Source organism: Triturus cristatus, chromosome 10 (assembly GCF_964204655.1).
Source record: "Triturus cristatus chromosome 10, aTriCri1.1, whole genome shotgun sequence".
Taxonomy (NCBI): Eukaryota; Metazoa; Chordata; class Amphibia; order Caudata; family Salamandridae; genus Triturus; species Triturus cristatus.
In genome coordinates this window covers 719,140,898-719,212,986 of record NC_140593.1, presented here as the reverse complement: position 1 = coordinate 719,212,986, position 72,089 = coordinate 719,140,898, and positions in this window count along the sequence as shown.

Sequence of the window (72,089 nt, the reverse complement as noted above, 5' to 3'; positions counted from 1 at the left end):
TCTTACTCTGGCCTCATAGCTACTGTCTTAACTCTTACTCTGGCCTCAAAGCTACTTTCTTAACTCTTACTCTGGCCTCATAGCTACTGTCTTAACTCTTACTCTGGCCTAATGGTTAAGGTCTCAGACTCTTACTCTGGCCTCATAGCTACTGTCTTAACTCTTACTCTGGCCTAACAGCTACTGTCTTAATTCTTACTCTGACCTCATAGCTACTGTCTTAACTCTTACTCTGGCCTCATAGCTACTGTCTTAACTCTTACTCTGCCCTCATTGCTACTGTCTTAATTCTTACTCTGGCCTCATAGCTACTGTCTTAACTCTTATTCTGGCCTAATGGTTAAGGTCTTGGACTCTTACTCTGGCCTCATAGCTACTGTCTTAACTCTTACTCTGGCCTAATAGTTAAGGTCTTGGACTCTTTCTCTGGCCTCATAGCTACTGTCTTAACTCTTACTCTGGCCTAATAGCTACTGTCTTAACTCTTACTCTGGCCTCATAGCTACTGTCTTAACTCTTACTCTGGCCTTATAGCTACTGTCTTAACTCTTACTCTGACCTCATAGCTACTGTCTTAACTCTTACTCTGGCCTAATGGTTAAGGTCTTGGACTCTTACTCTGGCCTCATAGCTACTGTTTTAACTCTTACTCTGGTCTAATAGCTACTGTCTTAACTCTTACTCTGGCCTCGTAGTTACTATCTTAACTCTTACTCTGGCCTAATAGCTACTGTCTTAACTCCTACTCTGGCCTCATAGCTACTGTCTTAACTCTTACTCTGGCCTAATGGTTAAGGTCTTGGACTCTTACTCTGGCCTCATAGCTACTGTCTTAACTCTTACTCTGGCCTCATAGCTACTGTCTTAACTCTTACTCTGGTCTCATAGCTACTGTCTTAACGCTTACTCTGGCCTCATAGCTACTGTCTTAACTCTTACTCTGGCCTCATAGTTACTGTCTTAACTCTTACCCTGCCTAATGGTTAAGGTCTTGGACTCTTACTCTGGCCTCATAGCTACTGTCTTAACTCTTACTCTGGCCTAATAGCTACTGTCTTAACTCTTACTCTGGCCTCATAGCTACTATCTTAACTCTTACTCTGGCCTAATAGCTACTGTCGTAACTCTTACTCTGGCCACATAGCTACAGTCTTAACTCTTACTCTGGCCTAATGGTTAAGGTTTTGGACTCTTACTCTGGCCTCATAGCTACTGTCTTAACTCTTACTCTGGCCTCATAGCTACTGTCTTAACTCTTACTCTGGCCTCAAAGCTACTTTCTTAACTCTTACTCTGGCCTCAAAGCTACTGTCTTAACTCTTACTCTGGCCTAATGGTTAAGGTCTCGGACTCTTACTCTGGCCTCATAGCTACTGTCTTAACTCTTACTCTGGCCTAATAGCTACTGTCTTAACTCTTACTCTGACCTCATAGCTACTGTCTTAACTCTTACTCTGGACTAATGGTTAAGGTCTTGGACTCTTACTCTGGCCTAATAGCTACTGTCTTAACTCTTACTCTGGCCTCATAGCTACTGTCTTAACTCTTACTCTGCCCTCATAGCTACTGTCTTAACTCTTACTCTGGCCTCATAGCTTCTGTCTTAACTCTTACTCTGGCCTAATGGTTAAGGTCTTGGACTCCTACTCTGGCCTCATAGCTACTGTCTTAACTCTTACTCTGGCCTAATAGCTACTGTCTTAACTCTTACTCTGACCTCATAGCTACTGTCTTAACTCTTACTCTGGACTAATGGTTAAGGTCTTGGACTCTTACTCTGGCCTCATAGCTACTGTCTTAACTCTTACTCTGGCCTCGTAGCTTCTATCTTAACTCTTACTCTGGCCTAATAGCTACTGTCTTAACTCCTACTCTGGCCTCATAGCTACTGTCTTAACTCTTACTCTGGCCTAATGGTTAAGGTATTGGACTCTTACTCTGGCCTAATAGCTACTGTCTTAACTCTTACTCTGGCCTCATAGCTACTTTCTTAACTCTTACTCTGGTCTCATAGCTACTGTCTTAACTCTTACTCTGGCCTCATAGTTACTGTCTTAACTCTTACTCTGGCCTCATAGCTACTGTCTAAACTCTTACTCTGGCCTCATAGCTACTGTCTTAACTCTTACTCTGGCCTCATAGCTACTGTCTTAACTCTTACTCTGGCCTCATAGTTACTGTCTTAACTCTTACTCTGGCCTAATGGTTAAGGTCTTGGACTCTTACTCTGGCCTCATAGCTACTGTCTTAACTCTTACTCTGGCCTACTAGCTACTGTCTTAACTCTTACTCTGGCCTCATAGCTACTATCCTAACTCTTACTCTGGCCTAATAGCTACTGTCTTAACTCTTACTCTGGCCTCATAGCTACTGTCTTAACTCTTACTCTGGCCTCATAGCTACTGTCTAAACTCTTACTCTGGCCTCATAGTTACTGTCTTAACTCTTACTCTGGCCTAATGGTTAAGGTCTTGGACTCTTACTCTGGCCTCATAGCTACTGTCTTAACTCTTACTCTGGCCTACTAGCTACTGTCTTAACTCTTACTCTGGCCTCATAGCTACTATCTTAACTCTTACTCTGGCCTAATAGCTACTGTCTTAACTCTTACTCTGGCCTCATAGCTACTGTCTTAACTCTTACTCTGGCCTAATGGTTAAGGTCTTGGACTCTTACTCTGGCCTCATAGCTACTGTCTTAACTCTTACTCTGGCCTCATAGCTACTGTCTTAACTCTTACTCTGGCCTCAAAGCTACTTTCTTAACTCTTACTCTGGCCTCATAGCTACTGTCTTAACTCTTACTCTGGCCTAATGGTTAAGGTCTCAGACTCTTACTCTGGCCTCATAGCTACTGTCTTAACTCTTACTCTGGCCTAATAGCTACTGTCTTAACTCTTACTCTGGCCTCATAGCTACTGTCTTAACACTTACTCTGGCCTAATGGTTAAGGTCTTGGACTCTTACTCTGGCCTCATAGCTACTGTCTTAACTCTTACTCTGCCCTCATAGCTACTGTCTTAACTCTTACTCTGGCCTCATAGCTACTGTCTTGGACTCTTACTCTGGCCTAATGGTTAAGGTTTTGGACTCTTACTCTGGCCTCATAGCTACTGTCTTAACTCTTACTCTGGCCTCATAGCTACTGTCTTAAATCTTACTCTGGCCTCAAAGCTACTTTCTTAACTCTTACTCTGGCCTCAAAGCTACTGTCTTAACTCTTACTCTGGCCTAATGGTTAAGGTCTCGGACTCTTACTCTGGCCTCATAGCTACTGTCTTAACTCTTACTCTGGCCTAATAGCTACTGTCTTAACTCTTACTCTGACCTCATAGCTACTGTCTTAACTCTTACTCTGGACTAATGGTTAAGGTCTTGGACTCTTACTCTGGCCTAATAGCTACTGTCTTAACTCTTACTCTGGCCTCATAGCTACTGTCTTAACTCTTACTCTGCCCTCATAGCTACTGTCTTAACTCTTACTCTGGCCTCATAGCTTCTGTCTTAACTCTTACTCTGGCCTAATGGTTAAGGTATTGGACTCCTACTCTGGCCTCATAGCTACTGTCTTAACTCTTACTCTGGCCTAATAGCTACTGTCTTAACTCTTACTCTGACCTCATAGCTACTGTCTTAACTCTTACTCTGGACTAATGGTTAAGGTCTTGGACTCTTACTCTGGCCTCATAGCTACTGTCTTAACTCTTACTCTGGCCTCGTAGCTTCTATCTTAACTCTTACTCTGGCCTAATAGCTACTGTCTTAACTCCTACTCTGGCCTCATAGCTACTGTCTTAACTCTTACTCTGGCCTAATGGTTAAGGTATTGGACTCTTACTCTGGCCTAATAGCTACTGTCTTAACTCTTACTCTGGCCTCATAGCTACTTTCTTAACTCTTACTCTGGTCTCATAGCTACTGTCTTAACTCTTACTCTGGCCTCATAGTTACTGTCTTAACTCTTACTCTGGCCTCATAGCTACTGTCTAAACTCTTACTCTGGCCTCATAGCTACTGTCTTAACTCTTACTCTGGCCTCATAGCTACTGTCTTAACTCTTACTCTGGCCTCATAGTTACTGTCTTAACTCTTACTCTGGCCTAATGGTTAAGGTCTTGGACTCTTACTCTGGCCTCATAGCTACTGTCTTAACTCTTACTCTGGCCTACTAGCTACTGTCTTAACTCTTACTCTGGCCTCATAGCTACTATCCTAACTCTTACTCTGGCCTAATAGCTACTGTCTTAACTCTTACTCTGGCCTCATAGCTACTGTCTTAACTCTTACTCTGGCCTCATAGCTACTGTCTAAACTCTTACTCTGGCCTCATAGTTACTGTCTTAACTCTTACTCTGGCCTAATGGTTAAGGTCTTGGACTCTTACTCTGGCCTCATAGCTACTGTCTTAACTCTTACTCTGGCCTACTAGCTACTGTCTTAACTCTTACTCTGGCCTCATAGCTACTATCTTAACTCTTACTCTGGCCTAATAGCTACTGTCTTAACTCTTACTCTGGCCTCATAGCTACTGTCTTAACTCTTACTCTGGCCTAATGGTTAAGGTCTTGGACTCTTACTCTGGCCTCATAGCTACTGTCTTAACTCTTACTCTGGCCTCATAGCTACTGTCTTAACTCTTACTCTGGCCTCAAAGCTACTTTCTTAACTCTTACTCTGGCCTCATAGCTACTGTCTTAACTCTTACTCTGGCCTAATGGTTAAGGTCTCAGACTCTTACTCTGGCCTCATAGCTACTGTCTTAACTCTTACTCTGGCCTAATAGCTACTGTCTTAACTCTTACTCTGGCCTCATAGCTACTGTCTTAACACTTACTCTGGCCTAATGGTTAAGGTCTTGGACTCTTACTCTGGCCTCATAGCTACTGTCTTAACTCTTACTCTGCCCTCATAGCTACTGTCTTAACTCTTACTCTGGCCTCATAGCTACTGTCTTGGACTCTTACTCTGGCCTAATGGTTAAGGTCTTGGACTCTTACTCTGGCCTCATAGCTACTGTCTTAACTCTTACTCTGGCCTAATAGTTAAGGTCTTGGACTCTTTCTCTGGCCTCATAGCTACTGTCTTAACTCTTACTCTGGCCTAATAGCTACTGTCTTAACTCTTACTCTGGCCTCATAGCTACTGTCTTAACTCTTACTCTGGCCTTATAGCTACTGTCTTAACTCTTACTCTGACCTCATAGCTACTGTCTTAACTCTTACACTGGCCTAATGGTTAAGGTCTTGGACTCTTACTCTGGCCTCATAGCTACCGTCTTAACTCTTACTCTGGTCTAATAGCTACTGTCTTAACTCTTACTCTGGCCTCGTAGTTACTATCTTAACTCTTACTCTGGCCTAATAGCTACTGTCTTAACTCCTACTCTGGCCTCATAGCTACTGTCTTAACTCTTACTCTGGCCTAATGGTTAAGGTCTTGGACTCTTACTCTGGCCTCATAGCTACTGTCTTAACTCTTACTCTGGCCTAATAGTTAAGGTCTTGGACTCTTTCTCTGGCCTCATAGCTACTGTCTTAACTCTTACTCTGGCCTCATAGCTACTATCTTAACTCTTACTCTGGCCTAATAGCTACTGTCGTAACTCTTACTCTGGCCACATAGCTACTGTCTTAACTCTTACTCTGGCCTAATGGTTAAGGTTTTGGACTCTTACTCTGGCCTCATAGCTACTGTCTTAACTCTTACTCTGGCCTCATAGCTACTGTCTTAACTCTTACTCTGGCCTCAAAGCTACTTTCTTAACTCTTACTCTGGCCTCATAGCTACTGTCTTAACTCTTACTCTGGCCTAATGGTTAAGGTCTCGGACTCTTACTCTGGCCTCATAGCTACTGTCTTAACTCTTACTCTGGCCTAATAGCTACTGTCTTAACTCTTACTCTGACCTCATAGCTACTGTCTTAACTCTTACTCTGGCCTCATAGCTACTGTCTTAACTCTTACTCTGGCCTCATAGCTACTATCTTAACTCTTACTCTGGCCTAATAGCTACTGTCTTAACTCTTACTCTGGCCTCATAGCTACTGTCTTAACTCTTACTCTGCCCTCATAGCTACTGTCTTAACTCTTACTCTGGCCTCATAGCTACTGTCTTAACTCTTACTCTGGCCTAATGGTTAAGGTCTTGGACTCTTACTCTGGCCTCATAGCTACTGTCTTAACTCTTACTCTGGCCTAATAGTTAAGGTCTTGGACTCTTTCTCTGGCCTCATAGCTACTGTCTTAACTCTTACTCTGGCCTAATAGCTACTGTCTTAACTCTTACTCTGGCCTCATAGCTACTGTCTTAACTCTTACTCTGGCCTTATAGCTACTGTCTTAACTCTTACTCTGACCTCATAGCTACTGTCTTAATTCTTACTCTGGCCTAATGGTTAAGGTCTTGGACTCTTACTCTGGCCTCATAGCTACTGTCTTAACTCTTACTCTGGTCTAATAGCTACTGTCTTAACTCTTACTCTGGCCTCGTAGTTACTATCTTAACTCTTACTCTGGCCTAATAGCTACTGTCTTAACTCCTACTCTGGCCTCATAGCTACTGTCTTAACTATTACTCTGGCCTAATAGTTAAGGTCTTGGACTCTTTCTCTGGCCTCATAGCTACTGTCTTAACTCTTACTCTGGCCTAATAGCTACTGTCTTAACTCTTACTCTGGCCTCATAGCTACTGTCTTAACTCTTACTCTGGCCTTATAGCTACTGTCTTAACTCTTACTCTGACCTCATAGCTACTGTCTTAACTCTTACTCTGGCCTAATGGTTAAGGTCTTGGACTCTTACTCTGGCCTCATAGCTACTGTCTTAACTCTTACTCTGGTCTAATAGCTACTGTCTTAACTCTTACTCTGGCCTCGTAGTTACTATCTTAACTCTTACTCTGGCCTAATAGCTACTGTCTTAACTCCTACTCTGGCCTCATAGCTACTGTCTTAACTCTTACTCTGGCCTAATGGTTAAGGTCTTGGACTCTTACTCTGGCCTCATAGCTACTGTCTTAACTCTTACTCTGGCCTCATAGCTACTGTCTTAACTCTTACTCTGGTCTCATAGCTACTGTCTTAACGCTTACTCTGGCCTCATAGCTACTGTCTTAACTCTTACTCTGGCCTCATAGTTACTGTCTTAACTCTTACTCTGGCCTAATGGTTAAGGTTTTGGACTCTTACTCTGGCCTCATAGCTACTGTCTTAACTCTTACTCTGGCCTCATAGCTACTGTCTTAACTCTTACTCTGGCCTCAAAGCTACTTTCTTAACTCTTACTCTGGCCTCATAGCTACTGTCTTAACTCTTACTCTGGCCTAATGGTTAAGGTCTCGGACTCTTACTCTGGCCTCATAGCTACTGTCTTAACTCTTACTCTGGCCTAATAGCTACTGTCTTAACTCTTACTCTGACCTTATAGCTACTGTCTTAACTCTTACTCTGGACTAATGGTTAAGGTCTTGGACTCTTACTCTGGCCTCATAGCTACTGTCTTAACTCTTACTCTGGCCTAATAGCTACTGTCTTAACTCTTACTCTGGCCTCATAGCTACTGTCTTAACTCTTACTCTGGCCTCATAGCTTCTGTCTTAACTCTTACTCTGGCCTAATGGTTAAGGTCTTGGACTCTTACTCTGGCCTCATAGCTACTGTCTTAACTCTTACTCTGGCCTAATAGCTACTGTCTTAACTCTTACTCTGACCTCATAGCTACTGTCTTAACTCTTACTCTGGACTAATGGTTAAGGTCTTGGACTCTTACTCTGGCCTCATAGCTACTGTCTTAACTCTTACTCTGGTCTAATACCTACTGTCTTAACTCTTACTCTGGCCTCGTAGCTTCTATCTTAACTCTTACTCTGGCCTAATAGCTACTGTCTTAACTCCTACTCTGGCCTCATAGCTACTGTCTTAACTCTTACTCTGGCCTAATGGTTAAGGTCTTGGACTCTTACTCTGGCCTAATAGCTACTGTCTTAACTCTTACTCTGGCCTCATAGCTACTTTCTTAACTCTTACTCTGGTCTCATAGCTACTGTCTTAACTCTTACTCTGGCCTCATAGTTACTGTCTTAACTCTTACTCTGGCCTCATAGCTACTGTCTAAACTCTTACTCTGGCCTCATAGCTACTGTCTTAACTCTTACTCTGGCCTCATAGCTACTGTCTTAACTCTTACTCTGGCCTCATAGTTACTGTCTTAACTCTTACTCTGGCCTAATGGTTAAGGTCTTGGACTCTTACTCTGGCCTCATAGCTACTGTCTTAACTCTTACTCTGGCCTACTAGCTACTGTCTTAACTCTTACTCTGGCCTCATAGCTACTATCCTAACTCTTACTCTGGCCTAATAGCTACTGTCTTAACTCTTACTCTGGCCTCATAGCTACTGTCTAAACTCTTACTCTGGCCTCATAGTTACTGTCTTAACTCTTACTCTGGCCTAATGGTTAAGGTCTTGGACTCTTACTCTGGCCTCATAGCTACTGTCTTAACTCTTACTCTGGCCTACTAGCTACTGTCTTAACTCTTACTCTGGCCTCATAGCTACTATCTTAACTCTTACTCTGGCCTAATAGCTACTGTCTTAACTCTTACTCTGGCCTCATAGCTACTGTCTTAACTCTTACTCTGGCCTAATGGTTAAGGTCTTGGACTCTTACTCTGGCCTCATAGCTACTGTCTTAACTCTTACTCTGACCTCATAGCTACTGTCTTAACTCTTACTCTGGCCTCAAAGCTACTTTCTTAACTCTTACTCTGGCCTCATAGCTACTGTCTTAACTCTTACTCTGGCCTAATGGTTAAGGTCTCGGACTCTTACTCTGGCCTCATAGCTACTGTCTTAACTCTTACTCTGGCCTAATAGCTACTGTCTTAACTCTTACTCTGGCCTCATAGCTACTGTCTTAACACTTACTCTGGCCTAATGGTTAAGGTCTTGGACTCTTACTCTGGCCTCATGGCTACTGTCTTAACTCTTACTCTGCCCTCATAGCTACTGTCTTAACTCTTACTCTGGCCTCATAGCTACTGTCTTAACTCTTACTCTGGCCTCATAGCTACTGTCTTAACTCTTACTCTGGCCTCAAAGCTACTTTCTTAACTCTTACTCTGGCCTCATAGCTACTGTCTTAACTCTTACTCTGGCCTAATGGTTAAGGTCTCGGACTCTTACTCTGGCCTCATAGCTACTGTCTTAACTCTTACTCTGGCCTAATAGCTACTGTCTTAACTCTTACTCTGACCTCATAGCTACTGTCTTAACTCTTACTCTGGCCTCATAGCTACTGTCTTAACTCTTACTCTGCCCTCATAGCTACTGTCTTAACTCTTACTCTGGCCTCATAGCTACTGTCTTAACTCTTACTCTGGCCTAATGGTTAAGGTCGTGGACTCTTACTCTGGCCTCATAGCTACTGTCTTAACTCTTACTCTGGCCTAATAGTTAAGGTCTTGGACTCTTTCTCTGGCCTCATAGCTACTGTCTTAACTCTTACTCTGGCCTAATAGCTACTGTCTTAACTCTTACTCTGGCCTCATAGCTACTGTCTTAACTCTTACTCTGGCCTTATAGCTACTGTCTTAACTCTTACTCTGACCTCATAGCTACTGTCTTAACTCTTACTCTGGCCTAATGGTTAAGGTCTTGGACTCTTACTCTGGCCTCATAGCTACTGTCTTAACTCTTACTCTGGTCTAATAGCTACTGTCTTAACTCTTACTCTGGCCTCGTAGTTACTATCTTAACTCTTACTCTGGCCTAATAGCTACTGTCTTAACTCCTACTCTGGCCTCATAGCTACTGTCTTAACTCTTACTCTGGCCTAATGGTTAAGGTCTTGGACTCTTACTCTGGCCTCATAGCTACTGTCTTAACTCTTACTCTGGCCTCATAGCTACTGTCTTAACTCTTACTCTGGCCTCATAGTTACTGTCTTAACTCTTACTCTGGCCTAATGGTTAAGGTCTTGGACTCTTACTCTGGCCTCATAGCTACTGTCTTAACTCTTACTCTGGCCTAATAGCTACTGTCTTAACTCTTACTCTGGCCTCATAGCTACTATCTTAACTCTTACTCTGGCCTAATAGCTACTGTCGTAACTCTTACTCTGGCCACATAGCTACTGTCTTAACTCTTACTCTGGCCTAATGGTTAAGGTTTTGGACTCTTACTCTGGCCTCATAGCTACTGTCTTAACTCTTACTCTGGCCTCATAGCTACTGTCTTAACTTTTACTCTGGCCTCAAAGCTACTTTCTTAACTCTTACTCTGGCCTCATAGCTACTGTCTTAACTCTTACTCTGGCCTAATGGTTAAGGTCTCGGACTCTTACTCTGGCCTCATAGCTACTGTCTTAACTCTTACTCTGGCCTAATAGCTACTGTCTTAACTCTTACTCTGACCTCATAGCTACTGTCTTAACTCTTACTCTGGACTAATGGTTAAGGTCTTGGACTCTTACTCTGGCCTAATAGCTACTGTCTTAACTCTTACTCTGGCCTCATAGCTACTGTCTTAACACTTACTCTGGCCTAATGGTTAAGGTCTTGGACTCTTTCTATGGCCTCATAGCTACTGTCTTAACTCTTACTCTGGCCTCATAGCTACTGTCTTGGACTCTTACTCTGGCCTCATAGCTACTGTCTTAACTCTTACTCTGGCCTAATAGTTAAGGTCTTTGACTCTTTCTATGGCCTCATAGCTACTGTCTTAACTCTTACTCTGGCCTAATAGCTACTGTCTTAACTCTTACTATGGCCTAATAGCTACTGTCTTAACTCTTACTCTGACCTCATAGCTACTGTCTTAACTCTTACTCTGGGCTAATGGTTAAGGTCTTGGACTCTTACTCTGGCCTCATAGCTACTGTCTTAACTCTTACTCTGGTCTAATAGCTACTGTCTTAACTCTTACTCTGGCCTCGTAGCTACTGTCTTAACTCTTACTCTGGCCTCATAGCTACTGTCTTAACTCTTACTCTGGCCTCACAGCTACTGTCTTAACTCTTACTCTGGCCTCATAGCTACTGTATTAACTCTTACTCTGGCCTCATAGCTACTGTCTTAACTCTTACTCTGGCCTAATGGTTAAGGTCTCGGACTCTTACTCTGGCCTCATAGCTACTGTCTTAACTCTTACTCTGGCCTAATAGCTACTGTCTTAACTCTTACTCTGGCCTCATAGCTACTGTCTTAACTCTTACTCTGGCCTCATAGCTACTGTCTTAAAACTTACTCTGGCCTAATGGTTAAGGTCTTGGACTCTTACTCTGGCCTCATAGCTACTGTCTTAACTCTTACTCTGGCCTCATAGCTACTGTCTTAACTCGTACTCTGCCCTCATAGATACTGTCTTAACCCTTACTCTGGCCTCATAGCTACTGTCTTAACTCTTACTCTGGCCTAATGGTTAAGGTCTTGGACTCTTACTCTGTTCTCATAGCTACTGTCTTAACTCTTACTCTGGCCTAATAGTTAAGGTCTTGGACTCTTTCTCTGGCCTCATAGCTACTGCCTTAACTCTTACTCTGGCCTAATAGCTACTGTCTTAACTATTACTCTGGTCTAATAGTTAAGGTCTTGGACTCTTTCTCTGGCCTCATAGCTACTGTCTTAACTCTTACTCTGGCCTAATAGCTGCTGTCTTAACTCTTACTCTGGCCTCATAGCTACTGTCTTAACTCTTACTCTGGCCTAATAGCTACTGTCTTAACTCTTACTCTGACCTCATATCTACTGTCTTAACTCTTACTCTGGCCTAATGGTTAAGGTCTTGGACTCTTACTCTGGCCTCATAGCTACTGTCTTAACTCTTACTCTGGTCTAATAGCTTCTGTCTTAACTCTTACTCTGGCCTCATAGCTACTATCTTAACTCTTACTCTGGCCTAATAGCTACTGTCTTAACTCTTACTCTGGCCTCATAGCTACTGTCTTAACTCTTACTCTGGCCTAATGGTTAAGGTCTTGGACTCTTACTCTGGCCTCATAGCTACTGTCTTAATTCTTACTCTGGCCTCATAGCTACTGTCTTAACTCTTACTCTGGCCTAATGGTTAAGGTCTTGGACTCTTACTCTGGCCTCATAGCTGCTGTCTTAACTCTTACTCTGGCCTAATGGTTAAGGTCTTGGACTCTTTCTCTGGCCTCATAGCTACTGTCTTAACTCTTACTCTGGCCTAATAGCTACTGTCTTAACTCTTACTCTGGCCTCATAGCTACTGTCTTAACTCTTACTCTGGCCTAATGGTTAAGGTCTTGGACTCTTACTCTGGCCTCATAGCTACTGTCTTAACTCTTACTCTGGCCTAATAGCTACTATCTTAACTCTTACTCTGGCCTCATAGCTATTGTCTTAACTCTTACTCTGGCCTAATGGTTAAGGTCTTGGACTCTTACTCTAGACTCATATCTACTGTCTTAACTCTTACTCTGGCCTCATAGCTACTGTCTTAACTCTTACTCTGGCCTCATAGCTACTGTCTTGACTCTTACTCTGGCCTAATGGTTAAGGTCTTGACTCTTACTCTGGCCTCATAGCTACCGTCTTAACTCTTACTCTGGCCTAATAGTTAAGGTATTGGACTCTTTCTCTGGCCTCATAGCTACTGTCTTAACTCTTACTCTGGCCTAATAGCTACTGTCTTAACTCTTACTCTGGTCTAATAGCTACTGTCTTAACTCTTACTCTGGCCTAATAGCTACTGTCTTAACTCTTACTCTGACCTAATAGCTACTGTCTTAACTCCTACTCTGGCCTCATAGCTACTGTCTTAACTCTTACTCTGGCCTAATGGTTAAGGTCTTGGACTCTTACTCTGGCCTCATAGCTACTGTCTTAACTCTTACTCTGGTCTCATAGCTACTGTCTTAACTCTTACTCTGGCCTCATAGTTACTGTCTTAACTCTTACTCTGGCCTCATAGCTACTGTCTAAACTCTTACTCTGGCCTCATAGCTACTGTCTTAACTCTTACTCTGGCCTCATAGCTACTGTCTAAACTCTTACTCTGGCCTAATGGTTAAGGTCTTGGACTCTTACTCTGGCCTCATAGCTACTGTCTTAACTCTTACTCTGGTCTCATAGCTACTGTCTTAACTCATACTCTGGCCTCCTAGTTACTGTCTTAACTCTTACTCTGGCCTAATGGTTAAGGTCTTGGACTCTTACTCTGGCCTCATAGCTACTGTAATAACTCTTACTCTGGTCTAATAGCTACTGTCTTAACTCTTACTCTGGCCTACTAGCTACTGTCTTAACTCTTACTCTGGCCTCATAGCTACTGTCTTAACTCTTACTCTGGCCTAATGGTTAAGGTCTCGGACTCTTACTCTGGCCTCATAGCTACTGTCTTAACTCTTACTCTGGCCTAATAGCTACTGTCTTAACTCTTACTCTGGCCTCATAGCTACTGTCTTAACTCTTACTCTGGCCTCATAGCTACTGTCTTAACACTTACTCTGGCCTAATGGTTAAGGTCTTGGACTCTTACTCTGGCCTCATAGCTACTGTCTTAACTCTTACTCTGGCCTCATAGCTACTGTCTTAACTCGTACTCTGCCCTCATAGATACTGTCTTAACCCTTACTCTGGCCTCATAGCTACTGTCTTAACTCTTACTCTGGCCTAATGGTTAAGGTCTTGGACTCTTACTCTGTTCTCATAGCTACTGTCTTAACTCTTACTCTGGCCTAATAGTTAAGGTCTTGGACTCTTTCTCTGGCCTCATAGCTACTGCCTTAACTCTTACTCTGGCCTAATAGCTACTGTCTTAACTATTACTCTGGTCTAATAGTTAAGGTCTTGGACTCTTTCTCTGGCCTCATAGCTACTGTCTTAACTCTTACTCTGGCCTAATAGCTGCTGTCTTAACTCTTACTCTGGCCTCATAGCTACTGTCTTAACTCTTACTCTGGCCTAATAGCTACTGTCTTAACTCTTACTCTGACCTCATATCTACTGTCTTAACTCTTACTCTGGCCTAATGGTTAAGGTCTTGGACTCTTACTCTGGCCTCATAGCTACTGTCTTAACTCTTACTCTGGTCTAATAGCTTCTGTCTTAACTCTTACTCTGGCCTCATAGCTACTATCTTAACTCTTACTCTGGCCTAATAGCTACTGTCTTAACTCTTACTCTGGCCTCATAGCTACTGTCTTAACTCTTACTCTGGCCTAATGGTTAAGGTCTTGGACTCTTACTCTGGCCTCATAGCTACTGTCTTAACTCTTACTCTGGCCTCATAGCTACTGTCTTAACTCTTACTCTGGCCTAATGGTTAAGGTCTTGGACTCTTACTCTGGCCTCATAGCTGCTGTCTTAACTCTTACTCTGGCCTAATGGTTAAGGTCTTGGACTCTTTCTCTGGCCTCATAGCTACTGTCTTAACTCTTACTCTGGCCTAATAGCTACTGTCTTAACTCTTACTCTGGCCTCATAGCTACTGTCTTAACTCTTACTCTGGCCTAATAGCTACTGTCTTAACTCTTACTCTGACCTCACAGCTACTGTCTTAACTCTTACTCTGGCCTAATGGTTAAGGTCTTGGACTCTTACTCTGGCCTCATAGCTACTGTCTTAACTCTTACTCTGGCCTAATAGCTACTGTCTTAACTCTTACTCTGGCCTCATAGCTACTGTCTTAACTCTTACTCTGGCCTAATAGCTACTGTCTTAACTCTTACTCTGGCCTCATAGCTACTGTCTTAACTCTTACTCTGGCCTAATGGTTAAGGTCTTGGACTCTTACTCTGGCCTCATAGCTACTGTCTTAACTCTTACTCTGGCCTAATAGCTACTATCTTAACTCTTACTCTGGCCTCATAGCTATTGTCTTAACTCTTACTCTGGCCTAATGGTTAAGGTCTTGGACTCTTACTCTAGACTCATATCTACTGTCTTAACTCTTACTCTGGCCTCATAGCTACTGTCTTAACTCTTACTCTGGCCTCATAGCTACTGTCTTGACTCTTACTCTGGCCTAATGGTTAAGGTCTTGACTCTTACTCTGGCCTCATAGCTACCGTCTTAACTCTTACTCTGGCCTAATAGTTAAGGTATTGGACTCTTTCTCTGGCCTCATAGCTACTGTCTTAACTCTTACTCTGGCCTAATAGCTACTGTCTTAACTCTTACTCTGGTCTAATAGCTACTGTCTTAACTCTTACTCTGGCCTAATAGCTACTGTCTTAACTCTTACTCTGACCTAATAGCTACTGTCTTAACTCCTACTCTGGCCTCATAGCTACTGTCTTAACTCTTACTCTGGCCTAATGGTTAAGGTCTTGGACTCTTACTCTGGCCTCATAGCTACTGTCTTAACTCTTACTCTGGTCTCATAGCTACTGTCTTAACTCTTACTCTGGCCTCATAGTTACTGTCTTAACTCTTACTCTGGCCTCATAGCTACTGTCTAAACTCTTACTCTGGCCTCATAGCTACTGTCTTAACTCTTACTCTGGCCTCATAGCTACTGTCTAAACTCTTACTCTGGCCTAATGGTTAAGGTCTTGGACTCTTACTCTGGCCTCATAGCTACTGTCTTAACTCTTACTCTGGTCTCATAGCTACTGTCTTAACTCATACTCTGGCCTCCTAGTTACTGTCTTAACTCTTACTCTGGCCTAATGGTTAAGGTCTTGGACTCTTACTCTGGCCTCATAGCTACTGTAATAACTCTTACTCTGGTCTAATAGCTACTGTCTTAACTCTTACTCTGGCCTACTAGCTACTGTCTTAACTCTTACTCTGGCCTCATAGCTACTATCCTAACTCTTACTCTGGCCTAATAGCTACTGTCTTAACTCTTACTCTGGCCTCATAGCTACTGTCTTAACTCTTACTCTGGCCTCATAGCTACTGTCTAAACTCTTACTCTGGCCTCATAGTTACTGTCTTAACTCTTACTCTGGCCTAATGGTTAAGGTCTTGGACTCTTACTCTGGCCTCATAGCTACTGTCTTAACTCTTACTCTGTCCTACTAGTTACTGTCTTAACTCTTACTCTGGCCTCATAGCTACTATCTTAACTCTTACTCTGGCCTAATAGCTACTGTCTTAACTCTTACTCTGGCCTCATAGCTACTGTCTTAACTCTTACTCTGGCCTAATGGTTAAGGTCTTGGACTCTTACTCTGGCCTCATAGCTACTGTCTTAACTCTTACTCTGGCCTCATAGCTACTGTCTTAACTCTTACTCTGGCCTCAAAGCTACTTTCTTAACTCTTACTCTGGCCTCATAGCTACTGTCTTAACTCTTACTCTGGCCTAATGGTTAAGGTCTCGGACTCTTACTCTGGCCTAATAGCTACTGTCTTAACTCTTACTCTGGCCTCATAGCTACTGTCTTAACACTTACTCTGGCCTAATGGTTAAGGTCTTGGACTCTTACTCTGGCCTCATAGCTACTGTCTTAACTCTTACTCTGGCCTCATAGCTACTATCTTAACTCTTACTCTGCCCTCATAGCTACTGTCTTAACTCTTACTCTGGCCTCATAGCTACTGTCTTAACTCTTACTCTGGCCTAATGGTTAAGGTCTTGGACTCTTACTCTGGCCTCATAGCTACTGTCTTAACTCTTACTCTGGCCTAATAGTTAAGGTCTTGGACTCTTTCTCTGGCCTCATAGCTACTGTCTTAACTCTTACTCTGGCCTAATAGCTACTGTCTTAACTCTTACTCTGGCCTCATAGCTACTGTCTTAACTCTTACTCTGGCCTTATAGCTACTGTCTTAACTCTTACTCTGACCTCATAGCTACTGTCTTAACTCTTACTCTGGCCTAATGGTTAAGGTCTTGGACTCTTACTCTGGCCTCATAGCTACTGTCTTAACTCTTACTCTGGTCTAATAGCTACTGTCTTAACTCTTACTCTGGCCTCGTAGTTACTATCTTAACTCTTACTCTGGCCTAATAGCTACTGTCTTAACTCCTACTCTGGCCTCATAGCTACTGTCTTAACTCTTACTCTGGCCTAATGGTTAAGGTCTTGGACTCTTACTCTGGCCTCATAGCTACTGTCTTAACTCTTACTCTGGCCTCATAGCTACTGTCTTAACTCTTACTCTGGCCTCATAGCTACTGTCTTAACTCTTACTCTGGCCTCATAGTTACTGTCTTAACTCTTACTCTGGCCTAATGGTTAAGGTCTTGGACTCTTACTCTGGCCTCATAGCTACTGTCTTAACTCTTACTCTGGCCTAATAGCTACTGTCTTAACTCTTACTCTGGCCTCATAGCTACTATCTTAACTCTTACTCTGGCCTAATAGCTACTGTCGTAACTCTTACTCTGGCCACATAGCTACTGTCTTAACTCTTACTCTGGCCTAATGGTTAAGGTTTTGGACTCTTACTCTGGCCTCATAGCTACTGTCTTAACTCTTACTCTGGCCTCATAGCTACTGTCTTAACTCTTACTCTGGCCTCAAAGCTACTTTCTTAACTCTTACTCTGGCCTCATAGCTACTGTTTTAACTCTTACTCTGGCCTAATGGTTAAGGTCTCGGACTCTTACTCTGGCCTCATAGCTACTGTCTTAACTCTTACTCTGGCCTAATAGCTACTGTCTTAACTCTTACTCTGACCTCATAGCTACTGTCTTAACTCTTACTCTGGACTAATGGTTAAGGTCTTGGACTCTTACTCTGGCCTAATAGCTACTGTCTTAACTCTTACTCTGGCCTCATAGCTACTGTCTTAACACTTACTCTGGCCTAATGGTTAAGGTCTTGGACTCTTTCTATGGCCTCATAGCTACTGTCTTAACTCTTACTCTGGCCTCATAGCTACTGTCTTGGACTCTTACTCTGGCCTCATAGCTACTGTCTTAACTCTTACTCTGGCCTAATAGTTAAGGTCTTGGACTCTTTCTATGGCCTCATAGCTACTGTCTTAACTCTTACTCTGGCCTAATAGCTACTGTCTTAACTCTTACTATGGCCTAATAGCTACTGTCTTAACTCTTACTCTGACCTCATAGCTACTGTCTTAACTCCTACTCTGGGCTAATGGTTAAGGTCTTGGACTCTTACTCTGGCCTCATAGCTACTGTCTTAACTCTTACTCTGGTCTAATAGCTACTGTCTTAACTCTTACTCTGGCCTCGTAGCTACTGTCTTAACTCTTACTCTGGCCTCATAGCTACTGTCTTAACTCTTACTCTGGCCTCACAGCTACTGTCTTAACTCTTACTCTGGCCTCATAGCTACTGTCTTAACTCTTACTCTGGCCTCATAGCTACTGTCTTAACTCTTACTCTGGCCTAATGGTTAAGGTCTCGGACTCTTACTCTGGCCTCATAGCTACTGTCTTAACTCTTACTCTGGCCTAATAGCTACTGTCTTAACTCTTACTCTGGCCTCATAGCTACTGTCTTAACTCTTACTCTGGCCTCATAGCTACTGTCTTAACACTTACTCTGGCCTAATGGTTAAGGTCTTGGACTCTTACTCTGGCCTCATAGCTACTGTCTTAACTCTTACTCTGGCCTCATAGCTACTGTCTTAACTCTTACTCTGGCCTAATGGTTAAGGTCTTGGACTCTTACTCTGTTCTCATAGCTACTGTCTTAACTCTTACTCTGGCCTAATAGTTAAGGTCTTGGACTCTTTCTCTGGCCTCATAGCTACTGCCTTAACTCTTACTCTGGCCTAATAGCTACTGTCTTAACTATTACTCTGGTCTAATAGTTAAGGTCTTGGACTCTTACTCTGTTCTCATAGCTACTGTCTTAACTCTTACTCTGGCCTAATAGTTAAGGTCTTGGACTCTTTCTCTGGCCTCATAGCTACTGCCTTAACTCTTACTCTGGCCTAATAGCTACTGTCTTAACTATTACTCTGGTCTAATAGTTAAGGTCTTGGACTCTTTCTCTGGCCTCATAGCTACTGTCTTAACTCTTACTCTGGCCTAATAGCTGCTGTCTTAACTCTTACTCTGGCCTCATAGCTACTGTCTTAACTCTTACTCTGGCCTAATAGCTACTGTCTTAACTCTTACTCTGACCTCATATCTACTGTCTTAACTCTTACTCTGGCCTAATGGTTAAGGTCTTGGACTCTTACTCTGGCCTCATAGCTACTGTCTTAACTCTTACTCTGGTCTAATAGCTTCTGTCTTAACTCTTACTCTGGCCTCATAGCTACTATCTTAACTCTTACTCTGGCCTAATAGCTACTGTCTTAACTCTTACTCTGGCCTCATAGCTACTGTCTTAACTCTTACTCTGGCCTAATGGTTAAGGTCTTGGACTCTTACTCTGGCCTCATAGCTACTGTCTTAATTCTTACTCTGGCCTCATAGCTACTGTCTTAACTCTTACTCTGGCCTAATGGTTAAGGTCTTGGACTCTTACTCTGGCCTCATAGCTGCTGTCTTAACTCTTACTCTGGCCTAATGGTTAAGGTCTTGGACTCTTTCTCTGGCCTCATAGCTACTGTCTTAACTCTTACTCTGGCCTAATAGCTACTGTCTTAACTCTTACTCTGGCCTCATAGCTACTGTCTTAACTCTTACTCTGGCCTAATAGCTACTGTCTTAACTCTTACTCTGACCTCACAGCTACTGTCTTAACTCTTACTCTGGCCTAATGGTTAAGGTCTTGGACTCTTACTCTGGCCTCATAGCTACTGTCTTAACTCTTACTCTGGCCTAATAGCTACTGTCTTAACTCTTACTCTGGCCTCATAGCTACTGTCTTAACTCTTACTCTGGCCTAATAGCTACTGTCTTAACTCTTACTCTGGCCTCATAGCTACTGTCTTAACTCTTACTCTGGCCTAATGGTTAAGGTCTTGGACTCTTACTCTGGCCTCATAGCTACTGTCTTAACTCTTACTCTGGCCTAATAGCTACTATCTTAACTCTTACTCTGGCCTCATAGCTATTGTCTTAACTCTTACTCTGGCCTAATGGTTAAGGTCTTGGACTCTTACTCTAGACTCATATCTACTGTCTTAACTCTTACTCTGGCCTCATAGCTACTGTCTTAACTCTTACTCTGGCCTCATAGCTACTGTCTTGACTCTTACTCTGGCCTAATGGTTAAGGTCTTGACTCTTACTCTGGCCTCATAGCTACCGTCTTAACTCTTACTCTGGCCTAATAGTTAAGGTATTGGACTCTTTCTCTGGCCTCATAGCTACTGTCTTAACTCTTACTCTGGCCTAATAGCTACTGTCTTAACTCTTACTCTGGTCTAATAGCTACTGTCTTAACTCTTACTCTGGCCTAATAGCTACTGTCTTAACTCTTACTCTGACCTAATAGCTACTGTCTTAACTCCTACTCTGGCCTCATAGCTACTGTCTTAACTCTTACTCTGGCCTAATGGTTAAGGTCTTGGACTCTTACTCTGGCCTCATAGCTACTGTCTTAACTCTTACTCTGGTCTCATAGCTACTGTCTTAACTCTTACTCTGGCCTCATAGTTACTGTCTTAACTCTTACTCTGGCCTCATAGCTACTGTCTAAACTCTTACTCTGGCCTCATAGCTACTGTCTTAACTCTTACTCTGGCCTCATAGCTACTGTCTAAACTCTTACTCTGGCCTAATGGTTAAGGTCTTGGACTCTTACTCTGGCCTCATAGCTACTGTCTTAACTCTTACTCTGGTCTCATAGCTACTGTCTTAACTCATACTCTGGCCTCCTAGTTACTGTCTTAACTCTTACTCTGGCCTAATGGTTAAGGTCTTGGACTCTTACTCTGGCCTCATAGCTACTGTAATAACTCTTACTCTGGTCTAATAGCTACTGTCTTAACTCTTACTCTGGCCTACTAGCTACTGTCTTAACTCTTACTCTGGCCTCATAGCTACTGTCTTAACTCTTACTCTGGCCTAATGGTTAAGGTCTCGGACTCTTACTCTGGCCTCATAGCTACTGTCTTAACTCTTACTCTGGCCTAATAGCTACTGTCTTAACTCTTACTCTGGCCTCATAGCTACTGTCTTAACTCTTACTCTGGCCTCATAGCTACTGTCTTAACACTTACTCTGGCCTAATGGTTAAGGTCTTGGACTCTTACTCTGGCCTCATAGCTACTGTCTTAACTCTTACTCTGGCCTCATAGCTACTGTCTTAACTCGTACTCTGCCCTCATAGATACTGTCTTAACCCTTACTCTGGCCTCATAGCTACTGTCTTAACTCTTACTCTGGCCTAATGGTTAAGGTCTTGGACTCTTACTCTGTTCTCATAGCTACTGTCTTAACTCTTACTCTGGCCTAATAGTTAAGGTCTTGGACTCTTTCTCTGGCCTCATAGCTACTGCCTTAACTCTTACTCTGGCCTAATAGCTACTGTCTTAACTATTACTCTGGTCTAATAGTTAAGGTCTTGGACTCTTTCTCTGGCCTCATAGCTACTGTCTTAACTCTTACTCTGGCCTAATAGCTGCTGTCTTAACTCTTACTCTGGCCTCATAGCTACTGTCTTAACTCTTACTCTGGCCTAATAGCTACTGTCTTAACTCTTACTCTGACCTCATATCTACTGTCTTAACTCTTACTCTGGCCTAATGGTTAAGGTCTTGGACTCTTACTCTGGCCTCATAGCTACTGTCTTAACTCTTACTCTGGTCTAATAGCTTCTGTCTTAACTCTTACTCTGGCCTCATAGCTACTATCTTAACTCTTACTCTGGCCTAATAGCTACTGTCTTAACTCTTACTCTGGCCTCATAGCTACTGTCTTAACTCTTACTCTGGCCTAATGGTTAAGGTCTTGGACTCTTACTCTGGCCTCATAGCTACTGTCTTAACTCTTACTCTGGCCTCATAGCTACTGTCTTAACTCTTACTCTGGCCTAATGGTTAAGGTCTTGGACTCTTACTCTGGCCTCATAGCTGCTGTCTTAACTCTTACTCTGGCCTAATGGTTAAGGTCTTGGACTCTTTCTCTGGCCTCATAGCTACTGTCTTAACTCTTACTCTGGCCTAATAGCTACTGTCTTAACTCTTACTCTGGCCTCATAGCTACTGTCTTAACTCTTACTCTGGCCTAATAGCTACTGTCTTAACTCTTACTCTGACCTCACAGCTACTGTCTTAACTCTTACTCTGGCCTAATGGTTAAGGTCTTGGACTCTTACTCTGGCCTCATAGCTACTGTCTTAACTCTTACTCTGGCCTAATAGCTACTGTCTTAACTCTTACTCTGGCCTCATAGCTACTGTCTTAACTCTTACTCTGGCCTAATAGCTACTGTCTTAACTCTTACTCTGGCCTCATAGCTACTGTCTTAACTCTTACTCTGGCCTAATGGTTAAGGTCTTGGACTCTTACTCTGGCCTCATAGCTACTGTCTTAACTCTTACTCTGGCCTAATAGCTACTATCTTAACTCTTACTCTGGCCTCATAGCTATTGTCTTAACTCTTACTCTGGCCTAATGGTTAAGGTCTTGGACTCTTACTCTAGACTCATATCTACTGTCTTAACTCTTACTCTGGCCTCATAGCTACTGTCTTAACTCTTACTCTGGCCTCATAGCTACTGTCTTGACTCTTACTCTGGCCTAATGGTTAAGGTCTTGACTCTTACTCTGGCCTCATAGCTACCGTCTTAACTCTTACTCTGGCCTAATAGTTAAGGTATTGGACTCTTTCTCTGGCCTCATAGCTACTGTCTTAACTCTTACTCTGGCCTAATAGCTACTGTCTTAACTCTTACTCTGGTCTAATAGCTACTGTCTTAACTCTTACTCTGGCCTAATAGCTACTGTCTTAACTCTTACTCTGACCTAATAGCTACTGTCTTAACTCCTACTCTGGCCTCATAGCTACTGTCTTAACTCTTACTCTGGCCTAATGGTTAAGGTCTTGGACTCTTACTCTGGCCTCATAGCTACTGTCTTAACTCTTACTCTGGTCTCATAGCTACTGTCTTAACTCTTACTCTGGCCTCATAGTTACTGTCTTAACTCTTACTCTGGCCTCATAGCTACTGTCTAAACTCTTACTCTGGCCTCATAGCTACTGTCTTAACTCTTACTCTGGCCTCATAGCTACTGTCTAAACTCTTACTCTGGCCTAATGGTTAAGGTCTTGGACTCTTACTCTGGCCTCATAGCTACTGTCTTAACTCTTACTCTGGTCTCATAGCTACTGTCTTAACTCATACTCTGGCCTCCTAGTTACTGTCTTAACTCTTACTCTGGCCTAATGGTTAAGGTCTTGGACTCTTACTCTGGCCTCATAGCTACTGTAATAACTCTTACTCTGGTCTAATAGCTACTGTCTTAACTCTTACTCTGGCCTACTAGCTACTGTCTTAACTCTTACTCTGGCCTCATAGCTACTATCCTAACTCTTACTCTGGCCTAATAGCTACTGTCTTAACTCTTACTCTGGCCTCATAGCTACTGTCTTAACTCTTACTCTGGCCTCATAGCTACTGTCTAAACTCTTACTCTGGCCTCATAGTTACTGTCTTAACTCTTACTCTGGCCTAATGGTTAAGGTCTTGGACTCTTACTCTGGCCTCATAGCTACTGTCTTAACTCTTACTCTGTCCTACTAGTTACTGTCTTAACTCTTACTCTGGCCTCATAGCTACTATCTTAACTCTTACTCTGGCCTAATAGCTACTGTCTTAACTCTTACTCTGGCCTCATAGCTACTGTCTTAACTCTTACTCTGGCCTAATGGTTAAGGTCTTGGACTCTTACTCTGGCCTCATAGCTACTGTCTTAACTCTTACTCTGGCCTCATAGCTACTGTCTTAACTCTTACTCTGGCCTCAAAGCTACTTTCTTAACTCTTACTCTGGCCTCATAGCTACTGTCTTAACTCTTACTCTGGCCTAATGGTTAAGGTCTCGGACTCTTACTCTGGCCTAATAGCTACTGTCTTAACTCTTACTCTGGCCTCATAGCTACTGTCTTAACACTTACTCTGGCCTAATGGTTAAGGTCTTGGACTCTTACTCTGGCCTCATAGCTACTGTCTTAACTCTTACTCTGGCCTCATAGCTACTATCTTAACTCTTACTCTGCCCTCATAGCTACTGTCTTAACTCTTACTCTGGCCTCATAGCTACTGTCTTAACTCTTACTCTGGCCTAATGGTTAAGGTCTTGGACTCTTACTCTGGCCTCATAGCTACTGTCTTAACTCTTACTCTGGCCTAATAGTTAAGGTCTTGGACTCTTTCTCTGGCCTCATAGCTACTGTCTTAACTCTTACTCTGGCCTAATAGCTACTGTCTTAACTCTTACTCTGGCCTCATAGCTACTGTCTTAACTCTTACTCTGGCCTTATAGCTACTGTCTTAACTCTTACTCTGACCTCATAGCTACTGTCTTAACTCTTACTCTGGCCTAATGGTTAAGGTCTTGGACTCTTACTCTGGCCTCATAGCTACTGTCTTAACTCTTACTCTGGTCTAATAGCTACTGTCTTAACTCTTACTCTGGCCTCGTAGTTACTATCTTAACTCTTACTCTGGCCTAATAGCTACTGTCTTAACTCCTACTCTGGCCTCATAGCTACTGTCTTAACTCTTACTCTGGCCTAATGGTTAAGGTCTTGGACTCTTACTCTGGCCTCATAGCTACTGTCTTAACTCTTACTCTGGCCTCATAGCTACTGTCTTAACTCTTACTCTGGCCTCATAGCTACTGTCTTAACTCTTACTCTGGCCTCATAGTTACTGTCTTAACTCTTACTCTGGCCTAATGGTTAAGGTCTTGGACTCTTACTCTGGCCTCATAGCTACTGTCTTAACTCTTACTCTGGCCTAATAGCTACTGTCTTAACTCTTACTCTGGCCTCATAGCTACTATCTTAACTCTTACTCTGGCCTAATAGCTACTGTCGTAACTCTTACTCTGGCCACATAGCTACTGTCTTAACTCTTACTCTGGCCTAATGGTTAAGGTTTTGGACTCTTACTCTGGCCTCATAGCTACTGTCTTAACTCTTACTCTGGCCTCATAGCTACTGTCTTAACTCTTACTCTGGCCTCAAAGCTACTTTCTTAACTCTTACTCTGGCCTCATAGCTACTGTTTTAACTCTTACTCTGGCCTAATGGTTAAGGTCTCGGACTCTTACTCTGGCCTCATAGCTACTGTCTTAACTCTTACTCTGGCCTAATAGCTACTGTCTTAACTCTTACTCTGACCTCATAGCTACTGTCTTAACTCTTACTCTGGACTAATGGTTAAGGTCTTGGACTCTTACTCTGGCCTAATAGCTACTGTCTTAACTCTTACTCTGGCCTCATAGCTACTGTCTTAACACTTACTCTGGCCTAATGGTTAAGGTCTTGGACTCTTTCTATGGCCTCATAGCTACTGTCTTAACTCTTACTCTGGCCTCATAGCTACTGTCTTGGACTCTTACTCTGGCCTCATAGCTACTGTCTTAACTCTTACTCTGGCCTAATAGTTAAGGTCTTGGACTCTTTCTATGGCCTCATAGCTACTGTCTTAACTCTTACTCTGGCCTAATAGCTACTGTCTTAACTCTTACTATGGCCTAATAGCTACTGTCTTAACTCTTACTCTGACCTCATAGCTACTGTCTTAACTCCTACTCTGGGCTAATGGTTAAGGTCTTGGACTCTTACTCTGGCCTCATAGCTACTGTCTTAACTCTTACTCTGGTCTAATAGCTACTGTCTTAACTCTTACTCTGGCCTCGTAGCTACTGTCTTAACTCTTACTCTGGCCTCATAGCTACTGTCTTAACTCTTACTCTGGCCTCACAGCTACTGTCTTAACTCTTACTCTGGCCTCATAGCTACTGTCTTAACTCTTACTCTGGCCTCATAGCTACTGTCTTAACTCTTACTCTGGCCTAATGGTTAAGGTCTCGGACTCTTACTCTGGCCTCATAGCTACTGTCTTAACTCTTACTCTGGCCTAATAGCTACTGTCTTAACTCTTACTCTGGCCTCATAGCTACTGTCTTAACTCTTACTCTGGCCTCATAGCTACTGTCTTAACACTTACTCTGGCCTAATGGTTAAGGTCTTGGACTCTTACTCTGGCCTCATAGCTACTGTCTTAACTCTTACTCTGGCCTCATAGCTACTGTCTTAACTCTTACTCTGGCCTAATGGTTAAGGTCTTGGACTCTTACTCTGTTCTCATAGCTACTGTCTTAACTCTTACTCTGGCCTAATAGTTAAGGTCTTGGACTCTTTCTCTGGCCTCATAGCTACTGCCTTAACTCTTACTCTGGCCTAATAGCTACTGTCTTAACTATTACTCTGGTCTAATAGTTAAGGTCTTGGACTCTTACTCTGTTCTCATAGCTACTGTCTTAACTCTTACTCTGGCCTAATAGTTAAGGTCTTGGACTCTTTCTCTGGCCTCATAGCTACTGCCTTAACTCTTACTCTGGCCTAATAGCTACTGTCTTAACTATTACTCTGGTCTAATAGTTAAGGTCTTGGACTCTTTCTCTGGCCTCATAGCTACTGTCTTAACTCTTACTCTGGCCTAATAGCTGCTGTCTTAACTCTTACTCTGGCCTCATAGCTACTGTCTTAACTCTTACTCTGGCCTAATAGCTACTGTCTTAACTCTTACTCTGACCTCATATCTACTGTCTTAACTCTTACTCTGGCCTAATGGTTAAGGTCTTGGACTCTTACTCTGGCCTCATAGCTACTGTCTTAACTCTTACTCTGGTCTAATAGCTTCTGTCTTAACTCTTACTCTGGCCTCATAGCTACTATCTTAACTCTTACTCTGGCCTAATAGCTACTGTCTTAACTCTTACTCTGGCCTCATAGCTACTGTCTTAACTCTTACTCTGGCCTAATGGTTAAGGTCTTGGACTCTTACTCTGGCCTCATAGCTACTGTCTTAACTCTTACTCTGGCCTCATAGCTACTGTCTTAACTCTTACTCTGGCCTAATGGTTAAGGTCTTGGACTCTTACTCTGGCCTCATAGCTGCTGTCTTAACTCTTACTCTGGCCTAATGGTTAAGGTCTTGGACTCTTTCTCTGGCCTCATAGCTACTGTCTTAACTCTTACTCTGGCCTAATAGCTACTGTCTTAACTCTTACTCTGGCCTCATAGCTACTGTCTTAACTCTTACTCTGGCCTAATAGCTACTGTCTTAACTCTTACTCTGACCTCACAGCTACTGTCTTAACTCTTACTCTGGCCTAATGGTTAAGGTCTTGGACTCTTACTCTGGCCTCATAGCTACTGTCTTAACTCTTACTCTGGCCTAATAGCTACTGTCTTAACTCTTACTCTGGCCTCATAGCTACTGTCTTAACTCTTACTCTGGCCTAATAGCTACTGTCTTAACTCTTACTCTGGCCTCATAGCTACTGTCTTAACTCTTACTCTGGCCTAATGGTTAAGGTCTTGGACTCTTACTCTGGCCTCATAGCTACTGTCTTAACTCTTACTCTGGCCTAATAGCTACTATCTTAACTCTTACTCTGGCCTCATAGCTATTGTCTTAACTCTTACTCTGGCCTAATGGTTAAGGTCTTGGACTCTTACTCTAGACTCATATCTACTGTCTTAACTCTTACTCTGGCCTCATAGCTACTGTCTTAACTCTTACTCTGGCCTCATAGCTACTGTCTTGACTCTTACTCTGGCCTAATGGTTAAGGTCTTGACTCTTACTCTGGCCTCATAGCTACCGTCTTAACTCTTACTCTGGCCTAATAGTTAAGGTATTGGACTCTTTCTCTGGCCTCATAGCTACTGTCTTAACTCTTACTCTGGCCTAATAGCTACTGTCTTAACTCTTACTCTGGTCTAATAGCTACTGTCTTAACTCTTACTCTGGCCTAATAGCTACTGTCTTAACTCTTACTCTGACCTAATAGCTACTGTCTTAACTCCTACTCTGGCCTCATAGCTACTGTCTTAACTCTTACTCTGGCCTAATGGTTAAGGTCTTGGACTCTTACTCTGGCCTCATAGCTACTGTCTTAACTCTTACTCTGGTCTCATAGCTACTGTCTTAACTCTTACTCTGGCCTCATAGTTACTGTCTTAACTCTTACTCTGGCCTCATAGCTACTGTCTAAACTCTTACTCTGGCCTCATAGCTACTGTCTTAACTCTTACTCTGGCCTCATAGCTACTGTCTAAACTCTTACTCTGGCCTAATGGTTAAGGTCTTGGACTCTTACTCTGGCCTCATAGCTACTGTCTTAACTCTTACTCTGGTCTCATAGCTACTGTCTTAACTCATACTCTGGCCTCCTAGTTACTGTCTTAACTCTTACTCTGGCCTAATGGTTAAGGTCTTGGACTCTTACTCTGGCCTCATAGCTACTGTAATAACTCTTACTCTGGCCTACTAGCTACTGTCTTAACTCTTACTCTGGCCTCATAGCTACTATCCTAACTCTTACTCTGGCCTAATAGCTACTGTCTTAACTCTTACTCTGGCCTCATAGCTACTGTCTTAACTCTTACTCTGGCCTCATAGCTACTGTCTAAACTCTTACTCTGGCCTCATAGTTACTGTCTTAACTCTTACTCTGGCCTAATGGTTAAGGTCTTGGACTCTTACTCTGGCCTCATAGCTACTGTCTTAACTCTTACTCTGTCCTACTAGTTACTGTCTTAACTCTTACTCTGGCCTCATAGCTACTATCTTAACTCTTACTCTGGCCTAATAGCTACTGTCTTAACTCTTACTCTGGCCTCATAGCTACTGTCTTAACTCTTACTCTGGCCTAATGGTTAAGGTCTTGGACTCTTACTCTGGCCTCATAGCTACTGTCTTAACTCTTACTCTGGCCTCATAGCTACTGTCTTAACTCTTACTCTGGCCTCAAAGCTACTTTCTTAACTCTTACTCTGGCCTCATAGCTACTGTCTTAACTCTTACTCTGGCCTAATGGTTAAGGTCTCGGACTCTTACTCTGGCCTAATAGCTACTGTCTTAACTCTTACTCTGGCCTCATAGCTACTGTCTTAACACTTACTCTGGCCTAATGGTTAAGGTCTTGGACTCTTACTCTGGCCTCATAGCTACTGTCTTAACTCTTACTCTGGCCTCATAGCTACTATCTTAACTCTTACTCTGCCCTCATAGCTACTGTCTTAACTCTTACTCTGGCCTCATAGCTACTGTCTTAACTCTTACTCTGGCCTAATGGTTAAGGTCTTGGACTCTTACTCTGGCCTCATAGCTACTGTCTTAACTCTTACTCTGGCCTAATAGTTAAGGTCTTGGACTCTTTCTCTGGCCTCATAGCTACTGTCTTAACTCTTACTCTGGCCTAATAGCTACTGTCTTAACTCTTACTCTGGCCTCATAGCTACTGTCTTAACTCTTACTCTGGCCTTATAGCTACTGTCTTAACTCTTACTCTGACCTCATAGCTACTGTCTTAACTCTTACTCTGGCCTAATGGTTAAGGTCTTGGACTCTTACTCTGGCCTCATAGCTACTGTCTTAACTCTTACTCTGGTCTAATAGCTACTGTCTTAACTCTTACTCTGGCCTCGTAGTTACTATCTTAACTCTTACTCTGGCCTAATAGCTACTGTCTTAACTCCTACTCTGGCCTCATAGCTACTGTCTTAACTCTTACTCTGGCCTAATGGTTAAGGTCTTGGACTCTTACTCTGGCCTCATAGCTACTGTCTTAACTCTTACTCTGGCCTCATAGCTACTGTCTTAACTCTTACTCTGGCCTCATAGCTACTGTCTTAACTCTTACTCTGGCCTCATAGTTACTGTCTTAACTCTTACTCTGGCCTAATGGTTAAGGTCTTGGACTCTTACTCTGGCCTCATAGCTACTGTCTTAACTCTTACTCTGGCCTAATAGCTACTGTCTTAACTCTTACTCTGGCCTCATAGCTACTATCTTAACTCTTACTCTGGCCTAATAGCTACTGTTGTAACTCTTACTCTGGCCACATAGCTACTGTCTTAACTCTTACTCTGGCCTAATGGTTAAGGTTTTGGACTCTTACTCTGGCCTCATAGCTACTGTCTTAACTCTTACTCTGGCCTCATAGCTACTGTCTTAACTCTTACTCTGGCCTCAAAGCTACTTTCTTAACTCTTACTCTGGCCTCATAGCTACTGTTTTAACTCTTACTCTGGCCTAATGGTTAAGGTCTCGGACTCTTACTCTGGCCTCATAGCTACTGTCTTAACTCTTACTCTGGCCTAATAGCTACTGTCTTAACTCTTACTCTGACCTCATAGCTACTGTCTTAACTCTTACTCTGGACTAATGGTTAAGGTCTTGGACTCTTACTCTGGCCTAATAGCTACTGTCTTAACTCTTACTCTGGCCTCATAGCTACTGTCTTAACACTTACTCTGGCCTAATGGTTAAGGTCTTGGACTCTTTCTATGGCCTCATAGCTACTGTCTTAACTCTTACTCTGGCCTCATAGCTACTGTCTTGGACTCTTACTCTGGCCTCATAGCTACTGTCTTAACTCTTACTCTGGCCTAATAGTTAAGGTCTTGGACTCTTTCTATGGCCTCATAGCTACTGTCTTAACTCTTACTCTGGCCTAATAGCTACTGTCTTAACTCTTACTATGGCCTAATAGCTACTGTCTTAACTCTTACTCTGACCTCATAGCTACTGTCTTAACTCCTACTCTGGGCTAATGGTTAAGGTCTTGGACTCTTACTCTGGCCTCATAGCTACTGTCTTAACTCTTACTCTGGTCTAATAGCTACTGTCTTAACTCTTACTCTGGCCTCGTAGCTACTGTCTTAACTCTTACTCTGGCCTCATAGCTACTGTCTTAACTCTTACTCTGGCCTCACAGCTACTGTCTTAACTCTTACTCTGGCCTCATAGCTACTGTCTTAACTCTTACTCTGGCCTCATAGCTACTGTCTTAACTCTTACTCTGGCCTAATGGTTAAGGTCTCGGACTCTTACTCTGGCCTCATAGCTACTGTCTTAACTCTTACTCTGGCCTAATAGCTACTGTCTTAACTCTTACTCTGGCCTCATAGCTACTGTCTTAACTCTTACTCTGGCCTCATAGCTACTGTCTTAACACTTACTCTGGCCTAATGGTTAAGGTCTTGGACTCTTACTCTGGCCTCATAGCTACTGTCTTAACTCTTACTCTGGCCTCATAGCTACTGTCTTAACTCTTACTCTGGCCTAATGGTTAAGGTCTTGGACTCTTACTCTGTTCTCATAGCTACTGTCTTAACTCTTACTCTGGCCTAATAGTTAAGGTCTTGGACTCTTTCTCTGGCCTCATAGCTACTGCCTTAACTCTTACTCTGGCCTAATAGCTACTGTCTTAACTATTACTCTGGTCTAATAGTTAAGGTCTTGGACTCTTTCTCTGGCCTCATAGCTACTGTCTTAACTCTTACTCTGGCCTAATAGCTGCTGTCTTAACTCTTACTCTGGCCTCATAGCTACTGTCTTAACTCTTACTCTGGCCTAATAGCTACTGTCTTAACTCTTACTCTGACCTCATATCTACTGTCTTAACTCTTACTCTGGCCTAATGGTTAAGGTCTTGGACTCTTACTCTGGCCTCATAGCTACTGTCTTAACTCTTACTCTGGTCTAATAGCTTCTGTCTTAACTCTTACTCTGGCCTCATAGCTACTATCTTAACTCTTACTCTGGCCTAATAGCTACTGTCTTAACTCTTACTCTGGCCTCATAGCTACTGTCTTAACTCTTACTCTGGCCTAATGGTTAAGGTCTTGGACTCTTACTCTGGCCTCATAGCTACTGTCTTAACTCTTACTCTGGCCTCATAGCTACTGTCTTAACTCTTACTCTGGCCTAATGGTTAAGGTCTTGGACTCTTACTCTGGCCTCATAGCTGCTGTCTTAACTCTTACTCTGGCCTAATGGTTAAGGTCTTGGACTCTTTCTCTGGCCTCATAGCTACTGTCTTAACTCTTACTCTGGCCTAATAGCTACTGTCTTAACTCTTACTCTGGCCTCATAGCTACTGTCTTAACTCTTACTCTGGCCTAATAGCTACTGTCTTAACTCTTACTCTGACCTCACAGCTACTGTCTTAACTCTTACTCTGGCCTAATGGTTAAGGTCTTGGACTCTTACTCTGGCCTCATAGCTACTGTCTTAACTCTTACTCTGGCCTAATAGCTACTGTCTTAACTCTTACTCTGGCCTCATAGCTACTGTCTTAACTCTTACTCTGGCCTAATAGCTACTGTCTTAACTCTTACTCTGGCCTCATAGCTACTGTCTTAACTCTTACTCTGGCCTAATGGTTAAGGTCTTGGACTCTTACTCTGGCCTCATAGCTACTGTCTTAACTCTTACTCTGGCCTAATAGCTACTATCTTAACTCTTACTCTGGCCTCATAGCTATTGTCTTAACTCTTACTCTGGCCTAATGGTTAAGGTCTTGGACTCTTACTCTAGACTCATATCTACTGTCTTAACTCTTACTCTGGCCTCATAGCTACTGTCTTAACTCTTACTCTGGCCTCATAGCTACTGTCTTAACTCTTACTCTGGCCTAATGGTTAAGGTCTTGACTCTTACTCTGGCCTCATAGCTACCGTCTTAACTCTTACTCTGGCCTAATAGTTAAGGTATTGGACTCTTTCTCTGGCCTCATAGCTACTGTCTTAACTCTTACTCTGGCCTAATAGCTACTGTCTTAACTCTTACTCTGGTCTAATAGCTACTGTCTTAACTCTTACTCTGGCCTAATAGCTACTGTCTTAACTCTTACTCTGACCTAATAGCTACTGTCTTAACTCCTACTCTGGCCTCATAGCTACTGTCTTAACTCTTACTCTGGCCTAATGGTTAAGGTCTTGGACTCTTACTCTGGCCTCATAGCTACTGTCTTAACTCTTACTCTGGTCTCATAGCTACTGTCTTAACTCTTACTCTGGCCTCATAGTTACTGTCTTAACTCTTACTCTGGCCTCATAGCTACTGTCTAAACTCTTACTCTGGCCTCATAGCTACTGTCTTAACTCTTACTCTGGCCTCATAGCTACTGTCTAAACTCTTACTCTGGCCTAATGGTTAAGGTCTTGGACTCTTACTCTGGCCTCATAGCTACTGTCTTAACTCTTACTCTGGTCTCATAGCTACTGTCTTAACTCATACTCTGGCCTCATAGTTACTGTCTTAACTCTTACTCTGGCCTAATGGTTAAGGTCTTGGACTCTTACTCTGGCCTCATAGCTACTGTAATAACTCTTACTCTGGTCTAATAGCTACTGTCTTAACTCTTACTCTGGCCTACTAGCTACTGTCTTAACTCTTACTCTGGCCTCATAGCTACTATCCTAACTCTTACTCTGGCCTAATAGCTACTGTCTTAACTCTTACTCTGGCCTCATAGCTACTGTCTTAACTCTTACTCTGGCCTCATAGCTACTGTCTAAACTCTTACTCTGGCCTCATAGTTACTGTCTTAACTCTTACTCTGGCCTAATGGTTAAGGTCTTGGACTCTTACTCTGGCCTCATAGCTACTGTCTTAACTCTTACTCTGTCCTACTAGTTACTGTCTTAACTCTTACTCTGGCCTCATAGCTACTATCTTAACTCTTACTCTGGCCTAATAGCTACTGTCTTAACTCTTACTCTGGCCTCATAGCTACTGTCTTAACTCTTACTCTGGCCTAATGGTTAAGGTCTTGGACTCTTACTCTGGCCTCATAGCTACTGTCTTAACTCTTACTCTGGCCTCATAGCTACTGTCTTAACTCTTACTCTGGCCTCAAAGCTACTTTCTTAACTCTTACTCTGGCCTCATAGCTACTGTCTTAACTCTTACTCTGGCCTAATGGTTAAGGTCTCGGACTCTTACTCTGGCCTCATAGCTACTGTCTTAACTCTTACTCTGGCCTAATAGCTACTGTCTTAACTCTTACTCTGGCCTCATAGCTACTGTCTTAACACTTACTCTGGCCTAATGGTTAAGGTCTTGGACTCTTACTCTGGCCTCATAGCTACTGTCTTAACTCTTACTCTGGCCTCATAGCTACTATCTTAACTCTTACTCTGCCCTCATAGCTACTGTCTTAACTCTTACTCTGGCCTCATAGCTACTGTCTTAACTCTTACTCTGGCCTAATGGTTAAGGTCTTGGACTCTTACTCTGGCCTCATAGCTACTGTCTTAACTCTTACTCTGGCCTAATAGTTAAGGTCTTGGACTCTTTCTCTGGCCTCATAGCTACTGTCTTAACTCTTACTCTGGCCTAATAGCTACTGTCTTAACTCTTACTCTGGCCTCATAGCTACTGTCTTAACTCTTACTCTGGCCTTATAGCTACTGTCTTAACTCTTACTCTGACCTCATAGCTACTGTCTTAACTCTTACTCTGGCCTAATGGTTAAGGTCTTGGACTCTTACTCTGGCCTCATAGCTACTGTCTTAACTCTTACTCTGGTCTAATAGCTACTGTCTTAACTCTTACTCTGGCCTCGTAGCTACTATCTTAACTCTTACTCTGGCCTAATAGCTACTGTCTTAACTCCTACTCTGGCCTCATAGCTACTGTCTGAACTCTTACTCTGGCCTAATGGTTAAGGTCTTGGACTCTTACTCTGGCCTCATAGCTACTGTCTTAACTCTTACTCTGGCCTCATAGCTACTGTCTTAACTCTTACTCTGGTCTCATAGCTACTGTCTTAACTCTTACTCTAGCCTCATAGCTACTGTCTTAACTCTTACTCTGGCCCCATAGTTACTGTCTTAACTCTTACTCTGGCCTAATGGTTAAGGTCTTGGACTCTTTCTCTGGCCTCATAGCTACTGTCTTAACTCTTACTCTGGCCTAATAGCTACTGTCTTAACTCTTACTCTGGCCTCATAGCTACTATCTTAACTCTTACTCTGGCCTAATAGCTACTGTCTTAACTCTTACTCTGGCCTAATAGCTACTGACTTAACTCTTACTCTGGCCTCATAGCTACTGTCTTAACTCTTACTCTGGCCTAATGGTTAAGGACTTGGACTCTTACTCTGGCCTCATAGCTACTGTCTTAACTCTTACTCTGGCCTAATAGCTACTATCTTAACTCTTACTCTGGCCTCATAGCTACTGTCTTAACTCTTATTCTGGCCTAATGGTTAAGGTCTTGGACTCTTACTCTGGCCTCATAGCTACTGTCTTAACTCTTACTCTGGCCTCATAGCTACTGTCTTAACTCTTACTCTGGCCTCAAAGCTACTTTCTTAACTCTTACTCTGGCCTCATAGCTACTGTCTTAACTCTTACTCTGGCCTAATGGTTAAGGTCTCGGACTCTTACTCTGGCCTCATAGCTACTGTCTTAACTCTTACTCTGGTCTAATAGCTACTGTCTTAACTCTTAGTCTGGCCTAATAGCTACTGTCTTAACTCTTACTCTGACCTAATAGCTACTGTCTTAACTCCTACTCTGGCCTCATAGCTACTGTCTTAACTCTTACTCTGGCCTAATGGTTAAGGTCTTGGACTCTTACTCTGGCCTCATAGCTACTGTCTTAACTCTTACTCTGGTCTCATAGCTACTGTCTTAACTCTTACTCTGGCCTCATAGTTACTGTCTTAACTCTTACTCTGGCCTCATAGCTACTGTCTAAACTCTTACTCTGGCCTCATAGCTACTGTCTTAACTCTTACTCTGGCCTCATAGCTACTGTCTAAACTCTTACTCTGGCCTAATGGTTAAGGTCTTGGACTCTTACTCTGGCCTCATAGCTACTGTAATAACTCTTACTCTGGTCTAATAGCTACTGTCTTAACTCTTACTCTGGCCTACTAGCTACTGTCTTAACTCTTACTCTGGCCTCATAGCTACTATCCTAACTCTTACTCTGGCCTAATAGCTACTGTCTTAATTCTTACTCTGGCCTCATAGCTACTGTCTTAACTCTTACTCTGGCCTCATAGCTACTGTCTAAACTCTTACTCTGGCCTCATAGTTACTGTCTTAACTCTTACTCTGGCCTCATAGCTACTATCTTAACTCTTACTCTGGCCTAATAGCTACTGTCTTAACTCTTACTCTGGCCTCATAGCTACTGTCTTAACTCTTACTCTGGCCTAATGGTTAAGGTCTCGGACTCTTACTCTGGCCTCATAGCTACTGTCTTAACTCTTACTCTGTCCTACTAGTTACTGTCTTAACTCTTACTCTGGCCTCATAGCTACTATCTTAACTCTTACTCTGGCCTAATAGCTACTGTCTTAACTCTTACTCTGGCCTCATAGCTACTGTCTTAACTCTTACTCTGGCCTAATGGTTAAGGTCTCGGACTCTTACTCTGGCCTCATAGCTACTGTCTTAACTCTTACTCTGGCCTAATAGCTACTGTCTTAACTCTTACTCTGGCCTCATAGCTACTGTCTTAACACTTACTCTGGCCTAATGGTTAAGGTCTTGGACTCTTACTCTGGCCTCATAGCTACTGTCTTAACTCTTACTCTGGCCTCATAGCTACTATCTTAACTCTTACTCTGCCCTCATAGCTACTGTCTTAACTCTTACTCTGGCCTCATAGCTACTGTCTTAACTCTTACTCTGGCCTAATGGTTAAGGTCTTGGACTCTTACTCTGGCCTCATAGCTACTGTCTTAACTCTTACTCTGGCCTAATAGTTAAGGTCTTGGACTCTTTCTCTGGCCTCATAGCTACTGTCTTAACTCTTACTCTGGCCTAATAGCTACTGTCTTAACTCTTACTCTGGCCTCATAGCTACTGTCTTAACTCTTACTCTGGCCTTATAGCTACTGTCTTAACTCTTACTCTGACCTCATAGCTACTGTCTTAACTCTTACTCTGGCCTAAAGGTTAAGGTCTTGGACTCTTACTCTGGCCTCATAGCTACTGTCTTAACTCTTACTCTGGTCTAATAGCTACTGTCTTAACTCTTACTCTGGCCTCGTAGCTACTATCTTAACTCTTACTCTGGCCTAATAGCTACTGTCTTAACTCCTACTCTGGCCTCATAGCTACTGTCTTAACTCTTACTCTGGCCTAATGGTTAAGGTCTTGGACTCTTACTCTGGCCTCATAGCTACTGTCTTAACTCTTACTCTGGCCTCATAGCTACTGTCTTAACTCTTACTCTGGTCTCATAGCTACTGTCTTAACTCTTACTCTAGCCTCATAGCTACTGTCTTAACTCTTACTCTGGCCCCATAGTTACTGTCTTAACTCTTACTCTGGCCTAATGGTTAAGGTCTTGGACTCTTACTCTGGCCTCATAGCTACTGTCTTAACTCTTACTCTGGCCTAATAGCTACTGTCTTAACTCTTACTCTGGCCTCATAGCTACTATCTTAACTCTTACTCTGGCCTAATAGCTACTGTCTTAACTCTTACTCTGGCCTAATAGCTACTGTCTTAACTCTTACTCTGGCCTCATAGCTACTGTCTTAACTCTTACTCTGGCCTAATGGTTAAGGACTTGGACTCTTACTCTGGCCTCATAGCTACTGTCTTAACTCTTACTCTGGCCTAATAGCTACTATCTTAACTCTTACTCTGGCCTCATAGCTACTGTCTTAACTCTTATTCTGGCCTAATGGTTAAGGTCTTGGACTCTTACTCTGGCCTCATAGCTACTGTCTTAACTCTTACTCTGGCCTCATAGCTACTGTCTTAACTCTTACTCTGGCCTCAAAGCTACTTTCTTAACTCTTACTCTGGCCTCATAGCTACTGTCTTAACTCTTACTCTGGCCTAATGGTTAAGGTCTCGGACTCTTACTCTGGCCTCATAGCTACTGTCTTAACTCTTACTCTGGTCTAATAGCTACTGTCTTAACTCTTACTCTGGCCTAATAGCTACTGTCTTAACTCTTACTCTGACCTAATAGCTACTGTCTTAACTCCTACTCTGGCCTCATAGCTACTGTCTTAACTCTTACTCTGGCCTAATGGTTAAGGTCTTGGACTCTTACTCTGGCCTCATAGCTACTGTCTTAACTCTTACTCTGGTCTCATAGCTACTGTCTTAACTCTTACTCTGGCCTCATAGTTACTGTCTTAACTCTTACTCTGGCCTCATAGCTACTGTCTAAACTCTTACTCTGGCCTCATAGCTACTGTCTTAACTCTTACTCTGGCCTCATAGCTACTGTCTAAACTCTTACTCTGGCCTAATGGTTAAGGTCTTGGACTCTTACTCTGGCCTCATAGCTACTGTCTTAACTCTTACTCTGGTCTCATAGCTACTGTCTTAACTCATACTCTGGCCTCATAGTTACTGTCTTAACTCTTACTCTGGCCTAATGGTTAAGGTCTTGGACTCTTACTCTGGCCTCATAGCTACTGTAATAACTCTTACTCTGGTCTAATAGCTACTGTCTTAACTCTTACTCTGGCCTACTAGCTACTGTCTTAACTCTTACTCTGGCCTCATAGCTACTATCCTAACTCTTACTCTGGCCTAATAGCTACTGTCTTAACTCTTACTCTGGCCTCATAGCTACTGTCTTAACTCTTACTCTGGCCTCATAGCTACTGTCTAAACTCTTACTCTGGCCTCATAGTTACTGTCTTAACTCTTACTCTGGCCTAATGGTTAAGGTCTTGGACTCTTACTCTGGCCTCATAGCTACTGTCTTAACTCTTACTCTGTCCTACTAGTTACTGTCTTAACTCTTACTCTGGCCTCATAGCTACTATCTTAACTCTTACTCTGGCCTAATAGCTACTGTCTTAACTCTTACTCTGGCCTCATAGCTACTGTCTTAACTCTTACTCTGGCCTAATGGTTAAGGTCTTGGGCTCTTACTCTGGCCTCATAGCTACTGTCTTAACTCTTACTCTGGCCTCATAGCTACTGTCTTAACTCTTACTCTGGCCTCAAAGCTACTTTCTTAACTTTTACTCTGGCCTCATAGCTACTGTCTTAACTCTTTCTCTGGCCTAATGGTTAAGGTCTCGGACTCTTACTCTGGCCTCATAGCTACTGTCTTAACTCTTACTCTGGCCTAATAGCTACTGTCTTAACTCTTACTCTGGCCTCATAGCTACTGTCTTAACACTTACTCTGGCCTAATGGTTAAGGTCTTGGACTCTTACTCTGGCCTCATAGCTACTGTCTTAACTCTTACTCTGGCCTCATAGCTACTATCTTAACTCTTACTCTGCCCTCATAGCTACTGTCTTAACTCTTACTCTGGCCTCATAGCTACTGTCTTAACTCTTACTCTGGCCTAATGGTTAAGGTCTTGGACTCTTACTCTGGCCTCATAGCTACTGTCTTAACTCTTACTCTGGCCTAATAGTTAAGGTCTTGGACTCTTTCTCTGGCCTCATAGGCTACTGTCTTAACTCTTACTCTGGCCTAATAGCTACTGTCTTAACTCTTACTCTGGCCTCATAGCTACTGTCTTAACTCTTACTCTGGCCTTATAGCTACTGTCTTAACTCTTACTCTGACCTCATAGCTACTGTCTTAACTCTTACTCTGGCCTAATGGTTAAGGTCTTGGACTCTTACTCTGGCCTCATAGCTACTGTCTTAACTCTTACTCTGGTCTAATAGCTACTGTCTTAACTCTTACTCTGGCCTCGTAGCTACTATCTTAACTCTTACTCTGGCCTAATAGCTACTGTCTTAACTCCTACTCTGGCCTCATAGCTACTGTCTTAACTCTTACTCTGGCCTAATGGTTAAGGTCTTGGACTCTTACTCTGGCCTCATAGCTACTGTCTTAACTCTTACTCTGGCCTCATAGCTACTGTCTTAACTCTTACTCTGGTCTCATAGCTACTGTCTTAACTCTTACTCTAGCCTCATAGCTACTGTCTTAACTCTTACTCTGGCCCCATAGTTACTGTCTTAACTCTTACTCTGGCCTAATGGTTAAGGTCTTGGACTCTTACTCTGGCCTCATAGCTACTGTCTTAACTCTTACTCTGGCCTAATAGCTACTGTCTTAACTCTTACTCTGGCCTCATAGCTACTATCTTAACTCTTACTCTGGCCTAATAGCTACTGTCTTAACTCTTACTCTGGCCTAATAGCTACTGTCTTAACTCTTACTCTGGCCTCATAGCTACTGTCTTAACTCTTACTCTGGCCTAATGGTTAAGGACTTGGACTCTTACTCTGGCCTCATAGCTACTGTCTTAACTCTTACTCTGGCCTAATAGCTACTATCTTAACTCTTACTCTGGCCTCATAGCTACTGTCTTAACTCTTATTCTGGCCTAATGGTTAAGGTCTTGGACTCTTACTCTGGCCTCATAGCTACTGTCTTAACTCTTACTCTGGCCTCATAGCTACTGTCTTAACTCTTACTCTGGCCTCAAAGCTACTTTCTTAACTCTTACTCTGGCCTTATAGCTACTGTCTTAACTCTTACTCTGGCCTAATGGTTAAGGTCTCGGACTCTTACTCTGGCCTCATAGCTACTGTCTTAACTCTTACTCTGGCCTAATAGCTACTGTCTTAACTCTTACTCTGGCCTCATAGCTACTGTCTTAACACTTACTCTGGCCTAATGGTTAAGGTCTTGGACTCTTACTCTGGCCTCATAGCTACTGTCTTAACTCTTACTCTGGCCTCATAGCTACTGTCTTAACTCTTACTCTGCCCTCATAGCTACTGTCTTAACTCTTACTCTGGCCTCATAGCTACTGTCTTAACTCTTACTCTGGCCTAATGGTTAAGGTCTTGGACTCTTACTCTGGCCTCATAGCTACTGTCTTAACTCTTACTCTGGCCTAATAGTTAAGGTCTTGGACTCTTTCTCTGGCCTCATAGCTACTGTCTTAACTCTTACTCTGGCCTAATAGCTACTGTCTTATCTCTTACTCTGGCCTCATAGCTACTGTCTTAACTCTTACTCTGGCCTTATAGCTACTGTCTTAACTCTTACTCTGACCTCATAGCTACTGTCTTAACTCTTACTCTGGCCTAATGGTTAAGGTCTTGGACTCTTACTCTGGCCTCATAGCTACTGTCTTAACTCTTACTCTGGTCTAATAGCTACTGTCTTAACTCTTACTCTGGCCTCGTAGCTACTATCTTAACTCTTACTCTGGCCTAATAGCTAATGTCTTAACTCCTACTCTGGCCTCATAGCTACTGTCTTAACTCTTACTCTGGCCTAATGGTTAAGGTCTTGGACTCTTACTCTGGCCTCATAGCTACTGTCTTAACTCTTACTCTGGCCTCATAGCTACTGTCTTAACTCTTACTCTGGTCTCATAGCTACTGTCTTAACTCTTACTCTAGCCTCATAGCTACTGTCTTAACTCTTACTCTGGCCTCATAGTTACTGTCTTAACTCTTACTCTCGCCTAATGGTAAAGGTCTTGGACTCTTACTCTGGCCTCATAGCTACTGTCTTAACTCTTACTCTGGCCTAATAGCTACTGTCTTAACTCTTACTCTGGCCTCATAGCTACTATCTTAACTCTTACTCTGGCCTAATAGCTACTGTCTTAACTCTTACTCTGGCCACATAGCTACTGTCTTAACTCTTACTCTGGCCTAATGGTTAAGGTCTTGGACTCTTACTCTGGCCTCATAGCTACTGTCTTAACTCTTACTCTGGCCTCATAGCTACTGTCTTAACTCTTACTCTGGCCTCAAAGCTACTTTCTTAACTCTTACTCTGGCCTCATAGCTACTGTCTTAACTCTTACTCTGGCCTAATGGTTAAGGTCTCGGACTCTTACTCTGGCCTCATAGCTACTGTCTTAACTCTTACTCTGGCCTAATAGCTACTGTCTTAACTCTTACTCTGGCCTCATAGCTACTGTCTTAACACTTACTCTGGCGTAATGGTTAAGGTCTTGGACTCTTTCTATGGCCTCATAGCTACTGTCTTAACTCTTACTCTGGCCTCATAGCTACTGTCTTGGACTCTTACTCTGGCCTCATAGCTACTGTCTTAACTCTTACTCTGGCCTAATAGTTAAGGTCTTGGACTCTTTCTATGGCCTCATAGCTACTGTCTTAACTCTTACTCTGGCCTAATAGCTACTGTCTTAACTCTTACTCTGGCCTAATAGCTACTGTCTTAACTCTTACTCTGACCTCATAGCTACTGTCTTAACTCTTACTCTGGCCTAATGGTTAAGGTCTTGGACTCTTACTCTGGCCTCATAGCTACTGTCTTAACTCTTACTCTGGCCTAATAGTTAAGGTCTTGGACTCTTTCTCTGGCCTCATAGCTACTGTCTTAACTCTTACTCTGGCCTAATAGCTACTGTCTTAACTCTTACTCTGGCCTCATAGCTACTGTCTTAACTCTTACTCTGGCCTTATAGCTACTGTCTTAACTCTTACTCTGACCTCATAGCTACTGTCTTAACTCTTACTCTGGCCTAATGGTTAAGGTCTTGGACTCTTACTCTGGCCTCATAGCTACTGTCTTAACTCTTACTCTGGTCTAATAGCTACTGTCTTAACTCTTACTCTGGCCTCGTAGCTACTATCTTAACTCCTACTCTGGCCTCATAGCTACTGTCTTAACTCTTACTCTGGCCTAATGGTTAAGGTCTTGGACTCTTACTCTGGCCTCATAGCTACTGTCTTAACTCTTACTCTGGCCTCATAGCTACTGTCTTAACTCTTACTCTGGTCTCATAGCTACTGTCTTAACTCTTACTCTAGCCTCATAGCTACTGTCTTAACTCTTACTCTGGCCCCATAGTTACTGTCTTAACTCTTACTCTGGCCTAATGGTTAAGGTCTTGGACTCTTACTCTGGCCTCATAGCTACTGTCTTAACTCTTACTCTGGCCTAATAGCTACTGTCTTAACTCTTACTCTGGCCTCATAGCTACTATCTGAACTCTTACTCTGGCCTAATAGCTACTGTCTTAACTCTTACTCTGGCCTAATAGCTACTGTCTTAACTCTTACTCTGGCCTCATAGCTACTGTCTTAACTCTTACTCTGGCCTAATGGTTAAGGACTTGGACTCTTACTCTGGCCTCATAGCTACTGTCTTAACTCTTACTCTGGCCTAATAGCTACTATCTTAACTCTTACTCTGGCCTCATAGCTACTGTCTTAACTCTTATTCTGGCCTAATGGTTAAGGTCTTGGACTCTTACTCTGGCCTCATAGCTACTGTCTTAACTCTTACTCTGGCCTCATAGCTACTGTCTTAACTCTTACTCTGGCCTCAAAGCTACTTTCTTAACTCTTACTCTGGCCTCATAGCTACTGTCTTAACTCTTACTCTGGCCTAATGGTTAAGGTCTCGGACTCTTACTCTGGCCTCATAGCTACTGTCTTAACTCTTACTCTGGTCTAATAGCTACTGTCTTAACTCTTACTCTGGCCTAATAGCTACTGTCTTAACTCTTACTCTGACCTAATAGCTACTGTCTTAACTCCTACTCTGGCCTCATAGCTACTGTCTTAACTCTTACTCTGGCCTAATGGTTAAGGTCTTGGACTCTTACTCTGGCCTCATAGCTACTGTCTTAACTCTTACTCTGGTCTCATAGCTACTGTCTTAACTCTTACTCTGGCCTCATAGTTACTGTCTTAACTCTTACTCTGGCCTCATAGCTACTGTCTAAACTCTTACTCTGGCCTCATAGCTACTGTCTTAACTCTTACTCTGGCCTCATAGCTACTGTCTAAACTCTTACTCTGGCCTAATGGTTAAGGTCTTGGACTCTTACTCTGGCCTCATAGCTACTGTCTTAACTCTTACTCTGGTCTCATAGCTACTGTCTTAACTCATACTCTGGCCTCATAGTTACTGTCTTAACTCTTACTCTGGCCTAATGGTTAAGGTCTTGGACTCTTACTCTGGCCTCATAGCTACTGTAATAACTCTTACTCTGGTCTAATAGCTACTGTCTTAACTCTTACTCTGGCCTACTAGCTACTGTCTTAACTCTTACTCTGGCCTCATAGCTACTATCCTAACTCTTACTCTGGCCTAATAGCTACTGTCTTAACTCTTACTCTGGCCTCATAGCTACTGTCTTAACTCTTACTCTGGCCTCATAGCTACTGTCTAAACTCTTACTCTGGCCTAATAGTTACTGTCTTAACTCTTACTCTGGCCTAATGGTTAAGGTCTTGGACTCTTACTCTGGCCTCATAGCTACTGTCTTAACTCTTACTCTGTCCTACTAGTTACTGTCTTAACTCTTACTCTGGCCTCATAGCTACTATCTTAACTCTTACTCTGGCCTAATAGCTACTGTCTTAACTCTTACTCTGGCCTCATAGCTACTGTCTTAACTCTTACTCTGGCCTAATGGTTAAGGTCTTGGACTCTTACTCTGGCCTCATAGCTACTGTCTTAACTCTTACTCTGGCCTCATAGCTACTGTCTTAACTCTTACTCTGGCCTCAAAGCTACTTTCTTAACTCTTACTCTGGCCTCATAGCTACTGTCTTAACTCTTACTCTGGCCTAATGGTTAAGGTCTCGGACTCTTACTCTGGCCTCATAGCTACTGTCTTAACTCTTACTCTGGCCTAATAGCTACTGTCTTAACTCTTACTCTGGCCTCATAGCTACTGTCTTAACACTTACTCTGGCCTAATGGTTAAGGTCTTGGACTCTTACTCTGGCCTCATAGCTACTGTCTTAACTCTTTCTCTGGCCTCATAGCTAGTATCTTAACTCTTACTCTGCCCTCATAGCTACTGTCTTAACTCTTTCTCTGGCCTCATAGCTACTGTCTTAACTCTTACTCTGGCCTAATGGTTAAGGTCTTGGACTCTTACTCTGGCCTCATAGCTACTGTCTTAACTCTTACTCTGGCCTAATAGTTAAGGTCTTGGACTCTTTCTCTGGCCTCATAGCTACTGTCTTAACTCTTACTCTGGCCTAATAGCTACTGTCTTAACTCTTACTCTGGCCTCATAGCTACTGTCTTAACTCTTACTCTGGCCTTATAGCTACTGTCTTAACTCTTACTCTGACCTCATAGCTACTGTCTTAACTCTTACTCTGGCCTAATGGTTAAGGTCTTGGACTCTTACTCTGGCCTCATAGCTACTGTCTTAACTCTTACTCTGGTCTAATAGCTACTGTCTTAACTCTTACTCTGGCCTCGTAGCTACTATCTTAACTCTTACTCTGGCCTAATAGCTACTGTCTTAACTCCTACTCTGGCCTCATAGCTACTGTCTTAACTCTTACTCTGGCCTAATGGTTAAGGTCTTGGACTCTTACTCTGGCCTCATAGCTACTGTCTTAACTCTTACTCTGGCCTCATAGCTACTGTCTTAACTCTTACTCTGGTCTCATAGCTACTGTCTTAACTCTTACTCTAGCCTCATAGCTACTGTCTTAACTCTTACTCTGGCCCCAAAGTTACTGTCTTAACTCTTACTCTGGCCTAATGGTTAAGGTCTTGGACTCTTACTCTGGCCTCATAGCTACTGTCTTAACTCTTACTCTGGCCTAATAGCTACTGTCTTAACTCTTACTCTGGCCTCATAGCTACTATCTTAACTCTTACTCTGGCCTAATAGCTACTGTCTTAACTCTTACTCTGGCCTAATAGCTACTGTCTTAACTCTTACTCTGGCCTCATAGCTACTGTCTTAACTCTTACTCTGGCCTAATGGTTAAGGACTTGGACTCTTACTCTGGCCTCATAGCTACTGTCTTAACTCTTACTCTGGCCTAATAGCTACTATCTTAACTCTTACTCTGGCCTCATAGCTACTGTCTTAACTCTTATTATGGCTTAATGGTTAAGGTCTTGGACTCTTACTCTGGCCTCATAGCTACTGTCCTAACTCTTACTCTGGCCTCATAGCTACTGTCTTAACTCTTACTCTGGCCTCAAAGCTACTTTCTTAACTCTTACTCTGGCCTCATAGCTACTGTCTTAACTCTTACTCTGGCCTAATGGTTAAGGTCTCGGACTCTTACTCTGGCCTCATAGCTACTGTCTTAACTCTTACTCTGGCCTAATAGCTACTGTCTTAACTCTTACTCTGGCCTCATAGCTACTGTCTTAACACTTACTCTGGCCTAATGGTTAAGGTCTTGGACTCTTACTCTGGCCTCATAGCTACTGTCTTAACTCTTACTCTGGCCTCATAGCTACTGTCTTAACTCTTACTCTGCCCTCATAGCTACTGTCTTAACTCTTACTCTGGCCTCATAGCTACTGTCTTAACTCTTACTCTGGCCTAATGGTTAAGGTCTTGGACTCTTACTCTGGCCTCATAGCTACTGTCTTAACTCTTACTCTGGTCTAATAGCTACTGTCTTAACTCTTACTCTGGCCTCGTAGCTACTATCTTAACTCTTACTCTGGCCTAATAGTTAAGGTCTTGGACTCTTTCTCTGGCCTCATAGCTACTGTCTTAACTCTTACTCTGGCCTAATAGCTACTGTCTTAACTCTTACTCTGGCCTCATAGCTACTGTCTTAACTCTTACTCTGGCCTTATAGCTACTGTCTTAACTCTTACTCTGACCTCATAGCTACTGTCTTAACTCTTACTCTGGCCTAATGGTTAAGGTCTTGGACTCTTACTCTGGCCTCATAGCTACTGTCTTAACTCTTACTCTGGTCTAATAGCTACTGTCTTAACTCTTACTCTGGCCTCGTAGCTACTATCTTAACTCTTACTCTGGCCTAATAGCTACTGTCTTGACTCCTACTCTGGCCTCATAGCTACTGTCTTAACTCTTACTCTGGCCTAATGGTTAAGGTCTTGGACTCTTACTCTGGCCTCATAGCTACTGTCTTAACTCTTACTCTGGCCTCATAGCTACTGTCTTAACTCTTACTCTGGTCTCATAGCTACTGTCTTAACTCTTACTCTAGCCTCATAGCTACTGTCTTAACTCTTACTCTGGCCTCATAGTTACTGTCTTAACTCTTACTCTGGCCTAATGGTTAAGGTCTTGGACTCTTACTCTGGCCTCATAGCTACTGTCTTAACTCTTACTCTGGCCTAATAGCTACTGTCTTAACTCTTACTCTGGCCTCATAGCTACTATCTTAACTCTTACTCTGGCCTAATAGCTACTGTCTTAACTCTTACTCTGGCCACATAGCTACTGTCTTAACTCTTACTCTGGCCTAATGGTTAAGGTCTTGGACTCTTACTCTGGCCTCATAGCTACTGTCTTAACTCTTACTCTGGCCTCATAGCTACTGTCTTAACTCTTACTCTGGCCTCAAAGCTACTTTCTTAACTCTTACTCTGGCCTCATAGCTACTGTCTTAACTCTTACTCTGGCCTAATGGTTAAGGTCTCGGACTCTTACTCTGGCCTCATAGCTACTGTCTTAACTCTTACTCTGGCCTAATAGCTACTGTCTTAACTCTTACTCTGGCCTCATAGCTACTGTCTTAACACTTACTCTGGCGTAATGGTTAAGGTCTTGGACTCTTTCTATGGCCTCATAGCTACTGTCTTAACTCTTACTCTGGCCTCATAGCTACTGTCTTGGACTCTTACTCTGGCCTCATAGCTACTGTCTTAACTCTTACTCTGGCCTAATAGTTAAGGTCTTGGACTCTTTCTATGGCCTCATAGCTACTGTCTTAACTCTTACTCTGGCCTAATAGCTACTGTCTTAACTCTTACTCTGGCCTAATAGCTACTGTCTTAACTCTTACTCTGACCTCATAGCTACTGTCTTAACTCTTACTCTGGGCTAATGGTTAAGGTCTTGGACTCTTACTCTGGCCTCATAGCTACTGTAATAACTCTTACTCTGGTCTAATAGCTACTGTCTTAACTCTTACTCTGGCCTCGTAGCTACTGTCTTAACTCTTACTCTGGCCTCATAGCTACTGTCTTAACTCTTACTCTGGCCTCAAAGCTACTGTCTTAACTCTTACTCTGGCCTCATAGCTACTGTCTTAACTCTTACTCTGGCCTCATAGCTACTGTCTTAACTCTTACTCTGGCCTAATGGTTAAGGTCTCGGACTCTTACTCTGGCCTCATAGCTACTGTCTTAACTCTTACTCTGGCCTAATAGCTACTGTCTTAACTCTTACTCTGGCCTCATAGCTACTGTCTTAACTCTTACTCTGGCCTCATAGCTACTGTCTTAACACTTACTCTGGCCTAATGGTTAAGGTCTTGGACTCTTACTCTGGCCTCATAGCTACCGTCTTAACTCTTACTCTGGCCTCATAGCTACTGTCTTAACTCCTACTCTGCCCTCATAGATACTGTCTTAACCCTTACTCTGGCCTCATAGCTACTGTCTTAACTCTTACTCTGGCCTAATGGTTAAGGTCTTGGACTCTTACTCTGGTCTCATAGCTACTGTCTTAACTCTTACTCTGGCCTAATAGTTAAGGTCTTGGACTCTTTCTCTGGCCTCATAGCTACTGTCTTAACTCTTACTCTGGCCTAATAGCTACTGTCTTAACTATTACTCTGGCCTAATAGTTAAGGTCTTGGACTCTTTCTCTGGCCTCATAGCTACTGTCTTAACTCTTACTCTGCCCTAATAGCTGCTGTCTTAACTCTTACTCTGGCCTCATAGCTACTGTCTTAACTCTTACTCTGGCCTAATAGCTACTGTCTTAACTCTTACTCTGACCTCATATCTACTGTCTTAACTCTTACTCTGGCCTAATGGTTAAGGTCTTGGACTCTTTCTCTGGCCTCATAGCTACTGTCTTAACTCTTACTCTGGCCTAATAGCTACTGTCTTAACTCTTATTCTGGCCTCATAGCTACTGTCCTAACTCTTACTCTGGCCTAATGGTTAAGGTCTTGGACTCTTACTCTGGCCTCATAGCTACTGTCTTAACTCTTACTCTGGCCTCATAGCTACTGTCTTAACTCTTACTCTGGCCTCATAGCTACTGTCTTAACTCTTACTCTGGCCTAATGGTTAAGGTCTTGGACTCTTACTCTGGCCTCATAGCTACTGTCTTAACTCTTACTCTGGCCTAATAGCTACTGTCTTAACTCTTACTCTGGCCTCATAGCTACTGTCTTAACTCTTACTCTGGCCTAATAGCTACTGTCTTAACTCTTACTCTGGCCTCATAGCTACTGTCTTAACTCTTACTCTGGCCTAATGGTTAAGGTCTTGGACTCTTACTCTGGCCTCATAGCTACTGTCTTAACTCTTACTCTGGCCTAATAGCTACTATCTTAACTCTTACTCTGGCCTCATAGCTATTGTCTTAACTCTTACTCTGGCCTAATGGTTAAGGTCTTGGACTCTTACTCTGGCCTCATAGCTACTGTCTTAACTCTTACTCTGGCCTCATAGCTACTGTCTTAACTCTTACTCTGGCCTCATAGCTACTGTCTTAACTCTTACTCTGGCCTAATGGTTAAGGTCTTGGACTCTTACTCTGGCCTCATAGCTACTGTCTTAACTCTTACTCTGGCCTAATAGTTAAGGTCTTGGACTCTTTCTCTGGCCTCATAGCTACTGTCTTAACTCTTACTTTGGCCTAATAGCTACTGTCTTAACTCTTACTCTGGCCTCATAGCTACTGTCTTAACTCTTACTCTGGCCTAATAGCTACTGTCTTAACTCTTACTCTGACCTCATAGCTACTGTCTTAACTCTTACTCTGGCCTAATGGTTAAGGTGTTGGACTCTTACTCTGGCCTCATAGCTACTCTCTTAACTCTTACTCTGGCCTCATAGCTACTATCTTAACTCTTACTCGGGCCTAATAGCTACTGTCTTAACTCTTACTCTGGCCTCATAGCTAATGTCTTAACTCTTACTCTGGCCTAATGGTTAAGGTCTTGGACTCTTACTCTGGCCTCATAGCTACTGTCTTAACTCTTACTCTGGCCTCATAGCTACTATATTAACTCTTACTCTGGCCTCATAGCTACTGTCTTAACTCTTACTCTGGCATAATGGTTAAGGTCTTGGACTCTTACTCTGGCCTCATAGCTACTGTCTTAACTCTTACTCTGGCCTCAACTCTTACTCTGGCCTCATTGCTACTGTCTTAACACTTACTCTGGCCTAATGGTTAAGGTCTTGGACTCTTACTCTGGCCTCATAGCTACTGTCTTAACTCTTACTCTGGCCTCATAGCTACTGTCTTAACTCTTACTCTGCCCTCATAGCTACTGTCTTAACTCTTACTCTGGCCTCATAGCTTCTGTCTTAACTCTTACTCTGGCCTAATGGTTAAGGTCTTGGACTCTTACTCTGGCCTCATAGCTACTGTCTTAACTCTTACTCTGGCCTAATAGTTAAGGTCTTGGACTCTTTCTCTCGCCTCATAGCTACTGTCTTAACTCTTACTCTGGCCTAATAGCTACTGTCTTAACTCTTACTCTGGCCTCATAGCTACTGTCTTAACTCTTACTCTGGTCTAATAGCTACTGTCTTAACTCTTACTCTGGCCTCGTAGCTTCTATCTTAACTCTTACTCTGGCCTAATAGCTACTGTCTTAACTCCTACTCTGGCCTCATAGCTACTGTCTTAACTCTTACTCTGGCCTAATGGTTAAGGTCTTGGACTCTTACTCTGGCCTAATAGCTACTGTCTTAACTCTTACTCTGGCCTCATAGCTACTTTCTTAACTCTTACTCTGGTCTCATAGCTACTGTCTTAACTCTTACTCTGGCCTCATAGTTACTGTCTTAACTCTTACTCTGGCCTCATAGCTACTGTCTAAACTCTTACTCTGGCCTCATAGCTACTGTCTTAACTCTTACTCTGGCCTCATAGCTACTGTCTTAACTCTTACTCTGGCCTCATAGTTACTGTCTTAACTCTTACTCTGGCCTAATGGTTAAGGTCTTGGACTCTTACTCTGGCCTCATAGCTACTGTCTTAACTCTTACTCTGGCCTACTAGCTACTGTCTTAACTCTTACTCTGGCCTCATAGCTACTATCCTAACTCTTACTCTGGCCTAATAGCTACTGTCTTAACTCTTACTCTGGCCTCATAGCTACTGTCTTAACTCTTACTCTGGCCTCATAACTACTGTCTTAACTCTTACTCTGGCCTAATGGTTAAGGTCTTGGACTCTTACTCTGGCCTCATAGCTACTGTCTTAACTCTTACTCTGGCCTACTAGCTACTGTCTTAACTCTTACTCTGGCCTCATAGCTACTATCTTAACTCTTACTCTGGCCTAATAGCTACTGTCTTAACTCTTACTCTGGCCTCATAGCTACTGTCTTAACTCTTACTCTGGCCTAATGGTTAAGGTCTTGGACTCTTACTCTGGCCTCATAGCTACTGTCTTAACTCTTACTCTGGCCTCATAGCTACTGTCTTAACTCTTACTCTGGCCTCAAAGCTACTTTCTTAACTCTTACTCTGGCCTCATAGCTACTGTCTTAACTCTTACTCTGGCCTAATGGTTAAGGTCTCGGACTCTTACTCTGGCCTCATAGCTACTGTCTTAACTCTTACTCTGGCCTAATAGCTACTGTCTTAACTCTTACTCTGGCCTCATAGCTACTGTCTTAACACTTACTCTGGCCTAATGGTTAAGGTCTTGGACTCTTACTCTGGCCTCATAGCTACTGTCTTAACTCTTACTCTGCCCTCATAGCTACTGTCTTAACACTTACTCTGGCCTCATAGCTACTGTCTTAACTCTTACTCTGGCCTCATAGCTACTGTCTTAACTCTTACTCTGGCCTCAAAGCTACTTTCTTAACTCTTACTCTGGCCTCATAGCTACTGTCTTAACTCTTACTCTGGCCTAATGGTTAAGGTCTCGGACTCTTACTCTGGCCTCATAGCTACTGTCTTAACTCTTACTCTGGCCTAATAGCTACTGTCTTAACTCTTACTCTGACCTCATAGCTACTGTCTTAACTCTTACTCTGGCCTCATAGCTACTGTCTTAACTCTTACTCTGGCCTCATAGCTACTGTCTTAACTCTTACTCTGCCCTCATAGCTACTGTCTTAACTCTTACTCTGGCCTCATAGCTACTGTCTTAACTCTTACTCTGGCCTAATGGTTAAGGTCGTGGACTCTTACTCTGGCCTCATAGCTACTGTCTTAACTCTTACTCTGGCCTAATAGTTAAGGTCTTGGACTCTTTCTCTGGCCTCATAGCTACTGTCTTAACTCTTACTCTGGCCTAATAGCTACTGTCTTAACTCTTACTCTGGCCTCATAGCTACTGTCTTAACTCTTACTCTGGCCTTATAGCTACTGTCTTAACTCTTACTCTGACCTCATAGCTACTGTCTTAACTCTTACTCTGGCCTAATGGTTAAGGTCTTGGACTCTTACTCTGGCCTCATAGCTACTGTCTTAACTCTTACTCTGGTCTAATAGCTACTGTCTTAACTCTTACTCTGGCCTCGTAGTTACTATCTTAACTCTTACTCTGGCCTAATAGCTACTGTCTTAACTCCTACTCTGGCCTCATAGCTACTGTCTTAACTCTTACTCTGGCCTAATGGTTAAGGTCTTGGACTCTTACTCTGGCCTCATAGCTACTGTCTTAACTCTTACTCTGGCCTCATAGCTACTGTCTTAACTCTTACTCTGGCCTCATAGCTACTGTCTTAACTCTTACTCTGGCCTCATAGTTACTGTCTTAACTCTTACTCTGGCCTAATGGTTAAGGTCTTGGACTCTTACTCTGGCCTCATAGCTACTGTCTTAACTCTTACTCTGGCCTAATAGCTACTGTCTTAACTCTTACTCTGGCCTCATAGCTACTATCTTAACTCTTACTCTGGCCTAATAGCTACTGTCGTAACTCTTACTCTGGCCACATAGCTACTGTCTTAACTCTTACTCTGGCCTAATGGTTAAGGTTTTGGACTCTTACTCTGGCCTCATAGCTACTGTCTTAACTCTTACTGTGGCCTCATAGCTACTGTCTTAACTCTTACTCTGGCCTCAAAGCTACTTTCTTAACTCTTACTCTGGCCTCATAGCTACTGTCTTAACTCTTACTCTGGCCTAATGGTTAAGGTCTCGAACTCTTACTCTGGCCTCATAGCTACTGTCTTAACTCTTACTCTGGCCTAATAGCTACTGTCTTAACTCTTACTCTGACCTCATAGCTACTGTCTTAACTCTTACTCTGGACTAATGGTTAAGGTCTTGGACTCTTACTCTGGCCTAATAGCTACTGTCTTAACTCTTACTCTGGCCTCATAGCTACTGTCTTAACACTTACTCTGGCCTAATGGTTAAGGTCTTGGACTCTTTCTATGGCCTCATAGCTACTGTCTTAACTCTTACTCTGGCCTCATAGCTACTGTCTTGGACTCTTACTCTGGCCTCATAGCTACTGTCTTAACTCTTACTCTGGCCTAATAGTTAAGGTCTTGGACTCTTTCTATGGCCTCATAGCTACTGTCTTAACTCTTACTCTGGCCTAATAGCTACTGTCTTAACTCTTACTCTGGCCTAATAGCTACTGTCTTAACTCTTACTCTGACCTCATAGCTACTGTCTTAACTCTTACTCTGGGCTAATGGTTAAGGTCTTGGACTCTTACTCTGGCCTCATAGCTACAGTCTTAACTCTTACTCTGGTCTAATAGCTACTGTCTTAACTCTTACTCTGGCCTCGTAGCTACTGTCTTAACTCTTACTCTGGCCTCATAGCTACTGTCTTAACTCTTACTCTGGCCTCACAGCTACTGTCTTAACTCTTACTCTGGCCTCATAGCTACTGTCTGAACTCTTACTCTGGCCTCATAGCTACTGTCTTAACTCTTACTCTGGCCTAATGGTTAAGGTCTCGGACTCTTACTCTGGCCTCATAGCTACTGTCTTAACTCTTACTCTGGCCTAATAGCTACTGTCTTAACTCTTACTCTGGCCTCATAGCTACTGTCTTAACTCTTACTCTGGCCTCATAGCTACTGTCTTAACACTTACTCTGGCCTAATGGTTAAGGTCTTGGACTCTTACTCTGGCCTCATAGCTACTGTCTTAACTCTTACTCTGGCCTCATAGCTACTGTCTTAACTCGTACTCTGCCCTCATAGATACTGTCTTAACCCTTACTCTGGCCTCATAGCTACTGTCTTAACTCTTACTCTGGCCTAATGGTTAAGGTCTTGGACTCTTACTCTGTTCTCATAGCTACTGTCTTAACTCTTACTCTGGCCTAATAGTTAAGGTCTTGGACTCTTTCTCTGGCCTCATAGCTACTGTCTTAACTCTTACTCTGGCCTAATAGCTACTGTCTTAACTATTACTCTGGCCTAATAGTTAAGGTCTTGGACTCTTTCTCTGGCCTCATAACTACTGTCTTAACTCTTACTCTGGCCTAATAGCTGCTGTCTTAACTCTTACTCTGGCCTCATAGCTACTGTCTTAACTCTTACTCTGGCCTAATAGCTACTGTCTTAACTCTTACTCTGACCTCATATCTACTGTCTTAACTCTTACTCTGGCCTAATGGTTAAGGTCTTGGACTCTTACTCTGGCCTCATAGCTACTGTCTTAACTCTTACTCTGGTCTAATAGCTACTGTCTTAACTCTTACTCTGGCCTCATAGCTACTATCTTAACTCTTACTCTGGCCTAATAGCTACTGTCTTAACTCTTACTCTGGCCTCATAGCTACTGTCTTAACTCTTACTCTGGCCTAATGGTTAAGGTCTTGGACTCTTACTCTGGCCTCATAGCTACTGTCTTAACTCTTACTCTGGCCTCATAGCTACTGTCTTAACTCTTACTCTGGCCTAATGGTTAAGGTCTTGGACTCTTACTCTGGCCTCATAGCTACTGTCTTAACTCTTACTCTGGCCTCATAGCTACTGTCTTAACTCTTACTCTGGCCTAATGGTTAAGGTCTTGGACTCTTACTCTGGCCTCATAGCTGCTGTCTTAACTCTTACTCTGGCCTAATAGCTACTGTCTTAACTCTTACTCTGGCCTCATAGCTACTGTCTTAACTCTTACTCTGGCCTTATAGCTACTGTCTTAACTCTTACTCTGACCTCATAGCTACTGTCTTAACTCTTACTCTGGCCTAATGGTTAAGGTCTTGGACTCTTACTCTGGCCTCATAGCTACTGTCTTAACTCTTACTCTGGTCTAATAGCTACTGTCTTAACTCTTACTCTGGCCTCGTAGTTACTATCTTAACTCTTACTCTGGCCTAATAGCTACTGTCTTAACTCCTACTCTGGCCTCATAGCTACTGTCTTAACTCTTACTCTGGCCTAATGGTTAAGGTCTTGGACTCTTACTCTGGCCTCATAGCTACTGTCTTAACTCTTACTCTGGCCTCATAGCTACTGTCTTAACTCTTACTCTGGCCTCATAGCTACTGTCTTAACTCTTACTCTGGCCTCATAGTTACTGTCTTAACTCTTACTCTGGCCTAATGGTTAAGGTCTTGGACTCTTACTCTGGCCTCATAGCTACTGTCTTAACTCTTACTCTGGCCTAATAGCTACTGTCTTAACTCTTACTCTGGCCTCATAGCTACTATCTTAACTCTTACTCTGGCCTCATAGCTACTGTCGTAACTCTTACTCTGGCCACATAGCTACTGTCTTAACTCTTACTCTGGCCTAATGGTTAAGGTTTTGGACTCTTACTCTGGCCTCATAGCTACTGTCTTAACTCTTACTGTGGCCTCATAGCTACTGTCTTAACTCTTACTCTGGCCTCAAAGCTACTTTCTTAACTCTTACTCTGGCCTCATAGCTACTGTCTTAACTCTTACTCTGGCCTAATGGTTAAGGTCTCGAACTCTTACTCTGGCCTCATAGCTACTGTCTTAACTCTTACTCTGGCCTAATAGCTACTGTCTTAACTCTTACTCTGACCTCATAGCTACTGTCTTAACTCTTACTCTGGACTAATGGTTAAGGTCTTGGACTCTTACTCTGGCCTAATAGCTACTGTCTTAACTCTTACTCTGGCCTCATAGCTACTGTCTTAACACTTACTCTGGCCTAATGGTTAAGGTCTTGGACTCTTTCTATGGCCTCATAGCTACTGTCTTAACTCTTACTCTGGCCTCATAGCTACTGTCTTGGACTCTTACTCTGGCCTCATAGCTACTGTCTTAACTCTTACTCTGGCCTAATAGTTAAGGTCTTGGACTCTTTCTAGGGCCTCATAGCTACTGTCTTAACTCTTACTCTGGCCTAATAGCTACTGTCTTAACTCTTACTCTGGCCTAATAGCTACTGTCTTAACTCTTACTCTGACCTCATAGCTACTGTCTTAACTCTTACTCTGGGCTAATGGTTAAGGTCTTGGACTCTTACTCTGGCCTCATAGCTACAGTCTTAACTCTTACTCTGGTCTAATAGCTACTGTCTTAACTCTTACTCTGGCCTCGTAGCTACTGTCTTAACTCTTACTCTGGCCTCATAGCTACTGTCTTAACTCTTACTCTGGCCTCACAGCTACTGTCTTAACTCTTACTCTGGCCTCATAGCTACTGTCTGAACTCTTACTCTGGCCTCATAGCTACTGTCTTAACTCTTACTCTGGCCTAATGGTTAAGGTCTCGGACTCTTACTCTGGCCTCATAGCTACTGTCTTAACTCTTACTCTGGCCTAATAGCTACTGTCTTAACTCTTACTCTGGCCTCATAGCTACTGTCTTAACTCTTACTCTGGCCTCATAGCTACTGTCTTAACACTTACTCTGGCCTAATGGTTAAGGTCTTGGACTCTTACTCTGGCCTCATAGCTACTGTCTTAACTCTTACTCTGGCCTCATAGCTACTGTCTTAACTCGTACTCTGCCCTCATAGATACTGTCTTAACCCTTACTCTGGCCTCATAGCTACTGTCTTAACTCTTACTCTGGCCTAATGGTTAAGGTCTTGGACTCTTACTCTGTTCTCATAGCTACTGTCTTAACTCTTACTCTGGCCTAATAGTTAAGGTCTTGGACTCTTTCTCTGGCCTCATAGCTACTGTCTTAACTCTTACTCTGGCCTAATAGCTACTGTCTTAACTATTACTCTGGCCTAATAGTTAAGGTCTTGGACTCTTTCTCTGGCCTCATAACTACTGTCTTAACTCTTACTCTGGCCTAATAGCTGCTGTCTTAACTCTTACTCTGGCCTCATAGCTACTGTCTTAACTCTTACTCTGGCCTAATAGCTACTGTCTTAACTCTTACTCTGACCTCATATCTACTGTCTTAACTCTTACTCTGGCCTAATGGTTAAGGTCTTGGACTCTTACTCTGGCCTCATAGCTACTGTCTTAACTCTTACTCTGGTCTAATAGCTACTGTCTTAACTCTTACTCTGGCCTCATAGCTACTATCTTAACTCTTACTCTGGCCTAATAGCTACTGTCTTAACTCTTACTCTGGCCTCATAGCTACTGTCTTAACTCTTACTCTGGCCTAATGGTTAAGGTCTTGGACTCTTACTCTGGCCTCATAGCTACTGTCTTAACTCTTACTCTGGCCTAATAGCTACTGTCTTAACTCTTACTCTGGCCTCATAGCTACTGTCTTAACTCTTACTCTGGCCTAATGGTTAAGGTCTTGGACTCTTACTCTGGCCTCATAGCTACTGTCTTAACTCTTACTCTGGCCTCATAGCTACTGTCTTAACTCTTACTCTGGCCTAATGGTTAAGGTCTTGGACTCTTACTCTGGCCTCATAGCTACTGTCTTAACTCTTACTCTGGCCTCATAGCTACTGTCTTAACTCTTACTCTGGCCTAATGGTTAAGGTCTTGGACTCTTACTCTGGCCTCATAGCTGCTGTCTTAACTCTTACTCTGGCCTAATAGCTACTGTCTTAACTCTTACTCTGGCCTCATAGCTACTGTCTTAACTCTTACTCTGGCCTTATAGCTACTGTCTTAACTCTTACTCTGACCTCATAGCTACTGTCTTAACTCTTACTCTGGCCTAATGGTTAAGGTCTTGGACTCTTACTCTGGCCTCATAGCTACTGTCTTAACTCTTACTCTGGTCTAATAGCTACTGTCTTAACTCTTACTCTGGCCTCGTAGTTACTATCTTAACTCTTACTCTGGCCTAATAGCTACTGTCTTAACTCCTACTCTGGCCTCATAGCTACTGTCTTAACTCTTACTCTGGCCTAATGGTTAAGGTCTTGGACTCTTACTCTGGCCTCATAGCTACTGTCTTAACTCTTACTCTGGCCTCATAGCTACTGTCTTAACTCTTACTCTGGCCTCATAGCTACTGTCTTAACTCTTACTCTGGCCTCATAGTTACTGTCTTAACTCTTACTCTGGCCTAATGGTTAAGGTCTTGGACTCTTACTCTGGCCTCATAGCTACTGTCTTAACTCTTACTCTGGCCTAATAGCTACTGTCTTAACTCTTACTCTGGCCTCATAGCTACTATCTTAACTCTTACTCTGGCCTCATAGCTACTGTCGTAACTCTTACTCTGGCCACATAGCTACTGTCTTAACTCTTACTCTGGCCTAATGGTTAAGGTTTTGGACTCTTACTCTGGCCTCATAGCTACTGTCTTAACTCTTACTGTGGCCTCATAGCTACTGTCTTAACTCTTACTCTGGCCTCAAAGCTACTTTCTTAACTCTTACTCTGGCCTCATAGCTACTGTCTTAACTCTTACTCTGGCCTAATGGTTAAGGTCTCAAACTCTTACTCTGGCCTCATAGCTACTGTCTTAACTCTTACTCTGGCCTAATAGCTACTGTCTTAACTCTTACTCTGACCTCATAGCTACTGTCTTAACTCTTACTCTGGACTAATGGTTAAGGTCTTGGACTCTTACTCTGGCCTAATAGCTACTGTCTTAACTCTTACTCTGGCCTCATAGCTACTGTCTTAACACTTACTCTGGCCTAATGGTTAAGGTCTTGGACTCTTTCTATGGCCTCATAGCTACTGTCTTAACTCTTACTCTGGCCTCATAGCTACTGTCTTGGACTCTTACTCTGGCCTCATAGCTACTGTCTTAACTCTTACTCTGGCCTAATAGTTAAGGTCTTGGACTCTTTCTATGGCCTCATAGCTACTGTCTTAACTCTTACTCTGGCCTAATAGCTACTGTCTTAACTCTTACTCTGGCCTAATAGCTACTGTCTTAACTCTTACTCTGACCTCATAGCTACTGTCTTAACTCTTACTCTGGGCTAATGGTTAAGGTCTTGGACTCTTACTCTGGCCTCATAGCTACAGTCTTAACTCTTACTCTGGTCTAATAGCTACTGTCTTAACTCTTACTCTGGCCTCGTAGCTACTGTCTTAACTCTTACTCTGGCCTCATAGCTACTGTCTTAACTCTTACTCTGGCCTCACAGCTACTGTCTTAACTCTTACTCTGGCCTCATAGCTACTGTCTGAACTCTTACTCTGGCCTCATAGCTACTGTCTTAACTCTTACTCTGGCCTAATGGTTAAGGTCTCGGACTCTTACTCTGGCCTCATAGCTACTGTCTTAACTCTTACTCTGGCCTAATAGCTACTGTCTTAACTCTTACTCTGGCCTCATAGCTACTGTCTTAACTCTTACTCTGGCCTCATAGCTACTGTCTTAACACTTACTCTGGCCTAATGGTTAAGGTCTTGGACTCTTACTCTGGCCTCATAGCTACTGTCTTAACTCTTACTCTGGCCTCATAGCTACTGTCTTAACTCGTACTCTGCCCTCATAGATACTGTCTTAACCCTTACTCTGGCCTCATAGCTACTGTCTTAACTCTTACTCTGGCCTAATGGTTAAGGTCTTGGACTCTTACTCTGTTCTCATAGCTACTGTCTTAACTCTTACTCTGGCCTAATAGTTAAGGTCTTGGACTCTTTCTCTGGCCTCATAGCTACTGTCTTAACTCTTACTCTGGCCTAATAGCTACTGTCTTAACTATTACTCTGGCCTAATAGTTAAGGTCTTGGACTCTTTCTCTGGCCTCATAACTACTGTCTTAACTCTTACTCTGGCCTAATAGCTGCTGTCTTAACTCTTACTCTGGCCTCATAGCTACTGTCTTAACTCTTACTCTGGCCTAATAGCTACTGTCTTAACTCTTACTCTGACCTCATATCTACTGTCTTAACTCTTACTCTGGCCTAATGGTTAAGGTCTTGGACTCTTACTCTGGCCTCATAGCTACTGTCTTAACTCTTACTCTGGTCTAATAGCTACTGTCTTAACTCTTACTCTGGCCTCATAGCTACTATCTTAACTCTTACTCTGGCCTAATAGCTACTGTCTTAACTCTTACTCTGGCCTCATAGCTACTGTCTTAACTCTTACTCTGGCCTAATGGTTAAGGTCTTGGACTCTTACTCTGGCCTCATAGCTACTGTCTTAACTCTTACTCTGGCCTCATAGCTACTGTCTTAACTCTTACTCTGGCCTAATGGTTAAGGTCTTGGACTCTTACTCTGGCCTCATAGCTACTGTCTTAACTCTTACTCTGGCCTCATAGCTACTGTCTTAACTCTTACTCTGGCCTAATGGTTAAGGTCTTGGACTCTTACTCTGGCCTCATAGCTGCTGTCTTAACTCTTACTCTGGCCTAATGGTTAAGGTCTTGGACTCTTTCTCTGGCCTCATAGCTACTGTCTTAACTCTTACTCTGGCCTAATAGCTACTGTCTTAACTCTTACTCTGGCCTCATAGCTACTGTCTTAACTCTTACTCTGGCCTAATAGCTACTGTCTTAACTCTTACTCTGACCTCACAGCTACTGTCTTAACTCTTACTCTGGCCTAATGGTTAAGGTCTTGGACTCTTACTCTGGCCTCATAGCTACTGTCTTAACTCTTACTCTGGCCTAATAGCTACTGTCTTAACTCTTACTCTGGCCTCATAGCTACTGTCTTAACTCTTACTCTGGCCTAATGGTTAAGGTCTTGGACTCTTACTCTGGCCTCATAGCTACTGTCTTAACTCTTACTCTGGCCTAATAGCTACTATCTTAACTCTTACTCTGGCCTCATAGCTATTGTCTTAACTCTTACTCTGGCCTAATGGTTAAGGTCTTGGACTCTTACTCTAGACTCATATCTACTGTCTTAACTCTTACTCTGGCCTCATAGCTACTGTCTTAACTCTTACTCTGGCCTCATAGCTACTGTCTTAACTCTTACTCTGGCCTAATGGTTAAGGTCTTGACTCTTACTCTGGCCTCATAGCTACTGTCTTAACTCTTACTCTGGCCTAATAGTTAAGGTATTGGACTCTTTCTCTGGCCTCATAGCTACTGTCTTAACTCTTACTCTGGCCTAATAGCTACTGTCTTAACTCTTACTCTGGTCTAATAGCTACTGTCTTAACTCTTACTCTGGCCTAATAGCTACTGTCTTAACTCTTACTCTGACCTAATAGCTACTGTCTTAACTCCTACTCTGGCCTCAAAGCTACTGTCTTAACTCTTACTCTGGCCTAATGGTTAAGGTCTTGGACTCTTACTCTGGCCTCATAGCTACTGTCTTAACTCTTACTCTGGTCTCATAGCTACTATCTTAACTCTTACTCTGGCCTCATAGTTACTGTCTTAACTCTTACTCTGGCCTCATAGCTACTGTCTAAACTCTTACTCTGGCCTCATAGCTACTGTCTTAACTCTTACTCTGGCCTCATAGCTACTGTCTAAACTCTTACTCTGGCCTAATGGTTAAGGTCTTGGACTCTTACTCTGGCCTCATAGCTACTGTCTTAACTCTTACTCTGGTCTCATAGCTACTGTCTTAACTCATACTCTGGCCTCATAGTTACTGTCTTAACTCTTACTCTGGCCTAATGGTTAAGGTCTTGGACTCTTACTCTGGCCTCATAGCTACTGTAATAACTCTTACTCTGGTCTAATAGCTACTGTCTTAACTCTTACTCTGGCCTACTAGCTACTGTCTTAACTCTTACTCTGGCCTCATAGCTACTATCCTAACTCTTACTCTGGCCTAATAGCTACTGTCTTAACTCTTACTCTGGCCTCATAGCTACTGTCTTAACTCTTACTCTGGCCTCATAGCTACTGTCTAAACTCTTACTCTGGCCTCATAGTTACTGTCTTAACTCTTACTCTGGCCTAATGGTTAAGGTCTTGGACTCTTACTCTGGCCTCATAGCTACTGTCTTAACTCTTACTCTGTCCTACTAGTTACTGTCTTAACTCTTACTCTGGCCTCATAGCTACTATCTTAACTCTTACTCTGGCCTAATAGCTACTGTCTTAACTCTTACTCTGGCCTCATAGCTACTGTCTTAACTCTTACTCTGGCCTAATGGTTAAGGTCTTGGACTCTTACTCTGGCCTCATAGCTACTGTCTTAACTCTTACTCTGGCCTCATAGCTACTGTCTTAACTCTTACTCTGGCCTCAAAGCTACTTTCTTAACTCTTACTCTGGCCTCATAGCTACTGTCTTAACCCTTACTCTGGCCTAATGGTTAAGGTCTCGGACTCTTACTCTGGCCTCATAGCTACTGTCTTAACTCTTACTCTGGCCTAATAGCTACTGTCTTAACTCTTACTCTGGCCTCATAGCTACTGTCTTAACACTTACTCTGGCCTAATGGTTAAGGTCTTGGACTCTTACTCTGGCCTCATAGCTACTGTCTTAACTCTTACTCTGGCCTCATAGCTACTGTCTTAACTCTTACTCTGCCCTCATAGCTACTGTCTTAACTCTTACTCTGGCCTCATAGCTACTGTCTTAACTCTTACTCTGGCCTAATGGTTAAGGTCTTGGACTCTTACTCTGGCCTCATAGCTACTGTCTTAACTCTTACTCTGGCCTAATAGTTAAGGTCTTGGACTCTTTCTCTGGCCTCATAGCTACTGTCTTAACTCTTACTCTGGCCTAATAGCTACTGTCTTAACTCTTACTCTGGCCTCATAGCTACTGTCTTAACTCTTACTCTGGCCTTATAGCTACTGTCTTAACTCTTACTCTGACCTCATAGCTACTGTCTTAACTCTTACTCTGGCCTAATGGTTAAGGTCTTGGACTCTTACTCTGGCCTCATAGCTACTGTCTTAACTCTTACTCTGGTCTAATAGCTACTGTCTTAACTCTTAATCTGACCTCATAGCTACTGTCTTAACTCTTACTCTGGTCTAATAGCTACTGTCTTAACTCTTACTCTGACCTCATAGCTACTGTCTTAACTCTTACTCTGGCCTTATAGCTACTGTCTTAACTCTTACTCTGACCTCATAGCTACTGTCTTAACTCTTACTCTGGCCTAATGGTTAAGGTCTTGGACTCTTACTCTGGCCTCATAGCTACTGTCTTAACTCTTACTCTGGTCTAATAGCTACTGTCTTAACTCTTACTCTGGCCTAATAGCTACTGTCTTAACTCTTACTCTGACCTCATAGCTACTGTCTTAACTCTTACTCTGGACTAATGGTTAAGGTCTTGGACTCTTACTCTGGCCTAATAGCTACTGTCTTAACTCTTACTCTGGCCTCATAGCTACTGTCTTAACACTTACTCTGGCCTAATGGTTAAGGTCTTGGACTCTTTCTATGGCCTCATAGCTACTGTCTTAACTCTTACTCTGGCCTCATAGCTACTGTCTTAACTCTTACTCTGGCCTCATAGCTACTGTCTTAACTCTTACTCTGGCCTAATGGTTAAGGTCGTGGACTCTTACTCTGGCCTCATAGCTACTGTCTTAACTCTTACTCTGGCCTAATAGTTAAGGTCTTGGACTCTTTCTCTGGCCTCATAGCTACTGTCTTAACTCTTACTCTGGCCTAATAGCTACTGTCTTAACTCTTACTCTGGCCTCATTTCTACTGTCTTAACTCTTACTCTGGCCTTATAGCTACTGTCTTAACTCTTACTCTGACCTCATAGCTACTGTCTTAACTCTTACTCTGGCCTAATGGTTAAGGTCTTGGACTCTTACTCTGGCCTCATAGCTACTGTCTTAACTCTTACTCTGGTCTAATAGCTACTGTCTTAACTCTTACTCTGGCCTCGTAGTTACTATCTTAACTCTTACTCTGGCCTAATAGCTACTGTCTTAACTCCTACTCTGGCCTCATAGCTACTGTCTTAACTCTTACTCTGGCCTAATGGTTAAGGTCTTGGACTCTTACTCTGGCCTCATAGCTACTGTCTTAACTCTTACTCTGGCCTCATAGCTACTGTCTTAACTCTTACTCTGGCCTCATAGTTACTGTCTTAACTCTTACTCTGGCCTAATGGTTAAGGTCTTGGACTCTTACTCTGGCCTCATAGCTACTGTCTTAACTCTTACTCTGGCCTAATAGCTACTGTCTTAACTCTTACTCTGGCCTCATAGCTACTATCTTAACTCTTACTCTGGCCTAATAGCTACTGTCGTAACTCTTACTCTGGCCACATAGCTACTGTCTTAACTCTTACTCTGGCCTAATGGTTAAGGTTTTGGACTCTTACTCTGGCCTCATAGCTACTGTCTTAACTCTTACTGTGGCCTCATAGCTACTGTCTTAACTCTTACTCTGGCCTCAAAGCTACTTTCTTAACTCTTACTCTGGCCTCATAGCTACTGTCTTAACTCTTACTCTGGCCTAATGGTTAAGGTCTCGGACTCTTACTCTGGCCTCATAGCTACTGTCTTAACTCTTACTCTGGCCTAATAGCTACTGTCTTAACTCTTACTCTGACCTCATAGCTACTGTCTTAACTCTTACTCTGGACTAATGGTTAAGGTCTTGGACTCTTACTCTGGCCTCATAGCTACTGTCTTAACACTTACTCTGGCCTAATGGTTAAGGTCTTGGACTCTTTCTATGGCCTCATAGCTACTGTCTTAACTCTTACTCTGGCCTCATAGCTACTGTCTTGGACTCTTACTCTGGCCTCATAGCTACTGTCTTAACTCTTACTCTGGCCTAATAGTTAAGGTCTTGGACTCTTTCTATGGCCTCATAGCTACTGTCTTAACTCTTACTCTGGCCTAATAGCTACTGTCTTAACTCTTACTCTGGCCTAATAGCTACTGTCTTAACTCTTACTCTGACCTCATAGCTACTGTCATAACTCTTACTCTGGGCTAATGGTTAAGGTCTTGGACTCTTACTCTGGCCTCATAGCTACTGTCTTAACTCTTACTCTGGTCTAATAGCTACTGTCTTAACTCTTACTCTGGCCTCGTAGCTACTGTCTTAACTCTTACTCTGGCCTCATAGCTACTGTCTTAACTCTTACTCTGGCCTCACAGCTACTGTCTTAACTCTTACTCTGGCCTCATAGCTACTGTCTGAACTCTTACTCTGGCCTCATAGCTACTGTCTTAACTCTTACTCTGGCCTAATGGTTAAGGTCTCGGACTCTTACTCTGGCCTCATAGCTACTGTCTTAACTCTTACTCTGGCCTAATAGCTACTGTCTTAACTCTTACTCTGGCCTCATAGCTACTGTCTTAACTCTTACTCTGGCCTCATAGCTACTGTCTTAACACTTACTCTGGCCTAATGGTTAAGGTCTTGGACTCTTACTCTGGCCTCATAGCTACTGTCTTAACTCTTACTCTGGCCTCATAGCTACTGTCTTAACTCGTACTCTGCCCTCATAGATACTGTCTTAACCCTTACTCTGGCCTCATAGCTACTGTCTTAAATCTTACTCTGGCCTAATGGTTAAGGTCTTGGACTCTTACTCTGTTCTCATAGCTACTGTCTTAACTCTTACTCTGGCCTAATAGTTAAGGTCTTGGACTCTTTCTCTGGCCTCATAGCTACTGTCTTAACTCTTACTCTGGCCTAATAGCTACTGTCTTAACTATTACTCTGGCCTAATAGTTAAGGTCTTGGACTCTTTCTCTGGCCTCATAACTACTGTCTTAACTCTTACTCTGGCCTAATAGCTGCTGTCTTAACTCTTACTCTGGCCTCATAGCTACTGTCTTAACTCTTACTCTGGCCTAATAGCTACTGTCTTAACTCTTACTCTGACCTCATATCTACTGTCTTAACTCTTACTCTGGCCTAATGGTTAAGGTCTTGGACTCTTACTCTGGCCTCATAGCTACTGTCTTAACTCTTACTCTGGTCTAATAGCTACTGTCTTAACTCTTACTCTGGCCTCATAGCTACTATCTTAACTCTTACTCTGGCCTAATAGCTACTGTCTTAACTCTTACTCTGGCCTCATAGCTACTGTCTTAACTCTTACTCTGGCCTAATGGTTAAGGTCTTGGACTCTTACTCTGGCCTCATAGCTACTGTCTTAACTCTTACTCTGGCCTCATAGCTACTGTCTTAACTCTTACTCTGGCCTAATGGTTAAGGTCTTGGACTCTTACTCTGGCCTCATAGCTACTGTCTTAACTCTTACTCTGGCCTCATAGCTACTGTCTTAACTCTTACTCTGGCCTAATGGTTAAGGTCTTGGACTCTTACTCTGGCCTCATAGCTGCTGTCTTAACTCTTACTCTGGCCTAATGGTTAAGGTCTTGGACTCTTTCTCTGGCCTCATAGCTACTGTCTTAACTCTTACTCTGGCCTAATAGCTACTGTCTTAACTCTTACTCTGGCCTCATAGCTACTGTCTTAACTCTTACTCTGGCCTAATAGCTACTGTCTTAACTCTTACTCTGACCTCACAGCTACTGTCTTAACTCTTACTCTGGCCTAATGGTTAAGGTCTTGGACTCTTACTCTGGCCTCATAGCTACTGTCTTAACTCTTACTCTGGCCTAATAGCTACTGTCTTAACTCTTACTCTGGCCTCATAGCTACTGTCTTAACTCTTACTCTGGCCTAATAGCTACTGTCTTAACTCTTACTCTGGCCTCATAGCTACTGTCTTAACTCTTACTCTGGCCTAATGGTTAAGGTCTTGGACTCTTACTCTGGCCTCATAGCTACTGTCTTAACTCTTACTCTGGCCTAATAGCTACTATCTTAACTCTTACTCTGGCCTCATAGCTATTGTCTTAACTCTTACTCTGGCCTAATGGTTAAGGTCTTGGACTCTTACTCTAGACTCATATCTACTGTCTTAACTCTTACTCTGGCCTCATAGCTACTGTCTTAACTCTTACTCTGGCCTCATAGCTACTGTCTTAACTCTTACTCTGGCCTCATAGCTACTGTCTTAACTCTTACTCTGGCCTAATGGTTAAGGTCTTGACTCTTACTCTGGCCTCATAGCTACTGTCTTAACTCTTACTCTGGCCTAATAGTTAAGGTATTGGACTCTTTCTCTGGCCTCATAGCTACTGTCTTAACTCTTACTCTGGCCTAATAGCTACTGTCTTAACTCTTACTCTGGTCTAATAGCTACTGTCTTAACTCTTACTCTGGCCTAATAGCTACTGTCTTAACTCTTACTCTGACCTAATAGCTACTGTCTTAACTCCTACTCTGGCCTCAAAGCTACTGTCTTAACTCTTACTCTGGCCTAATGGTTAAGGTCTTGGACTCTTACTCTGGCCTCATAGCTACTGTCTTAACTCTTACTCTGGTCTCATAGCTACTGTCTTAACTCTTACTCTGGCCTCATAGTTACTGTCTTAACTCTTACTCTGGCCTCATAGCTACTGTCTAAACTCTTACTCTGGCCTCATAGCTACTGTCTTAACTCTTACTCTGGCCTCATAGCTACTGTCTAAACTCTTACTCTGGCCTAATGGTTAAGGTCTTGGACTCTTACTCTGGCCTCATAGCTACTGTCTTAACTCTTACTCTGGTCTCATAGCTACTGTCTTAACTCATACTCTGGCCTCATAGTTACTGTCTTAACTCTTACTCTGGCCTAATGGTTAAGGTCTTGGACTCTTACTCTGGCCTCATAGCTACTGTAATAACTCTTACTCTGGTCTAATAGCTACTGTCTTAACTCTTACTCTGGCCTACTAGCTACTGTCTTAACTCTTACTCTGGCCTCATAGCTACTATCCTAACTCTTACTCTGGCCTAATAGCTACTGTCTTAACTCTTACTCTGGCCTCATAGCTACTGTCTTAACTCTTACTCTGGCCTCATAGCTACTGTCTAAACTCTTACTCTGGCCTCATAGTTACTGTCTTAACTCTTACTCTGGCCTAATGGTTAAGGTCTTGGACTCTTACTCTGGCCTCATAGCTACTGTCTTAACTCTTACTCTGTCCTACTAGTTACTGTCTTAACTCTTACTCTGGCCTCATAGCTACTATCTTAACTCTTACTCTGGCCTAATAGCTACTGTCTTAACTCTTACTCTGGCCTCATAGCTACTGTCTTAACTCTTACTCTGGCCTAATGGTTAAGGTCTTGGACTCTTACTCTGGCCTCATAGCTACTGTCTTAACTCTTACTCTGGCCTCATAGCTACTGTCTTAACTCTTACTCTGGCCTCAAAGCTACTTTCTTAACTCTTACTCTGGCCTCATAGCTACTGTCTTAACCCTTACTCTGGCCTAATGGTTAAGGTCTCGGACTCTTACTCTGGCCTCATAGCTACTGTCTTAACTCTTACTCTGGCCTAATAGCTACTGTCTTAACTCTTACTCTGGCCTCATAGCTACTGTCTTAACACTTACTCTGGCCTAATGGTTAAGGTCTTGGACTCTTACTCTGGCCTCATAGCTACTGTCTTAACTCTTACTCTGGCCTCATAGCTACTGTCTTAACTCTTACTCTGCCCTTATAGCTACTGTCTTAACTCTTACTCTGGCCTCATAGCTACTGTCTTAACTCTTACTCTGGCCTAATGGTTAAGGTCTTGGACTCTTACTCTGGCCTCATAGCTACTGTCTTAACTCTTACTCTGGCCTAATAGTTAAGGTCTTGGACTCTTTCTCTGGCCTCATAGCTACTGTCTTAACTCTTACTCTGGCCTAATAGCTACTGTCTTAACTCTTACTCTGGCCTCATAGCTACTGTCTTAACTCTTACTCTGGCCTTATAGCTACTGTCTTAACTCTTACTCTGACCTCATAGCTACTGTCTTAACTCTTACTCTGGCCTAATGGTTAAGGTCTTGGACTCTTACTCTGGCCTCATAGCTACTGTCTTAACTCTTACTCTGGTCTAATAGCTACTGTCTTAACTCTTAATCTGACCTCATAGCTACTGTCTTAACTCTTACTCTGGTCTAATAGCTACTGTCTTAACTCTTACTCTGACCTCATAGCTACTGTCTTAACTCTTACTCTGGCCTTATAGCTACTGTCTTAACTCTTACTCTGACCTCATAGCTACTGTCTTAACTCTTACTCTGGCCTAATGGTTAAGGTCTTGGACTCTTACTCTGGCCTCATAGCTACTGTCTTAACTCTTACTCTGGTCTAATAGCTACTGTCTTAACTCTTACTCTGGCCTAATAGCTACTGTCTTAACTCTTACTCTGACCTCATAGCTACTGTCTTAACTCTTACTCTGGACTAATGGTTAAGGTCTTGGACTCTTACTCTGGCCTAATAGCTACTGTCTTAACTCTTACTCTGGCCTCATAGCTACTGTCTTAACTCTTACTCTGGCCTAATGGTTAAGGTCTTGACTCTTACTCTGGCCTCATAGCTACTGTCTTAACTCTTACTCTGGCCTAATAGTTAAGGTATTGGACTCTTTCTCTGGCCTCATAGCTACTGTCTTAACTCTTACTCTGGCCTAATAGCTACTGTCTTAACTCTTACTCTGGTCTAATAGCTACTGTCTTAACTCTTACTCTGGCCTAATAGCTACTGTCTTAACTCTTACTCTGACCTAATAGCTACTGTCTTAACTCCTACTCTGGCCTCAAAGCTTCTGTCTTAACTCTTACTCTGGCCTAATGGTTAAGGTCTTGGACTCTTACTCTGGCCTCATAGCTACTGTCTTAACTCTTACTCTGGTCTCATAGCTACTGTCTTAACTCTTACTCTGGCCTCATAGTTACTGTCTTAACTCTTACTCTGGCCTCATAGCTACTGTCTAAACTCTTACTCTGGCCTCATAGCTACTGTCTTAACTCTTACTCTGGCCTCATAGCTACTGTCTAAACTCTTACTCTGGCCTAATGGTTAAGGTCTTGGACTCTTACTCTGGCCTCATAGCTACTGTCTTAACTCTTACTCTGGTCTCATAGCTACTGTCTTAACTCATACTCTGGCCTCATAGTTACTGTCTTAACTCTTACTCTGGCCTAATGGTTAAGGTCTTGGACTCTTACTCTGGCCTCATAGCTACTGTAATAACTCTTACTCTGGTCTAATAGCTACTGTCTTAACTCTTACTCTGGCCTACTAGCTACTGTCTTAACTCTTACTCTGGCCTCATAGCTACTATCCTAACTCTTACTCTGGCCTAATAGCTACTGTCTTAACTCTTACTCTGGCCTCATAGCTACTGTCTTAACTCTTACTCTGGCCTCATAGCTACTGTCTAAACTCTTACTCTGGCCTCATAGTTACTGTCTTAACTCTTACTCTGGCCTAATGGTTAAGGTCTTGGACTCTTACTCTGGCCTCATAGCTACTGTCTTAACTCTTACTCTGTCCTACTAGTTACTGTCTTAACTCTTACTCTGGCCTCATAGCTACTATCTTAACTCTTACTCTGGCCTAATAGCTACTGTCTTAACTCTTACTCTGGCCTCATAGCTACTGTCTTAACTCTTACTCTGGCCTAATGGTTAAGGTCTTGGACTCTTACTCTGGCCTCATAGCTACTGTCTTAACTCTTACTCTGGCCTCATAGCTACTGTCTTAACTCTTACTCTGGCCTCAAAGCTACTTTCTTAACTCTTACTCTGGCCTCATAGCTACTGTCTTAACCCTTACTCTGGCCTAATGGTTAAGGTCTCGGACTCTTACTCTGGCCTCATAGCTACTGTCTTAACTCTTACTCTGGCCTAATAGCTACTGTCTTAACTCTTACTCTGGCCTCATAGCTACTGTCTTAACACTTACTCTGGCCTAATGGTTAAGGTCTTGGACTCTTACTCTGGCCTCATAGCTACTGTCTTAACTCTTACTCTGGCCTCATAGCTACTGTCTTAACTCTTACTCTGCCCTCATAGCTACTGTCTTAACTCTTACTCTGGCCTCATAGCTACTGTCTTAACTCTTACTCTGGCCTAATGGTTAAGGTCTTGGACTCTTACTCTGGCCTCATAGCTACTGTCTTAACTCTTACTCTGGCCTAATAGTTAAGGTCTTGGACTCTTTCTCTGGCCTCATAGCTACTGTCTTAACTCTTACTCTGGCCTAATAGCTACTGTCTTAACTCTTACTCTGGCCTCATAGCTACTGTCTTAACTCTTACTCTGGCCTTATAGCTACTGTCTTAACTCTTACTCTGACCTCATAGCTACTGTCTTAACTCTTACTCTGGCCTAATGGTTAAGGTCTTGGACTCTTACTCTGGCCTCATAGCTACTGTCTTAACTCTTACTCTGGTCTAATAGCTACTGTCTTAACTCTTACTCTGACCTCATAGCTACTGTCTTAACTCTTACTCTGGTCTAATAGCTACTGTCTTAACTCTTACTCTGACCTCATAGCTACTGTCTTAACTCTTACTCTGGCCTTATAGCTACTGTCTTAACTCTTACTCTGACCTCATAGCTACTGTCTTAACTCTTACTCTGGCCTAATGGTTAAGGTCTTGGACTCTTACTCTGGCCTCATAGCTACTGTCTTAACTCTTACTCTGGTCTAATAGCTACTGTCTTAACTCTTACTCTGGCCTAATAGCTACTGTCTTAACTCTTACTCTGACCTCATAGCTACTGTCTTAACTCTTACTCTGGACTAATGGTTAAGGTCTTGGACTCTTACTCTGGCCTAATAGCTACTGTCTTAACTCTTACTCTGGCCTCATAGCTACTGTCTTAACACTTACTCTGGCCTAATGGTTAAGGTCTTGGACTCTTTCTATGGCCTCATAGCTACTGTCTTAACTCTTACTCTGGCCTCATAGCTACTGTCTTGGACTCTTACTCTGGCCTCATAGCTACTGTCTTAACTCTTACTCTGGCCTAATAGTTAAGGTCTTGGACTCTTTCTATGGCCTCATAGCTACTGTCTTAACTCTTACTCTGGCCTAATAGCTACTGTCTTAACTCTTACTCTGGCCTAATAGCTACTGTCTTAACTCTTACTCTGACCTCATAGCTACTGTCTTAACTCTTACTCTGGGCTAATGGTTAAGGTCTTGGACTCTTACTCTGGCCTCATAGCTACTGTCTTAACTCTTACTCTGGTCTAATAGCTACTGTCTTAACTCTTACTCTGGCCTCGTAGCTACTGTCTTAACTCTTACTCTGGCCTCACAGCTACTGTCTTAACTCTTACTCTGGCCTCATAGCTACTGTCTTAACTCTTACTCTGGCCTCATAGCTACTGTCTTAACTCTTACTCTGGCCTAATGGTTAAGGTCTCGGACTCTTACTCTGGCCTCATAGCTACTGTCTTAACTCTTACTCTGGCCTAATAGCTACTGTCT